The 72,089-nt window shown below is 37.9% G+C and overlaps 1 long non-coding RNA gene across 1 annotated transcript; it reads right to left on the minus strand.

The window, feature by feature from the left end:
- Positions 1-5,254: 5,254 nt before the first annotated feature.
- On the minus strand, positions 5,255-27,952 carry LOC109144348. Its single transcript, XR_005601893.1, has 3 exons — positions 27,801-27,952; positions 7,723-7,916; positions 5,255-5,418 (listed from the first exon to the last, which is right to left on the minus strand). It is a non-coding gene; the product is annotated as an uncharacterized LOC109144348 (long non-coding RNA).
- Positions 27,953-72,089: the final 44,137 nt, after the last annotated feature.

Genomic DNA, 72,089 nt, shown 5'->3' on the forward strand with positions numbered 1-72,089 from the left:
TAAATTCAAATCCTTGAACAAAGTCCAGGAAATGGAATCTTAGGATCCTTTCATCTTCACCTGACATTGGTGAACTAGGTGGAGAAGTTAAATGGATATCCCTAGAAAGTTTGGAAAAACATTCAAGAGCTGAAATTCTTCTGTGGAGCAAATGATCTCAGTGGCTCCTTGTATATTCATTCAGTGAGAATGTTATCCAGTTCTCTTGACTAGACACACAGCCGCTATGAGGAAGGGTAAAGTGCTGGGGCAGAAAAGGGATAGAGCAGACAACTGCTGATGTAACCTTGGCCTCATGAACTTGACACATTCTCCCCTGTACTGGTTTGTTTATATTCCTGGAGTTTAAAAGTGGTCAAATGTTTTCATCTGCATGGAGGAAAAGGAAATCCACTCTTTGAACAAAACCTAGATAGCAGCAGTAAGTCCTGAGTATATTTCTGTGGCCACACTAAAAATGACTCCCTGAAAACGGGGGGTTGTAATGGGAGTGCTGACACAATCTGATTCCTAGCTATCACTTTGCAAGCTGTGCTGTTATAATAAGACGAAAAGGTTGTGTCTTCAGTGGAAAACTGATGGAAGTTAGTAATGCTGGGTGAAAATATGCAGCTCATTTAAAGGAGAAGAAACTGTAACAAAGTAAATGAATCACATTAAAAAAAAAAAAAAAAAGGGAAAGAAAAAAAAAAGACAGTTTGGCCAGAAATGAAAGACATATAAAATGTAGGGAAGGAGAATTCTTTCCTCCATTCAGCATACCCTGAAAACCTGATTGTCATCCAGTTAGTGGCTGAGGGAAGGTCTGATTAATCTATCACAAGCAAAAGGGCCTGGCTCCAGTCACTAATCGGGGAGGTGTGAAAAGTGTGTGTAGATACCTTGAGGTTTCTTCAGCTTCTGTGTTTGCATGATCAGGTGTTCCCACAGAGTCAGTTCCAGGACAACTGTCTTTTCTCAGTTATTAGAGCTAATTGTAAATACAACTCTACAAGTCAAGGACTTTGGATCCTGCTTGCTGAATATGAGCTTGCCCTGCAGTAAAAGCATAGGCTCTTCTGAATCCCTGCCTCTTTCCTTTCTAAAATTAGGCATTGGTATAAGGGCAGCCAGCCCCATATGTTATGCAGTTGAGTGCTTTTAAACAGGACCCCTGAGCCAGTTTGAATAGCCTGGGTGATAAGTGTCTCCACAGCAGGCTATAAGAGAAAAAGGAAAATTTTTCCCTTGAGCAGTGCATTGACTGCAAAGACAGTCAAAAAAGGCTACTGCAACACAAGGCCTACAGCAGCAGTCTGGGGGCTCAACACAGAGATGGCAGATCCAGACAGCCTGTCTTCATCTGCTTCTCACCCTCCACCCCCATCCATGGGGATGGGAGCCCTGGCAGCACAGACTCAGCAGGATCCAGCAATGTCTGCCTCACCTCTCTAGGGGCAAATTTTTGGACTTGGCTGCCTGAGGTACCTGCCTAGGGTGGCAAGACTTGTTATTGCAGCATTCTCCAGGAGGGTTTGATTTAGTTCTCTATGCATTGTCATCAAGCATTGCTTGACACACCCTAAGGCATCCACATACGGCTGTCAGATGCGATGCCGCACCTACCGCAGACCTGTGTCTTTCTGAAGTGGCAGCTGAGGCTGGGCGGGAATGTTTTAGGGCATCTCAGATGACACTAAGTGCCTTTGCAACGCTCAGTGCCTCTAGAAGTGAGCCCTAAGCATCTATCTGGCTTTGTTTCTATGAGAAAAGCACTAAGAGAAGATAGCAAAGCACAGTCTGAATATATAGGAGATATAATTTGGTGGCTTGAAAGCCATCACCCAACGTTGATGGCTGTTGGGACATAGAATTCAGAGCATCTGGAGAACTGCTGCTCTGTTAGATGGTGTGATATTGGCATGCTGAATATATTTTAAAATAACTGTCTAATCATTATGCATCTGCAACTTCCAATTTTACTCTCCTGTGGCTACAGAGATGGTTAATAAATGCATATGGAATGCAGTGGACACTTGTGGAAATCTTCCAGTTTAGATAGCATTGGTCTTATGGACCTACACCTCAGCATGTTTTCAAACCTCTTCTGGGAGGACAAAATCCTCTGAACCCTGCAGGCCTTCTATTCATACCAGGTATTGTTATACCAAAGTCTCGCTACTGCCATTGGGATAGGCAGGAAAGGACACCATTATCACCAGTCACCATTATCACTATGAGTAAATAGCTTACTTTCTGATATTTGAGATGGGTTGCCTTTATTCTTCTGTTATTGTTTCTTTGTTTTGTAAAATCATACCATTTTCTTTCCAGACTAGGACGATCATATAACTCTTAAATAAGGCCCAGTTGGATCTTCTCCCACTCTCTCTGAAATATATGTATTGAAATACATGAAGTACCGAGACTGTTCTGTATAGACTTATATTCAGATATGCATACATATATATGTGCATTTTTATACTCTCATATAAATACATATACATACATCTACCTATCCATATTTTTATATTTGTATATAAATACAAACATACAAATATACAAGAAATCTACCTTGCAGTACATACAGCTTTGGCAGATAGTTGTATCATCTCATCATCCTTATTATTTCATAATCATAGATTTACTATTCTCAATAGATGTACCATTCAGAATTTAAAAAAAAAAAGTTAAAATTGAAAAATTATTTTACAAAGTATGAAGCAAAAAAGATGGTATATGTTTAGTCAGTGCCACATTGCAGACTGCAGAATGAATTAATATGTGAGGCAAGTGGTTTCCATTTTAAGCATATCTGACCACAGGATTCTGTGATTCTATTCTGTGATTCTGTGATTCTGTGATTCTATTCTGTGATTCTGTGATTGCCTGCATATAAATTAAAATTGAATGGATATTTCCTCAGATTTTTCTGGCAACAATGTTTGGCCATAGGTTTTAAAAAAATAAAACAAACTAGATGTAACAAATAGGTGTGTGGTTTTCACTTGTAATGAAAATGCTGTAAATAGCTGAATCAGAAGCATTCAATACTGAGGGAGAAATCTCAGGACCTACTGCTTCAAAACCACAGACTTCTAGCATGTAAACTAAAGAAAAATCTCCATGAACATGTAGTAGCATTTATAAAAGCAGAAACATACTTCAAGGTGTGTAATTATATGAGACATTTTATCTTCTTGGGTGGCTGGCTTTTGAGCTGAATTTTTTTAGCATTTTATGAGGTATAGGCATAATTGGCCTAACTACAATGTTTTTCAATCTACAGCCCTGTAAAAAAGGATGCTAGTCTAATTCCTTAATTAGGCCCACACTGTGGACCAAAACTACATGGCCATGCTAGGGCATGAGGAGCAGTGATGTCTCTGCCAGTTCCCTTATCTCTCCATCTCTAACCTGTAGGTATGGGAGGAGTGCTCTATACACTTCTCTTCATCCTAGAGTGTGACAATAAAGGTGGTCTAGCAATAAGGAAACACTGCTCCATTCCCCCCACAGTCAGGAAAACAATCTGCTGTTGGCAAAGGTGTGTATCTGGATGGTGTTTTCCATTGGGGAAGAATAGTGCAATGCTTGGAATCAGCCTGGGGGTGTAGTTTGATTCATCGCCTTCACAGGATCTGAGAAGTCAGTTAGACCCGGATACTTAGAGGAATTTGGAAACCTTGTTTATATTCAAATTGATAAGAATTAGTTTCTTAATGTTCAGAATTATCTTCCTAAAGAACAATATGAACATTCAGATCTTGAGGGTATAGATTCAGTCTAATTATGCCTTAATTGACCACTCTGTCCATAATGAAGAAAAAAATTTCCTACTCCTTCAGTTTGCTGTGAAAATAGATACACTAAACAATACTTTGAGATGTTCCAGGTACACTGGCAGTATGAAACAATACAGAGTATGTTACCTCTAAAGATAGATGAGGCTGGGTTTTGAGGCACAAACTGTCCTTTTGGTTCATTAGCAGTCCATGGAAATCCATAGGAATACTTTTGTTCTACTAATAAGACAAAAGACATTATGGTATAGTTTAATCAGTAGACTACTAAATGTTTTCTTTACTGAACTCTGAACAATGAAGTCATCATTGCTCCTGGCTGTTAAATACGGTGTCTCTTTTTCAAAATATCAGTGATCACAATGCACTAGGGCTCCTGGGCCTGTTGACAATTTTACACTAACTTTGCATTATTTCCTAGCCTTTATCTCAAATTGGCATCATTTTATTGCATTGATAACTAGAAGTAGCAAATCAGAAATTAGAAAGAAGGAAAACTGACACTGATTGATGTCCAAGTCTTTCTCCTGATTCGCTGATTAAACTCATCAATCTATATGCAGAAGAGATGTCCAATGCAAATGGAACCAACCAGCCTTAACGAAGTTGTGTTGTCAGCATACTAACGGGAAAATAGGATCCTCATGGCAGATAGGGAAAACAAAGCTAAACCAGAGACTGTCTGCTACAAACAACATTTATTTAAGAGATGGCAAATCACTATTTAAAACACGTCCTAAACATGACAGTAAATCTTGTTGGCTATACAAGATTAGATTGTGGTATATAGATTGTGCAGGAAAAAAAATCAGGCTAGTTTGTGGGGCCCCTGGGCTGTGGGAAAACAGTGCTCTTTCTCAACTCAGTAGTCCCCCAGCTTGTTTGGAGAATGAACATTAGTGTCACTATCTAAAGCATCCCAGTCCCCAGACACACTGTAGTTTTCTGAGACTGTCCCTTTCTCTTCCTCTTCTACTTACACAGAGGTGCTACAGTCTGTTTCTTTTAAATGAGAGATCATCAAATTGGAGCTGCCTCCTAATTTTTTATTAAATGAAACATTTTTATAGGGATTCACTGTATTTCATTATTTCTGTATAAATCAAAATAATTTAGAGTAAAAAGTAACTGAAGAAAGTGGCTGCAAAGCAGAGGTGTTAATCTGGAAAAAAAAATATAAGAGTTTTGCAAACTCTTTGATAAATGGTGCAAACACATGAGTGCATGGAATATACAGAGTTTTGCATCTAGGGGTGTCTGAGTTGAAAGAAGATCAAAACAAGTAAATATGCAAGAATTTTATAAAACCCTACTGAAAACCTTTGGTCAAGGTCAGGTCAGCCAGTTCCAAAGAGAATAGGTAAATAACTTCCTCACAATTATTTGATTAGAGATGGTTGGAAAAAGATTTTTTTCTTGAGGAATGGTTTTTCTTGCTTTAATAGAAGAGAGAAATATTTGCCAGAAATACATTAACTTTTAACATTTTTATTTTATGTAGTTTCTGTTGCTAGTACAGTCATATTTTGTGTAATTTCTTGCTAACGATGTGACTTCTGAAGCTTCTTGAGCCAATTTTTCTTGTGGTCAATGAATTGTCAAGAATGAGATGAAGAACTTAGACTGGTGATGGAGTCTAGAAAAAAAGGGAAAGGAAAATAAAATGTGTTTAGGCTACTTCAGCACTTTCTTATTTAGAGTAGCTATTTACAAAGTCATTGTGTTAGATAAATCAGTATTTCCAAAGCCTTTGCTCAGAAGCTATGTGCTACGGGAAAGGTTCTGTAATATAATTACAGCCACAGGAACCTAAAAATCAAGTATGAGGTCACGACTGGTACACTTTAGGTTGAGTGTGGCAGTGAAGGATAACCCTTCCTCTGGGTGCTCTTCACTCTCTACTCTCTGTGGTTGCCAGTGGGCAGTGATTTCAGCTGGAGACATGGATACAAAACTCAGTACTCAACAATGTCCTCTTCCTTGATGTTTTCAAATGTTTCATTTCACATAAAGATATATTGTCTGCATTATTTCCCCTCTTAACGTACATTAACTATGTTCCTACAACTCATCAGATGTTTATTTCAATGAATGTAAAGGAAAAAAAAGTGCTATAAATCAGTCCTTCTTTTCACCTCTAGGCTCCTGACTCCAAATAATTTCTTAAAATAACTGTGAAGACACAAAATATTTTAAGGGATCTTCTCTGTCCTGCTTGGCATAAAATTAGCACCCCATATCACATTTATCCTTAAATAAATTCCCAAAGACGAAAAATTAAAAAAATATATGGAAATTAATAGATCCCCCTCTGACCAGACTAAGATGCAATAGGCTTAACTGAGGCAAAGAATAGTCCATAAAAATGTTATGAAATGCCTTCTAACAGAAAGCTCAGGGAAGTATTCAAAAAAGACAGTGTGGGATCTCCATCATTAGAGGCCTTTAAGAGCAGGATTAGACAAGCAACTGTCAGGGATAACATAGGTAGAGCTGGTTTTGCCTTAGGGCAGAGGGATGGACTAACTGACCTCTTGAGGTCATTTTCAGCCTTGTGATTCTGTGAATGAAAACATACATCCCCTCCTAACTGCAATAGAATCTGTCATCACTCAACACCATTTCCTTTCAGTGCAATGCATTCAACCTTAACTTTGTCCTTTGTTTTGCTCTATTAAGGAGGTATGCTTTCAGATGTACTGTCATGATCTAATGCAATATTAAGTGCTTTGTTAAGAATGAGGAAAAGATGCAAAATTTTGAAGTTCATTAAGAAATTACAAATTTCTATACATTTTTATGGCATGGTGGGCATGGGGGAGAAAAAACCTACAATGTTTTTTCTCCATATAAAAAATATTTTATTTTATAAAAAATAAAAATAAGATAATAGGTCACCTTGGTTATATTTACTTCCTTTGTAAATATGATAACTACTCTTAGATTTTGCAAGGTATCTTTATAGTATCGTATGTGTGTACATACATGCATATGTATTTACATATATGTATTTGTATCTGTATCACTTTATATTGCAAATAGGAAATGCGAGTAGGAAGTGGAATTTGTAACCTAGCATTGTGTCATTTTGATATTGGCTTTTTTTTTTTTCATGTTAGAGGATAGTAGGAAGATCAGTAGAATTAACTTACATCCTTAATATGTAAAGTCTCACAAGAAAAAATAATCACTTTTCCAGGTTCTTGCTGATTCTCCAGTCAAGACATAGGGCTGTTCCAAGATGAGCTTTCTCTTACACCGTTATATCTTCTTCATAAACTTGTTCTAATAAATACTTGGTAAATTATGATCTGAATTATACCACTAAAAATTTCTAGCAAGCTTTTCCCAGGCACACAGGTATTTATGAAGCTAGTATAATTTTCTATATACAATGTAGAAAACTGAAAAGCAATTAAAAATACCATCTAAGATTACTTATCAGGCAATAATCTTTCCATTATGCTCCAATTTAATATTGGAGTAACTATATGATTTTCCCATACTGATCTTTTACTTCCTTCTCTTATGAGTTTTAATGATAATTTTTCTTAGAGAATCTCCTCATCTACTTTGTCATATTCTCCATGACTTTCTGTCACTACTCCCTATGTTTTCTCTCTTAGTGTACAAATATGTCTTTGTTTTCCTTACCTTAGAAATTTAAGATCTTCTTGTTTTCCACTAATGCCCTAGGTGTTAATTTAGGTTTTTTATTCTTTTCTTCTCATCTCAAATTTTTAAAGAAATAGAGCATGTGTCTGGAATTCTCCTGTACTCATCACTACGTCTGACTTCACTGGAAAATCTTCTTCTCAGCAAAGATGTTAAGAGTTCTTAGTCAAAGATCAGATTTAAAAATCATGTTTGTCTCATCAGCATAATCAATTGCACACTTAAAATCTTGTCTTCCTCCTCCTTTCTTAACTCTTTTTCTTACCTGTTTTCCTGTTTCCTCTAATCCTCCCTTTCATCTCTTCTCTGCTCTATTATTTCAGGTATTTTCATCTTATTATGGTGGTATCCTTATCTTTCTCTTCGATATTCTTCTTTTCCTCTAAACCACAGGTCTTGGTCACTTCATTCATTTCGACTGATGTAACTATCATCTTGGGTTTCTTTTTCTTCATAGACCTAAAAGAAAGAAATTCTTTATTACTTCTTCTTTTTGATCAAATTCATGACCATCTTGCATGTCACTAGGGCTTGTAACCTGGCTCAACTCTGACAGTTTCTTAGTCCTTGCATCCAAATACTGTCTGCATAATTTATGAGACACAACCTGTTTTAGCCATCCACAGTTAAAGGTACTGTCAGCTTTCACAATATCATATCCCAATTTCTACAAGTGGGATTCTACAATTTGTTAAAATGTGCATTTTTTTAGCCCAGAACTTAAACCATGATACCCTTACCTGCAAACTTGTTCCTACTTATTTAGTATCCCTCATTTGCTTTTAGTGACATTTACCAATGTTTAGGAAGGATATTTCATATTAATCATGTGAAACTGAAACAACTTGAGAAAACAGCATGAAGCTGAGTCATGGGAGGCTTAGGGTAGATATCAGGAAAAGGTTTTTCACACAAAGGGTGGCTGAGCACTGGAACAGACCCCCCAAGGAAGTGGTCACAGCACCAAGCCTGACAGAGTTTGGACAAGGCTTTCAGCCATATTGTGGGACTCTTGGGGTGTCCTGCACAGGGTCAGGAGTTGGAGTAAATGATCTTGATGGGTCCCTTCCAATCCAGTTTGTTCTATGATTCTATGACTGAAGCATAGCACATTGACTTCTCATGTTTCTTTGTTTTCTTGTATTCCCGTTTCTTACAGAACCAATATCCTTATCTTCATCTTGTAAGTCTGTACAACATTTTACTCTTGTTTGTACAGTGCCTATATTATACAGTGCCTGTAAAATAGCGGCTTGTGTTCATGATAAAAATCTCAAAGCTCCATAGAGTTAATTCCCTGAAATTTTACAAGAGCTATCCAGCTTTAAGAATAATCAGAATTAGTCCTGCTGCATCTGTTTATATTTGCATGGTTCTGGTCTGTCACTGTTCATGGAGGAGAGAATGGACAAGCTTTCAATTGCTCAATTGTACCTTTACTCTTAAGGCATGGGTAGGAAGAATATCACTAACCCATAATTTCCTAGAGTGAATCAGAAGAGGATAGTAAGCTACAGAATATTAAAACATTTGTGAAAGAGAAATTTTTCTTTCTTGGAGTGTGAAGCTCATCATTATAGAAGGATTTTGAAGTATTCATCTTCAATATAAAAACACTCAATAACCTTGAAAAGAAAAATATGCCCCCAACCTTTTACTCTTTTGGAGGGACTGAGAAGACTAATAAGTGATGACAAACTACTGAAAGCTGTTTGCCATACTTATAAATTCCTACTTTGGCTTATCCCTCAAACATTTCATCAAAAAGTAGAATATTATAAGACTGTGACATCCATTATCTGTGGCTAAGCCTAGTTACAGCATTTTTACTGTCTGTTTAAGCCCACTAAAATAGGAATGGACAGTGCCTGGTAAGTATCTGCCTTCTCTGCCCAAGGGCAAGCAGCATAATTCATCAGGCTTGGTGGTCAGATGGTTTGTCTGCCTGAGATGCCCTGGGACTGACCTAACCCCTCTCCTTGTGAAGTGGCCATGGAAGCCAAGGACTCAGTTTCAGCCATGGCTGAGCCATTGAATAGCTGCTTTTCACAACCAGAAGGCCTGCTTCTGGGACCACACTGTCACAATGCAACAGGGCTGTGGTGCAAATACTCTTCTGTTTATTTGGTAGGAGGAGCTACATCAATGAAATGATATGTTTAAAGCCCATGTCATTTTCCACTCTATACCTGTGCCCATAACCCCTATGCAGTTGTGAATGATATTTGTACAGGTTCCTCAACTACTAAATTTGTGCCTTTGCTAAAGACCCAATACTTGTCTAGTTCATGATCTCTGAAGGCTGAGTATGCTTAGGAAGGAATCCAAGTATTTACATCACTGCTATCTTTTTTCTTTTAAATGGATAAAAACTGCTGACATGTCTTTTCATCTCATCTGGAGAGAAATGAATTCCATTTCTAAAAACTATACCTTAATTAGAAGATTGGTCACCAGTTGGTCACCAAAATGAGTAGTAAACCATGGAACAGATGAGATATTACCCCTCTGCTCACTGATGCATGAAAAAAGATAATACCTTTTCTCCTTCTTTTTCCTAAACTGTTCTGTTCCTGACTTACGCATGACTTTTCAGCTTCTCTCAATTAACTGCACAAATTGTGGATAGTCTGAAATACCACCCTGTTTCACACTTGCATCTATCCTTTGAGCAAAATTTTACTCCACGTTTTCTCTCCACTTTAGTTCTTTAGATTTTTCTCTTATTAACATTGATAAGCGTTTTTCAGAAAATAACTTGTTTCTGACATTGTTTCAATAGTCAGAACTAGATAAATACAAATGAAATCTATCAAAAAACATATATTAGAATTTATTTTTCTTCTAATAGTCAATTTTTCCTTTCAGTTAGAACCCCACAAAAATTATAAAGGGACCTGTAATAAAAAACTTCAAACTTATAAATCAGCTTTTAGAGTTACTTTATTGTATAAAAATTTTAGCTGGTCAAAACTTGAAGCCTAACATTGACGTGTGTTACAGATGTGTGAACAGTGATTCTGAGTTCTGAACTTTTGACGATGACTTATTTTTTTCCTCTGAATTTTCCCTCTCTGTGTAATAAAGATGTCAATTCCTATTATTAATTCTGCTTTAAGTATGAGAAGAACCATATAACATTTCTACAGGATTTTTGAAGATGAAATCTCTGTATCAGGGTAACACATATAATGTATAATATTTACAAGGAGAAGACATTTAAATATTTGAAACTTATATCTAAACTGCTGTAAATCAGGTGTTGCAATTACTAAGTTTTGTGAAAACAATCTAAAGGAGAAAAATGCTTTGTATGAATTCATTCAGAGGTGTGAAAGATAGACGGTTTTGCTAGTGGTACGTATGTAAATGCTTCTTCTTTCTTGTAAATGATTTATTTTTCCAGAAGCTTCTGAACAAAGACAAATTCTCAAAACAAGTGCATTAAAAAAGTGAGACTCTGCTAATAATGTCTAAAGAAATAAAAAATCTACTTCAGAGAAATTCAGTACGCAGTCTGCATATTCTAATGATAGCAGTGTGAAATACAGATAGCACACAAGCGATGTAGCAAGGCCACACAGCACCTTGCAATTTAGAATTTGTCAACATTTTGCAGTTTCCCTTGTGAGTCACCACTTGGTTGATGTTTCCCATTTATTGTTTACATAGGCTTAAGCTTTGGAACATCCATGCAAAACAGCACATTCGAGTTTTAAATCAGTCACACATAATGAGAAATTTCAAATCATTCCAAGCAGTTAATTTAATATTTTATAAGGAAAATGCAACTTGAGTTGTGCAGTTAAATTTGCAAGAAGATCAGGAAGGACAGCAAAAGCAGGCACCCATACATTGCAGGTGATAAAATAGAGATAAACTGAAAAAACGTGAGATTGCATATCTGAAGCCTGCAACAGATGTGCTCATACTTAAAGTGTAGGTTTCATTCATTAAATATATGTATGACATAAATATGCTAATCCTGTGCCTCTGTCAGTCTGCAAAGAGGATAAGAAGGGTAGAAAACATAATTAAAAAGTGTGTAGGTGTTTCTGTTAAAAGAAATTTGCCAGTAGTGTGAAATCTGAATTTCTAGCTTGCCTTATTTTAATTTTGTGCTGCCTGGACCCTAAGTATCAAAAGAAGGGATTTCCCTCACTTCCTCAAGCCAGTCAGAGTCCCATATTATGGTGAAAACTGAGACTTTCAAAGTAGAAGCCAAGACGCCACTGGAGAAGAAATAGAAAGAATGTCAAGAAATTCCATTCCTAGCTCTTTACCCCACATAATCTGATTTCTTTTCCTTTTCTGTGTGCGAAGCTGTGGAATTTCCAGTGACACATGAAACATGGCTCCACAATCAGTTGCTAAAGAGCAGTAACTTCCCTACTTACACTGTCAAGCATTAATCAAGAAATTGGAGCAGCCTGGGTTTTGGGTTCTTTTTTTTTTTTGACCGTTGCTAAATATATCCAGAATGCTCTAAAAAAATCTGGAAAAGAAAATTAAAATCTTAAGTAAGTCTGTCCACAGTGATTTCAGGATTTGATTGTGGATTTCATCCTGATGGTGTTGATTTTAGGGACTACTACATCAAAGCATGAATGGTTTAGCTGCAAGCTCATGTTTACTACTTCACACAACACACTTGTTTCCCCGAAAGCCAATTCTGATTCAAATCAATTTAATTAAGTAACAAAGCTGGTTGTCATGGTAACAACACTACTAATTTGTCATGGCAAATACTCTGTGAGATTGACCAGTTGCTAAGCAACAGCCAATGGGTTTGAAGACAGAAGATGACAAATTCTATCTGGTGCAGATGTTGTGATCTAGTCTTGAATTAGGCCTCTGTTCAGAGTGGATTCCCAAGAGAGCATCACCTGGATAGCTTAATAGCAACAGAGGGAGCAGCATGCCACAACAAATTATATTGTTTTGTACTTTTAAAAATGTGTTTGAGGAAAAAGCTAGTAAAATAAGGTAATTTGATGCTCCCTGTCATCTTTTTTATTTTCCTGTTACAGAATATATGGAGATGATTCAATCTTACTGTACTTGGCTTTGCATATGCATATTTATATCTCTGAAACAGGCTTTTATTCATCTTTGTACAAATGATACATAAAATTTAGGCATGCAAGCACAAAACAAGTGGATTATGGCTAAATCACCTCAACAAAATCTGTTTGGAGTAATGTGCATAATTCACTCACAACAATGGAGAGCAATTTATTTTTAGTTTATTATTCTTTCTCTCCAGATAGTCTCCAACTTCACAGTTTAAACTTGATTTACTTTTATTCATGAGAAAAAAATAATTATTCCTCTCATAGAAAGTACTACAAATATTTCAGGCTGTTGGTATCTTCCTATATGTGCCTGCTTTTGATCTGAACAGAAATCAGAATAAGTGTAAAGTAACATCATTTTGTCAATCCATGACTTACATTTATCCTACTAGCTAATTTCTCCCAAATCCTTGTTTAACTGCCTTTGAATTTAAAAGCCCACTTGAATTTGTAAATAATTTAAATATTGTGTTCAGTTCTATATTTATGCCTAAATCTAAAACCTACTTCTTAAACTTAGTGCTTTGTCTGCAAAATGAACCAAACTGGCAACTGATAAGGCAAAATAGAGAAATTTGTGAGAGTAAGACTAGAAGCATTAAGAGAAAAGTTGATTGATTTACAGTTCATTGGAAAATATTGCTACCAGAAGTGCTTTGTGAAATGGGATTGATTTTTCTAGGATTTCACTTGCAAATATAAAAAAAATTTCTGACAGTTTTAAAATGCCTGGGTTTTAGGTTATTTTAGAAATTTCATTTCTTCATGGAAGCTGACTTTTCAATTAGAAATAATTTGCCAAATTATAATCATAACAGAATGACAAGTGCTCTAATAGAACAAAGACTCAAGCATTGAAATCAAAACAAATCCTTCTAATTTTCTGAAGCAAGATATCTGAATGACCCAAACTTCCCCTCCTTTGCTCTACCATCATTTTCTTTTCTGTGAAATAACTCTTGCTGGCAGACAAATTTTAAAATTCCTGAAAAACCCTTATATGGCAGATATTCCAGCCTCCACGCATTTCTAATATGGAGAGTACAATAGTTTCTTAGTAGATTCATTACAACTAATAGATTGTTGACAGTAAGATCCAGATAAGAACCTTATATTATGCTCTATGATATTTACTTGAATATATACCGCAATAACTTTTCAGTTCAAATAAAATGTTATCTATAACCAAAACAAAGGTTTGTTTTATCAGTTTCACTGCAAATGCAGTAATTGCAATAAAATTTAAATAAACCATGATCTTTCATTGCGTTAGAAGAGGGTTAAAATTAATCAAATGAACAATCCAAACAAATTTTGATTTTACAAAACTAAAATCAGCCTTTTAAAACTAAGTTTGTAAAGTTACTATATAAATAGAGGGAGAATCATGCTCATCAAGTTTGATTAAAAGGGCATTCTTCTGCAGAAAATTAGCTTAAGTACCTCCTACAGTATTAACAGAAAATATAAAAGCAGTATCCACATGCAACTTAGATGTCGTCCTTTCATTATTTCAAACCGCTTGTTAGGCTTACTTTTTTTTATATTATGTTGTTTGGGGTCTCTGGGGCAAGGCTTTGGCAGTAGGGGTTCTGCAGGGCATGGCCTCTGTGGTCAGAGCTGGGGGAGGAAAGGTGGTGTTCTAATGTTTGTCTTTTGTTTCTCACTAACAAAATCTATCTTAGTTAGGAAAAAAAGGAAAAGTAAATTAATTGTCCTCAGGTTGAATATGTTTTGCCAGTGACAGTAACTGGTAAGAAATCTCACTGTCTCAATCAACACATGAAGTTTCTTATCCTATTTTCTCCCCCGGTCCTTCTAAACAGAGGGAAGGAAGGAGAGAGTCGCTGGTGGAAGCCTGGCTGTTTGCCAGGTCTAACCCACCAGGTAAAGGCAATCCAGACAGTGGAAAAAAAATCACATGTAGTGAGTGCACTGGCAAATTGAGCCAAGATTTCATGCTCAACAGCAGTACCTTCCAGTTTTCAGAGTCTGAAAATTATTTTAAGCTTGAAAAAGTAGTAGAAAACATGCTTTTTTCTCCCCTTTGAAAGCTGCAGATAAAATCCTAATATTGTACCAGGAGAAAAAAATAAACAACTAAAGTTCTTTGAAATACAACTGGGAAGTGACAACATTACATACCAGAATACTCAGAAGACCTTGCAAACATTTGCCTTTGGCCCTGAAACTGGCATTTAGGTACTCTAATAGTACCTTTTGTGTGCTTTCAGTGCCTAATTTGGGCATCTCAGTTTACACAATCTTTTTGTTTATTAAACTCACAGTTACATATTTTTAATTTTACCTTGATGAAGCTGACAATTCCGAGATAATTTAAACTCAGCAGTGGAGGGAGCAGCATGACCCTATCTTTTGCACCAGGCCTGCTGGTAAGACAGAACATACCTTTTCAAAGCTTTTCAGTTTTTAAAACACCAAAAACTGGAGGAGCCATGAGATCCTTAAATAAATTATTCCATTGGTTAATCATCAACTTACTCTTTCTGGCCATAGAACTGAGGACTGATTATTTGCTCTCTTAACTTCCTGATCATATCCTTTTCTATATCATATGACTCCTGGTAATTTCTAACTCCTTATGATGCTCCTTTTCAAAATTAGTTTCTCCTTCAGAAGGGAATTGTGACTTGCAGTCACTGCTAGGTATGTAATATTGCAGTTTGAAAAGTCAAAATAAATCTTATTGCAGCAAGTCCAGATCATTGTAATATCTAGGCTGTTTGTCAGAGTTGTCTTTCTCATTATTTACCATACATGTTTTTTTTATGTGTATAAATCTTAACAAGATTGATTGTGTGTCATTTTGCACAGTGCTGCTCAGGTCATGACTTGAATCACAACAGAAAGATGGAATCCAATAGGAAAAACCAAATGGATTATTTTTTCATTAGAATTCTTTTTCAAAAACTATCAGTTAGAAAACTTTTAGTGAATTCTCTACCTGTAGTATTTTTAAATCCTAAAGAAATCAAATACTCTTCAGAAATCTTTGCCAGTGAAATCATAAACTCAATCAAAAAAGAGCAAGTTTACTTGATAATTTTTTCATTACACTGTGTTGATTGACAGTGTGCCATTATTTTAATTCTTCATTGATTTAATCTCCTGTCACCTTGACTTAGTTGCCCTATATCCATTTAATGAGACGACAGTTTGCTGATTTGTCCTTCTTAAGCAGTGGCACAAGAACAATTTTTTTTCTGGAATCCCAGAGTTTTTTCAGTCTTCCAAGATTAATTCATCAGTCTGCTATTCCCTTGAACTTAACATGTGTGAAGTAGTTCATCATAGTTAAATTAAACTTTTTTTTTCTATTACGCTGTTCCTTTCCTCTCATTGCTACTGTAAGAAAACCTGTTTTGTTGTTGTTGTTGTTGTAAACATCATCCTTCTTTCTAAGAACAGATGCAAAGTATACACTGGAGAATTCTTCCTTTCCTACAGTGTTACTGACATTTATATTGCCCCAATTTGGTAAACTTGGCCCAGAACCTGCCCCCAGGACAGACTATGGAGTAGAGAGAAGTGGAAAGTCTGGGGGAAGGAATTAAGAAGACTGCAGCCACTCCATCACTTCTCTCAGGACAAGGCACATACTGAGGGTTATACATTGGACCAAGGCTTCTTGTAATCTCTTCCTTTCTTTCACACATGTGGCAACTGTCCCTACACCAGTCCATCAAAAAGAAACAATTTTGCATCTATGCAATAGTAACAGTAAGGCTAAATAATCTTTTTTTCTGTTTACTGATGACTTCCCTGAACTCAAGAACCACCAAATGTCTGAAACTGTTCAGAAAACTCTACTTTTTTTTCTTAAGTGATATGACACTTAACAGCATTTGCTTCAAAAGGTTAAAATCTGTTCCTATAACTAATCTTATCTTCTCTAAAGCCCCTTTTCTCTAGCAAATGGCTGGTCTGGCCTCTGGCTGACTTTCTGTCTTCATAAATTTCTCTAAAATTCACTATCCTCCCACCTTTTGTTTCAGCGAGGGTCCCTGGGAAGACTCCTACGAATCCATCATTGAGAATGGCAAGCAGGGAGAGCAGACATTTCCACCAGAAGAAAACAGTTCTTCCACATTCTCTTAAAGTATATTCTCCTCCCAAGACAAGCACAGAACTCCCATCAACACTAATGCACACACAGAGGTGAATATTCCCATTTGTGAGAGACCGTAATTGAATCACCATTAGCTGCAGCTTCTGGCGTTGTTCAGAATGAGTCAAGTCCTATTGCTTCTTGTTGCTAGAACACAATAAACAAGAGTTAAACTCTTTAAAGGCAGCTTTGTTCTTCTGTCAGACACCTGCTGAACATTTGTATAAAATATAACAACTGCAAAGAGGTATTAGAATCTGGCAAAGACAGCGGCCCAAATTAACCTTAACTATAGAGTGTCTATCAATTTCTCAGTCTCAACTACTTCAAAATCTCTTTTTCAGGTGGCTATAGAACAGTTATGTTACTAATCCAAATTTATCTCTAAGATGAGTGAATGTACATTTTCCTAGTGTTTAAGCAGAAAAAGCTGTAAGGAAGCAGAATTTCCACTTCACTTCTAACTTTTTCATGGATAGCAGTGTTTCAAGAATACTCCACAGAGTAAGTGGTTGTTGCTTGGTTTGTTTTTTTTCCTCTCCAGAAAATAGAACCTTCCTAAGAAAACTTTACAGGTGTACACACACACACAAGAAAAAGAACCTAAAGAAAAAAAAAGTACTTTTATGAAAGCTATCCATCAAGTGTCAAGGATAATAATCAATTTTTTGTCACAATGAACTGATAAAAGCTTTCAGTAATAATGTCATGGGGAAAAAAATTTGTGTTGGAACTCGTAACGCTCAGCCCTGATATCAAACGAATTCATAAAAGCTCAATACCACTGTAACCCTCGGAGGCATGACAAAACACAATTTCTCATCCACAGGATATGGAATAATTCCTTCTTTTTATTTTTTTTTTTCACAGAGGGAGAAGCAAAAGGAAAAAATCTGAATTTCAAAAAAAATATTACACAATCCTGCTTATGCAGGTGAACATTACCGATCATTTTGGTCGCCGATATCACAAACCGTTATGGTGATTTCTCTCACATCATGCAAATGGCTGCATAATGTCTACTCCTCTTGGAATGTAAAATCAAATCAGCATTCTAATGATACAAGCCTGTGATGAGCTTGGAAATAAATATGCAGAAGCGCATAAAAAAAAAATCAAGGCAATCAAGGAGAGCCAGCGTCCTAGCTTGGACTATAAATCTTTGTCTGTTTCAATCGTAAAGCTGGCCGAATCAGTGTAAAATTCGAGCAGGGATGTCATCAATTTCTGTTAACCTCTCTATTCTTCTTTGTGTTGGCGGTGCAGTGATGGATTGGTTTTGTCACTTGTGCTCAGTTCACAGTATGTTAACATGGAAGGGTGCAGTCAGGTTATGAAGAAGGGTTATTACTGTCCCAGCTCTGACCTGGACTTACTATCTTTTCTAGTATCACAAAGCCTTACTATCTTTGGGAGTGAGAAGTAGCATCCTTGGAGCTGCCTAATGCTAAACAGAGCAGCCACATTTTTTTCCTCCACTTGCTTTGCTATAGTTCTTTCCAGATGCTTTGCTCTAGCTTATAGGCCTACTCTTTTCTACCATTTCTTAATTAATAAACTAATGTAGGACATGCTTATTAATCCAGCTAACAGTGCAGGAAGAAAAGTAATGAATTACTGGATTACATTAAGAGGAATCTATGATTTGCAAACAAAAAAATATTCATAATTTTATGATCTCTAAATAACAAAGCACTGGTAATAAAACACAGGCAATAATATAAACTTACTAGCATGTAGCGAATGCAAAAACGTTTCGAGGAGTGGACTAAAAATTTTTCTTTCATGTTATCTTGATCATGTGTTCGGTAAGGGTGTTTAAATTGTGCTACCTAATTTCAGCAGTGAATTTAATGAGTTAGGATGTTCTTCAGATCTTGTTTTCTGCTTCTCTGCTGTGTCAATGCACTCACTGCAATCTCTGCTGCACAGCAGTCAGACACCTGGCCCTACTTCAAAACTCACAAGCTCAACTTTAAGCAATCTCAGGCTCTATTAATGTCAATGGAACTGCTCGGGTGCTTAAGTTAAGCATGTTCCTAAATGCTTTGTTGGAAGATTGTAATAAATTCTAATTCAGAGCCCAATGAAATCTTTAGGAGTCTTTATATTGACTTCAGTGGGCATTGTATCAGGCTAATAGAGCTCAACACCTTGCAGAACCGAGCCTTTAAATAGTTGGTTCATTTCACCACATAAGTGGTTGTTTCAGTGGTGGGTGAAGTGATCCCTATGTGTAGCATTTAATATAGTGTGTTTCAGCTTGTTAAGTTAGTAAAGTGCTTTGGGATCACTTGAGATGAAAGGTACAATACAAATGCAAGTTATTATTACACTGCCAGAAATATCCTTTTTTTTTGTGAGTGAAAAATCACATTAAAATATGTGCTTTAAAACAAAGGAAATAGAACATTATAAAAATTCCATATCTATTTTCTTCTCTAAGGAAAAGCCAAGTGGAACAAAAGAACTCCTGCAATAGGTAGTCTGGGTCCTGCAGAAAAGCTGAACAATTGACAGTCAATGGCATTTTGTAAGTGATGTTTTTGCTCTTGACAAATTGGACCCAGGATATAGGAGCAAATCTGGTCACAAATGTCTGCCACTTCTCAGAGCTGTGTTGGCTGCTCAAAAGCAATTAAGTGAAGTGGGTGCTCAAGTCCCATTGAATGTCCCAATTAACAATTAGCAAGACTTGTGCTCTTAAGGGTTTTTGGACATCTTACACAATAGAGCAATGGCAAAGTCACATGAAGGAGACTTTCTATATCCTTTCTATAGGAGCTATTTTTAAAGTTGCATAAAAAATTCTGAATTAAATATAGTAGAGAACCAAGAAAGAAGCAATTGTTTTGTCATAGCTTATTTTACTATACATCATTGAATTCAGGAATGTAAAAGGAGCCTAGCCAGACATCAGGCTCAGCAATCTATTCAAATCCAAACTGATACAAGTTTCCCAAGCAATTTTTCCATTAAAAATGTATTCCTATGTTCTGGCATTCTTAAGACGTCTTGGGGTACCAAACCACTGCATATTAACAAAAAAACCAGAGGTAAGTTTGGCATGATAAAGTTTCTCTATGTGGTTGGTCTAGCTTTTTTTCTCCCAAGTTTGTTTATTTTTCTCATCATGAATTTAAACAAAACGACATGTTCAGTGACACCTACAGAGGCTCCAAAAAAAGGAGTCAAGAAAGAATCCCAAAGAAGTCATACTGACCTTACTGATAAATTCCACCTTGGAAACCACTTCAAGCACCATTGAACTGAGACGGACTGTACACTTGCTGTCCCTGTCCCATGAAAGAGAATTTTCTCTCCAGAAGGGAATGTTTCTGCACATCTACCAGCTCACATGTACCCTCACCCACTGAATGCCCCCCTTGACACATCTTAAGAGAGCAAATGCAATCTGCCACAAAAAAGACCTTGTAATAGTCTCCAGAGACATGAATTCCATTAAATTAATTATTGTATTGCAAATATTTTTAGCAGGATGCCCATTTACTGCTATATTTGCCTTAAAGGTTCATGTTCTCGATTACATAATGATATACAAATTAAATGCAATTTCAAATTTAAACCTGTACAAGTGTCAGTTACCAATTTCCCCTGTTAGTCCCATGAGGCTGCCCAGAGCACAGTTGCAAACTGTGCTATTGTGCAGACATTGCATTACTCACTCCAAGAAACACTTATTGAAGGCATTATGGCTAATGAGTCTTTTATTGTTGGTATTGTAGAGTCCAGTGAATTCAGACATGAGACTGGACCTGATACAATAGATACTGTGCAGAAATAAAGATCTACCAGGGGTGGATGGCTCTGACAAATTTTAAGGAGAGATAAAACAATTTTTGTCATCTAAATTGATCTGCAAGTCAAAGAATTCTAGGCTGCTGTGACAGGGTTCTTCTGTGTTTAGGAACCCTCCTTCTGCAGAAGGAACTAGCCTAGGTTTTCCTGAATTCCATGAGACTTTGATTATTGTAACTAGCACTTTGTGTAATCAATATAGATCAACCTCAATCAAGTAGAAATATGTTCTATGCATGTTGCTAACAAGAAAATATAATTTCATCTATTTGTGAAAAGAGAATGCAAATTAATTAGGAGCATGTTCAAAATAATTTAAAGACCATGAGAATCTTTCTGAATAATTTTTCTGTATTTTTCTAAGGCTTTATTCATTTCTAATAGAGTTTGCAAGGAAGCATTTGGGTGAAAACCTTGACATGTTGACAAGGGGTTTTGCAAGACCTAAACCAACAGAAGTTTGTTATTTTCTAAGGTCCAATCCTGAGAAATCTGCAGAGGGTCTGGATGTTTGTCTCAATAATTTATGAGCTTATCAGTGGACTATGTAACTTTGAGTTTCAGACCCACATTTAGCTTAAAAAAGTCATTTCAAATGAGGGCTAATTAGCAAATTATCACTTTGCAATCTTTCTCAACAGTTATTTAAATCAACACTCCCCAAAAGGAGAAACAAAATGCAGTCACCAGTAACCACAGACACAAAAATTGACATGTAAATTCAAACACAGATACACAGGATGTTTAATGAGAGGGAAAAAAAGTTTCTTCTAATAATAGAGTAACTTTAAAATATAGCATAATGCATGTTGAATACATGTCCCTCACCCTTCAGTTTCCCTTTTCAGTTTAAAATCATTTTGACCTTGAACTTATTCTGTAATCAAGGTGTTTGATAAGTCAAATCTTTCAGAGGTGTAGGGAAAAGGCACTTTTTAGAATGTTAGACTGGCAAAACACAGGGCGCAGTTATTGCTTTAGAGAAATGTCATAGATGTCCTCTAACCTTTTGTTTTTAGGAGCATATTTCTTGGATGATTTTTTTCAAGGACTCGGGTCAGGAAGAATCTACCCCAAGGGTAGTTGGAGGGAAGAAAAAATAACAAGGCATGGTGGCACCTGGGGACCACAACATTGTTCACATCCTCTGTAATCATCAGTGCACTGCTCAGCTGCTTTGGTAATTTACATAATACCATCCTGACACGTTCACTTCAGTTATCCATCACCACTGGGATGGGGTTGCTGTTTTCTTGCTTTATTTTCTTTCTCCCTATCTGTCTCTCTTTGTGCCTTTCTTTCTCTCATTGTGTCTTATGTTTATCTGGCCAAGCAAAAAAGATTGATTTCACATTGTTTCTGCCCTCCTTGTCCAAGAAATATGATTTTGGCAAATGATGAGGCAGCGAGCACAGCTAATAAGCAAAAATGCACATATAGAGATTTTATTCTCTACATTTTAATGAATAGCATCTTTAGGGGAACTGACGAGGAGGAGGAGAAAAACAATAATTTAATGGATGCTGAGATGGGAGGAGAGAGTCAGTTTAATAAGGCTAAATTCTAAGGATATGATGGACTTTATTCATATTTAATCATGGCAAAATCTGCAACACAGGACTGGACACTGAGCTTGAAATAAAAGCTTAAAGCTTTGCTTCTTGAGTTACATTTTCTCAACAATTAACAAAGGAAAGGTAATATTTCATTTTTTTAAATGCAATTTTTATTGTCACGTGACAGATGAATTAGCTGTCTGAAAACATGAGTAATTTTTGCTGTCCTACCTACTGAGATCTAACTACAGGCTTGTTCTCCCCAGCATTACACCTCTATACCCCTTTGACTTTAACGGTGTTGTTCCTGATGTACATCACTGTAACTGGTATTGACAGTTATGCCCTTGTGTGCATCCTTGTCTATCACCTTTGTGGATGACAAGGGTGCTGAAGTCACCTCCCCACAGTAAAAGAAAATTCTACAACCCAGGGAAGGACCACTGAAATGGGGATGTGGACAACCTATTTATTGTTACTTTTTCTAGCCTGTTGGGGTGAATTCATACTCTCAATCACCCATTCCTGGCAGTGATAACCCAAAGTAACTTGGCTACTTGGACTTCCCACTACATGAAGATAAAAGACAACTTTTCAGGCAACATGGTACTATCAGCACCTGAAAGAGTTTAATTCACTTAGAATTTCTAAATCTCTTCCATTAAAAACAAAAAAAAGTGTCTATCTGTACAAAGGCATGAATATCCCTGTTTTTAAACAGTGTTTCCATTATTAATATAGATAATTCTCAGTTAGTACCTCAAGTTAGGTGGGAAGACCCTGAACATCAGACTTTTCTATATGGAAACTTTGGATTCAATCCCTGTTATATACATTCCCCTGCTGAAATACTGGGACAAGTAAGACAGCTGCATATATATTGAAGGAGAGATGGGGACATAGAGAGAAGGCTAACAACCTCAGGCAGATCTCCATAGTTTGCGTTCATACGCCCTACATTATTTAAGCAAGTGTATTAATTTGGTAATAGCACTCTGGAGGAGTTGATCCTCTGTAAGGTCAGGGTCTTCTGCAGCTAAAGACTTTGCATAAACTTATGGCTTGTCTTCATCAAATCCGTGGTATGAATGGATTTCTAAAATCCAATATGCAAAGTAAAAGAAAAATATTTTTAATGAGCCAGTCCTTCTACCTCTAAAAACTTCACATACAAAAATAAAAAAACCATTTATTATAGACTGAAACCATATTCATTACAGACTACAGTTGCATTTCATTCCAGAATCTCTCCTAAAGGTTCCTTTTACTCTTTGATTCTCCTTTTATAAATGCTTTTTTTTTTTTCTGATAAAATATACAGGATTTATTGAAGATTCCTCAGAGTTGTTTCAATTAAATCCTGTCTCCTTATATATCAATTTTGTATGATAGAAACAAATTCAAGGTACTGTCCTGCAAACACTGATACAATGAGATAACTCAAGAGAGCACTCGAATGTTCTCAAGTATAGGCTTCACTGGAAAAATTTAGCCTTGGCAAAATCAATTTATTTTATGTGTATTAACACTGTTTTATGCTAGGGATGATTTTTTTGTTTTGTTCTGAGGGGGTTTACTTGAGTGGAAGAAGGACTTCATTTTGACACCAAAAAAATGTCATCCAAACCACCTTGTTTAGAAAAGCTGGTCTTTGTCTGTTCAGAGCAAATACATAGAACATTCAAGTACCTCAGTAGGTTGAGAAAATGGAAGAATATAGGAAGATTCTTCTGGGGTCTCACAGAAAGACTGGAGAGTACTGATCTTATTAACCTCTAAGGACCTTGAAACAAGATTTTACAGCAACTAGCCCAAACACTTTGAGATAACTGCAGAGACCATGATTCTTTAACCTCTGCAATATTAATATTCTGTTGTTATCTGATGAGCTCTGGCATTTCTTTAACACAGTAGACAAAGAAGGCATAATGAGATATGAGTACTGATCTTAGATTTGGTATTCTGATCTGTTCATGATAATGATAAAGTTAGAGTTGTAGGTGAACCTTTAGCGAACTCAGATACTTCTTTTTATTCTTGTTACAACTTACTCTTTCTTGCATGTCAGTCAGGCACCTCATTCACAAAACTAAAAATATTTCAGTCTGTTAAAGTGATAATTTTTAAACTAGACCTGTTTTACAGGTTTTATAATGGAAAAAAGTAGGTATGAAACAGGAGAATACCATGCTCTTATTTTGGCTTTCCTGACACCGGGCTGGAGATGTTTGTTTCCAGTACAGTTCACGTTAACGTGGCTGTCATTGTTGCTCCTGGAATAGCTTATGAGGGGCTCAGTTCAGGCAGCAATTTATGTTGTTGCTGAGAGTACAGCCAGAACAGTTAAAGGAGACCTCCTGAGCTCTGGGGCCCTAAATCTTCAGCCACTTGACAATGGTGAGCAGCATCAACTCTGTTTCCATTTGCCACAAGAAATAAAAAACACAGTCTTTTTTTAATTTCCTTCTTTTTAAAGATGGGAGAAAGACATGTTGGCAACTGATACCAATGTGACCTCTCCGTGACTGACAGAAGGTTCATCATTGTGTGCTATACCTGTCACCTCAGTAATGTATGTAGGCTCAGCTGCCTGGTGATTTCAAAGTGAATTCCCATCCCTGACCTATAAGTTGTAACCTTTGGGTGGATTGCATGAAAAGCAGCTTCACTGGTGAGCTATGCAGATGTTGACAAGATGTGGAAAATGAATACGAAAGAAGATTAGAATTTTCCAACCTCTATATTTGACAATATGACCATATGACAATGACTGACCATTCAGCAAAAAGCTACACAAATATGATAAAGGAGGTAAAGAAGTCCTTTGTTCAGATGATGGTATGCAAGGAACACATTTCTAGGGGGAGCCTTTTCTGGGTCTGGCTACCAAGGTTTCAGATGCCTTCAGTGTCTTACATATTATACAATAGTTAAAATTATATGAAAATGCTTGTATTTCCTAGATGATTTCACATACGCAATAAAGTACTTTACTAGCTCTTTTAACTTTCATGGTCTAATTGTGTATAGAATATATTATTTTTTAATAAATTTACAAAACCCAGGAAAATCCACGTGGAATTTTTATCCATAGAGTTCTCACCAAATAACTAATACTGTCCTTTTGTCAGCTGAAAATTGGAATGGTTTCTATGTATTTCCACTTGATTAAAGTACACAGACAGTGAATTCCCAAAGAAAACCAGAAATCACATGAGCATTCGGTATTGTTCATTCTGTGTTCACAAGGCTAAAGGTAGAAGCCAATGAGCTGCAGATTTACTGAGACTTCATGCCCATATATTAAAAATAAGCAACAAACAAAACAATCCCAGCTCAATTCTAGCAGTTTGAAGTTATGAAGTTACTTTATTTGGTCTGGATTTTATGATACAAATTGAATTAAGGAGAAGACACATACGGTCCATTTTTGTCTTTTAGGGAGGAATCTTTCTAACTTTCTACTGTGATAAAGAAAACTGGTAGATTCTGACAAAGTGAGGAGGAGGAAAAGACTTTTATTGAAATAAGAACAAAATGATAGTGTCAGACACTGAATCCAAGAGATAAAATATTACATCTAATAAACGTTACATATGGGATTAGACATGAGCCCCTAGAATTACAGAAAAATAGAAGTTATAGAAAAACAATAATATTAGTTTTGAAAAATAATAACTAAAGTTCCTATCATGTTTAAGAAAAAAAAATGTTTACATTCTTGTTAAAGCACTTAAACAGGATGAAATAACTTGCTCTCCTGGAGTGCCAAGGGTTTTATTTTAGGTCTAGGTCTACAAGCCTTACTCCTGCCTGCTGCCTCATTCATCTAAGCACAATTACTTCTGCGAGTGACTGGATCACTTGGTGAGATTGTGATCTTAACTGATCATATATAGTCTTCAAAGGCAAAACCAGGTAACCATCCCGCTCTTCTGGATAGTCAACATTTCTGTGTTTGAAAATATCTTCCTCACAGTCCATTCAGAGGCAGGTACCCAATGTACTGCCTGGGACCAGAAACATACTGGAGATAGACACATATTTCATTACAATTTGATGTGGCCAGCGTTGCTTAATTAAGTACATAGTCAAGCATTCATGTCTACTCCTCCCACCTGCATCTCTCCATATCACTTTGCAATTTTCTTATCCCTGCCAACATGGGGTGAAACAGCAGCACATAAACATCCACCCCCTCTTTCATCAGCCCAGCATTGTGATGGGTGTTTGTGTAATCGCTGTAAAAATTTTGTAAGTGTGTATGGAGGACTCCTTGAAATGTTACTTGAAAAGAAACTTCCTGGAGGTCAACAGAGTCCTTCCACTACTGATTGAAAGATCACTTGTCCTATTTTTTTACCAGATTACTTCTATATTTCCAGTAGATCTTTAGAGTTGAATGATGAACTTCTGGATGCTGGAGTCAGGTGTCTGGTTTTTAGCTGCACTCTGACTTTCTGATGACCTTAGGGAAGACATAGTCTTCCCAGAGAGGAGAGAAAAACTAAACCCACATAAAACCCCACAAACAAACAAAAAAACCCCAAACAAACAAATCAACCGAACAAAAAACACCCCCATGTTGTCTGAGCAGTCATTCAGATGTTTGAGCTTGCTATTCCTGTGCTCACCTGCCCATCCATCCTACACTGCAGGGCTATAATCCTGTATGGGAAGGACTTGGGGAAACTTGCCGGATCAGCACTAGGAAGGTGTCACAGGACAGCATGACAGCATATGTGGAGGTTGCCTCAGGCCGAGAAAGCCAAGCCAACCTTGTTCCCAGCTGCCCATGCTGCAGGTAGGGATGTAGCTGGGGAAAGGCAAGCTCAAGCTATCTTTCCTACTGTTATCAGCGCTCCCACAAAGCCAATGGGAACCTAAACATGGGCTTGTGTGCAAAATCTTTGGATGCAAGGTGAACTTGGAATCCAACAATGCTCTGTGCCTGTGCTTAGACTATAACAAAAATTTAATCTCCACCCCTCAGAGCTCTATGTAGCGGTGATAACAATCCTTTATTTCTCCCACTCTTTGCCTGTAATTATCTATTTAGCATTCAAAACTTTTGTCTCTTCCCACGTTTTCTGGAGCCTAGCACAATTTGAAACTGATCATAGGCAGGATCTCTGGACACTACTCTAATGCAAATAATGCTAATGATAGGAGCAATGCCCCAAGGGTGTTGCAAAGCTATCCTAATATCCAAACCTGATTGTAATTTTATTTAGATTTTATATTACTGACTAAGAGCATTTATCTTCTTGCCATGTGCGGACATGTAGTTAGCGCACATTGCTTATGGGTTTCCAAGATAATGTAATGCAAACAAATCATATATCGTCTGAGAATGAGTCAGGCCCACATTTCAACTTGATTTGATTTACCGTCACCTGTGTTGCAACAACTATTAGTCTGTTGAAATAATGAAAGAAAGAGAATAAGGGCTTTTAAGGCCAGTGTGGGAAAGTACCTGTTATATAAGCATCTTTGAAATGCAGAGGGGATAAAAAAATAGTTAGAAGTCTTAGAGAACTGGAAATTAAAAAAGCAATGCCTCTTCTGGAAAAGGACGATACTTGCATTCATGGATGCCAGGGTGGATTCATTTGATAAAACTTGTCTGACTTTGGTCTTGTACATACGCAAGACAGACTCAGATGTATGGAAACAAGTGAAATCCCTCATACCTCATACCAAGTTCAGAGTGGTCTTTCCTGATGCACAATAAAAAACTATAGTAAAACTTCCAAATCCTTACCTGTACCGGCGTTTCTGAGCAGTTATCAACGAGGACTAAATTGAAAAGAATTATCCAAGTCCTTGTGACCAGCCCAGTGACCAGCCCTCCTATCTTTCTGGAGTGGTCAGGCTTTGATCCAGGCTGTAATACAAAGGAAGTTGAATAACTTTCTGTACAATGGTACTTTGTGAGCTCAGATTAGGAAAGAGAGATGGCTTTTCAGGATGGATAATAAATATCTATCTTCTTAACTAACTGGCTTGGCAAAATTCTGCCTTTCCACCCCTTCACACACACATCTCCCCACTCAGTTGTGCCACCACTCCCTCCATGTATCTGTTTTGTTTTTTTTATTTGTGTTTTGCTGACTGGACCTGGAACTGAAAGCTGTGTCTACTGGCACTCTATTTTGCTGGGTGTTTTTGCTGTGGATACACTCTGAACTGCTGGAATACCTGCTGCTCTTGAGCACAGATAACAAGGTAATGTAAGAAAAGATTTCAAAGGAGACACACAGATATGTTGTCTCATACCTTTTCTGCTCCTCATTATTCAAAGTCTGAGAGAGAGATGTGGGGGAAAAAAGAGCTCTTCACGGGTCCCATGGGGCTGCAAAGACATCAGCTTGTGAATATTTCACAAGTGTATCTTTGTCCTGTAACACTGCTCTATAGTTACCTGCAGTTCAAAGGTAAGGACAACAAGGAATGCTGTATATTTCATTATTGTGCCAAGCATGGGAGCTTAAAATTTGCATTTGTAAAATCCAGTGGATTTTTCTATTGAGGGGTTAACATTTCAGTGACAATGAGATCCATTTTAAACCTAAATATAAAATCAATTTATGCTCTCGGTATGCTGCATCTTGTCCACATCTGGTGAATCTCTAACCTCTCAGCTATGATGAAAAGTTGAAGACTTTGTTTTAATTGCATCTAAGTAGCAAATGGCAAGGCTCCTTTGTCTAGCTCTGTTTTATAGTGCCACTTTCAGCATATATGAATTGATTGTGATCATCATAATGGTGACTATCAAAAAACATCTTAAATATGCAGATCTGCTGCAAACTGTACTACAGTTGTATATTTAAAATTTTTTTAATGGGATGTTCCAAGTCACTGTTCAGAATATGTTTGCTGTGGTGACCATGACTGAGTAATCTCCAAATTTTTGGGAAGTCTAGCTTATTTCTGTTGACAGGGGTGTATTTTCCATCTCATTTCCCTTCTGTTTTTCTTTGGACCCCTTGTATATCCTAGAAAGAGTAGCCTTCCTCTGTTCATCTGACTCTGATTTCATCAACTAGTTCTGATAGTGAAAAATTCACAAGAACTGGGGCTTTGTATGCTTGCCTTCATGAAAGAGAAATGAAAACAGGAGGAAACATACACAGGGAAAACTGCAATAATGAGCAAGATGCAAATTACAAATTGCTTTTACCCATCCTGACTAGCAAACAAAGCCAAACAGCATCGGCACGCCTTGGAGTGCTTTGTAAGATACAAGTCATTTAAGACTTTGTGTTTTCAGTTAGCTGATTCTGTAATAACAACTGTTGGTACTGGCAGCATTGCATCATTGTTCTTAGCAAGGAAAAGCAATTTGGCCTATTGTTTCCAGAAACAGTTTTCTCTTATAAAAGCAATATAGTTGTTTAACCTAAATATAAACACATATGATGTCAATAATTTTATATGCATTACAGACTGTAACATGGTCTCTAACAACTTTCAGTGCTAACAGATAACTTCTACATGGTTTGTTCTGCTCATTTATTACCAGAGTAAAAGACGCCACGGCTGCTGTTGGCTCTCTGTGCTCTTTGCAGCAAAATATGGCTTTTGAGAGGCACTAACTTGTCTCCCTAGGCTTGAATACATGGTCGCTTTCCTGCAATCTGGCTGCCCGCAGCTCAGTGACTTCACGGCGTGCATAAGAGTGCACAAAGGCTTGGAATAAACTATGCACCAAAAAAACGGAATCCTTCTCATCTAGGCTCTGACAGTGATGCCATCTTTGGTCTCTGTCAAGCTGCTTTATTTTCCTGTCCTGGTCCACTATCTGTGGAACAATGATGACAAATTTTGATTCTCTCACAAGTAAGACTTTGATAAAAAATTAGGCCCAGTTCTGGGCCCCTCAGTTGAGGAAGGACATTGAAGTGCTGGAGGGAGTTCAGAGAAGGGCAAAAAAGCTGGTGAAATGTCTAGGGGGTAAGTCGTAAGAGGAGCAGCTGAGGGAACTGGGGTTGTTTATCCAGGAGAAGACTCAGAAGTGACCTTATCATTCTCTACAACTGCCTAAAAGGAGATTGTAGCCAGCTGGAGGTTGGTCTCTTCCAGGCAACAAGCGACAAGATGAGAGGAAATGGCCTCAAGCTGCCCCAGGGGAGGTTCAGGCTGGACAGTAGGAAGAATTTCTTCACAGAAGGGTGGTTAAACATTGGAATGGACTGCCCAGGAAGGTGGTGGAGTCATCATTCCTGGAGGTGTTTAAGAAAACTGCAGACATGATACATAGTGCCATGGTCTATTTTACATGATGGTGTTCGGTCAAGGGCTGGACTCAATGATCTCAGAGCTCTTTTCCAGCCTAATTGATTCTGTGTTTCTGTAATGTGAGAGCTGTGTATTTCTCCAAGTTCGTTGTCAGATAGAGGTTGATATCCTCCAGATCAGCAGATTATTTGGACAGTTACATCCTGCCTTCTTGTTTTATAAAGACAGCTTGTGCACAAGGACCTCAGATTTTCTTCTCATAAAGCAGTGGGGTGGAATGTGGTGGCCGATTGACCTGTGGTACAAGAGACAGAGCGAGTTCTTAGTGAGACAGTCTGTGGTGCCAAAGACTTTGGTTATGGTGAGGGAAAGGAGCCTCTCCCAGGATGCCTTGTTTGGTTATGGTAATGTACCCCAGTTCTGCTTCCTCGTCTGGCTCCTGGTGTTAGCCACAGCCCTGTACTTAAGGTTGAGCTGTCATGTGCTCAGAGTCATTTGCCTCTGGAAACTTTCACAAGTTGTAGCAATAAACTGCTTGCTGTGTAACTCTAAGCAAGGACCCTTCTCAACTCCTTGCTGTCGGCTTAATATTACTGATGCCATCCCTGTGTCTGTGCGATCATGCATGTGAGCCACAGAGCCGGCAGGGAACCCAGTAATAGTGGTAAATGCCCTGCTGACCTTTTATCTACACACAACAGCAGTTAGAAGTGATTGAGTTGAAAGGAATCTTCCCTCTTCCACTTTTCACTCCTGCCTACCCTATACCATGCTTGGTCACCATGGGCCACAGAGGTGTTGGCTGTGTCTTGGGAAGAGAAGTGGAAAATGCTTAATCTTTTCCAGAGGAAGCTCTGGAAAAGGAGTGTAGCACACGAAGAGGAAATCATGGTCTTCTGCACACAGTAGATTTGTTAATTTGATTGCCTGAGAGGGAGCAGAAATTCATACATTTTTGTAGAAGGGAGTTGTATAAAGCCTAGTGCCCTGGGATGGAAAAGAGAAGCCGTATTAGTGTTACAGCATAGATACTGCACAAGCACTGTGACACACAGCTTCTGGCATCCCATGGTCCTTTAAAATCTGATCAGACCAGAATGGAATTAAACATTGTCCCATCTTTGTCCTGTTGAGGTGCTGAAGCATCTTGTTTCTGAGTATGGCTGAAGTTGCAGCGCGCATCTGTGTGGTCACAGCTTGAGGGACACTTCAGGAGGGATGACACATCTGACCCCCTTAGCAGGTTGACTCTGTCTGATAAAGCAATGTCAAAAGGCTCATTTCTGATGTCACCTCTGTGTTTTGGGGAGAAAATGAAGTCCCTGAGATGAACGGGGACCTGATGACATCTGCACTGATCCAGCACTGCAATTTTGCATGGTAGCTGGAGTCATGTCGTTAATGTGACCACAGGAGATGAGCCGTGTGCTGATGATGATCAAAGTGTTCCCAATGCATTGGACTGCTTTTGTACAAATGCATTGCAGGCTGTTAATCATCATAATGGAATATAATGGGACCCTGAACACGGTTACTTAGAGAGGTGAGTGAGTGCTCATGTGCTTAGGCCTCCAAGAATAAGAGCACATTGTTCTAGTAATGTTGACAGGATGGAGTAAGACATTACTCCAAAGTATGCTCAAAAGCCTCAGTCACACTGTTTGATCCTGTCCTCCTCCATTTCACAGCTAACTTTTCCTCAGGTCTTTTTCATGCATGTTTTTAAAAGCAAATCATAAAATGTGGTACATGTATCAAAAATAACAAAAATTCAACTCAGTTGCTGTAATATGAGGAGTGTTGGATTTTCCTTATGGTTTCTACTTAGATTACTGAGGCTAAAATTAGTGATTAAAGATGAGTTCCCATATTGTAACTAAAACAAGCTTACTGCATCCTGGATAAAATCGTAAGACTGTGCTGAGGGTGTGAGAGGAAAACCTTACAAATTCTTTTAGATACCTTAAAGAATTTACATTTACATACCACAAACCAACAAGGCATGGTAGGAGTTAAAATGACATTAATTCTACAGAAGAGATAGGAGTTGACTGTTTAATAGTTTCTTTTTAATTCTAGGCCACACAGACAAATGTTTCTGTGAATTATCTAGAGAGCTGTTAGGGAAGGAAAGATATTAATTGGTCTGATGCGAAATGGGAGGGACATATAAGAAAGGGAAAATGAAAGAGGTGTATAGAAAACCACAGTTGTAACTATCTGGTTGATCTGAGCAACACTTTAAACTTTTCATAATTGCAAAATCTTACTTTATTGGTTGAAAAGTGTTTAGGATTGCTATTGATTTTTTTTTGGAAAAGGAGCATTAGTGTTTTAGTATAAACTCCTGATTTATACTACCCTTGATACATTGGTTCCTGGGGGAGAGTGTTGAATTGATTGGTTGAGTTTTAGCTTTTGGGTGTTTGTAGTTTGGGGTTTTTTTCCTTTTTTTCCTCACTCTTCTTTTAGGCATTTTTTTTTTCTTTTTCTTTTGTCGTCTTCTTTTTTTTTCTTTTCTTTTTTCCCTGTCTTATTTGGCTGATGTGATCAATTAAGGGATTTTGAAAGCTCCTATTCAAAAGTAGCTCAATGTTGTCTAGCTTTTATTTCTTAAAAAGAAAAGTTTTAATCTGCAGTCAATAATTTATTTGAGAATCTGAGTATCTTCTAAATTATATTGGGCTAAGTTCTCATCACTGCAAAGAGGTAACTCCATGTTTAAAAAAGTTAGCTCCATGCTTAGACAAGATAAATGTATCTGCCTTAAAGTGGAAAGGATTTGACAAAACTTCAGTGGTTTAGATCAGCAGAGATCCACAAAGTCATACAACTTATCTCCCATCCTTAGAGAACTATTTCCAAATAAAGGAATAAATCAATAGATAAATAAAATCCTAATATTTTCTTTGAACTAATTTTAAATATTATAGAAACACTAAGGAACTTCCCATTGCTGATAAAATATTTGTCACCACCAACATAAATTTTTCCTCTTTGATTCTTAACAACTGTTCTAGTGGGGAGAAAAAGTCTTAACCCCTATTGGAAACACTCACTTCTGTGCATTTTATAAATAAGAGTAATTTTCCATTACTGCCTAAAACAGGCAGAGGTCTTTGAGCAAATATGTCCAAAAGCATGATGCTATGTGTGTTAGCAGTCTTAGTAACTGCTCTGTGTGCTGTGCTGTGTTCTATTCAGGGATCACTGTGAAGAGGGGCTAGAAATACATGACAGCAGAAAACTGAAAGGAGTTCAAATGTTGAATTGTGTCAGAATAAAGATGAAGACTGAGTTAGTTTAGTGAAATGCCTTGCAGAGAGTACCAGACCACCACTTCTTATGATTGTAGGATTACAGCGTACAGGCTGCTCCTGGAGTTCTGCTGCCCTTTTCATTCCCGTTCTTAATCTGGAGGGACTAGGGAAAGGAGGAGGGAGAAACAATCTCTCCAACAATATCATAAAGAAATCATGCAGAATAATAATATAGGCTCTTCTCATATGCATCACCCTGCTTCCTTTGATTCTGATAGTCCTATTAGTAATGTTGCCATTGCTGTGTGATTTATTTAGGGGCTTTGTGTTCACAATTGAGCTGTGCAGCATACAGCTTGTTATGATCTATACTAAGGGATATGGTTCAGTACCTCTGAATAGTGTAACCCTATGGAATCTGGAGGCAATGTGTTGTAACTTACATATCTTCTTCTGGAGAATTATATTACCACTTGATCTGATTTTTACCTGATGTTTCACCTATTAAAATGAGACATTTGAAAAGGGGAGAATTTGCAGCTGTTGGCTTCTCAGAAAAGATCAACTCTTTCTGTAATTATTACGGAAGATAACAATTTAAAATAATGAAACACCCATAACATGTTTTAAGGAAGCAGCTTGTTGCTATAATTAGAACTAGAACCAAATTGCTCTGATGGCAAACACCATTTATTGAACTCCATCAATAGAGAAGCTTCAGCAAGCAAATAACATAAGTGGGAAAATATCAAAAGCAAGTACATGACATGGAAAAATTAGGCTGATGAGAAAGTGTTACAGTTGAGCTTCTTGAGGTTCACCCTCTCAAAAAACAGAGATACAGAGCAGCAGGCTGGTGAGCTGAGACAGGCTGGTGTTTATAGCAGAGAACGCTGACCAAGGAGTGCTGACGCAGTTAGAGATTTCAGAAGGGGCCTGAGGAAAATCAGCTTCTCGGGATTTTATAACATGTCCTTTACACTGTGGTACCAACACAAAGTGAAAATTCATTTCCCATCTCTCTGTGTCATTCATTATTTTTTCAGTCTGTCCCAGAGACCGATGACAACTGGCCAGCTCTCCCTGCTGATATTCTTTCCAACATTTGCTCTTGTATGCATCTGCAAACATTGGCTATTTATCATGTGGAAACCTCATGTGTGGATCTGTGTCTTGGCCCAGTTTTGGCCTTTTGTTTCTGATGCATTTGAGCTGTTGATTGATTATTTATCAGATCTTTATTTCGAGGATGAAGTCTGCAACTGCTTTTTACAGAACCTTTGGGTCTCAGTCTGCTTTTTTTTCCCCTGGGCTTTGCTTTCTGTGCTGTGTTGTGTTGTAGGAGACATAAGAGAGAGAAGTGTGACTTCTCTGCTGTTCCAGTCTGCAAAATCTGTTCTTATTCTGGCAATGAATCTTCATTTCACTGGATTAGAAATATATGAGCATAGAGGTGAAATAAAGTTTGGACCTGTGACCTTATGGAGCTGTGTCACTGTCTAAGAATTACTGGACTAAAAGAAGTCCTCAGCAATTTCTGGAGGGGAAAAATGACATGAAAAAAAAAAGAAGCTAAACATAAATATGTTCATGGCTTCACCTTGAATATTGTGTGCAGTTTTGGTCATCGCAATATAAGAAGGACATTAAACTACTGGAGAGTATCCAAAGGAGGGCAAGGGCCTTGAGGGGAAGCCATATGAGGAGTGGCAGAGGCCACTTGGTCTCTTCAGCCTGGAGGAGAGAAGGATGGGGGGAAACCACATTGCAGTTACCACTTCCTGTGAGAGGAAGAGGAGGGTCAGGCACTGATCTCTTCACTGTGGTGATCAGTGACAGGACCCGAGGGAATGGCCTGAAGTTGTGTCAGGGGAGGGTTTATTTGCATATTAGAAAAAGGTTCTTTACCTAGAGAAGGCTGGGCTGTAGAACAGGCTTCCCAGAATTCTGTGATTCTGATTCTATATTAGAAGTGTTTCTTTGCTTTGTTTTCCAATAATTAAAAACAAACCCCTTGTCTTAGGATGATGATGGAGCTTTAGCATTTTATTCTGGAGTGTACGAGACCATATTGCAACTGGGAGGCTGAGCAGCTACTTCCTTCTCTCATGCCATGGAAGGCCTAGGCCAGTAGTCAGTGTGAGCATGATGGAGAGACCTAGGTCCCTTAGCCTCCCCCTCCTTCTGATAAACCTACTCTGATAGGGTAGATTTAACCCCCAGCAGCAACAGAATACCAGGAGAGACAGGGAAAATATGCTGCATTCACCAGTAATGAAAATGTGCTTCAGTGTATTGTACTGAAGTCTTGGCTGAAAGGAATTGCTTCATTGCAGATTTGAAGTACCAGAAGGGTTTTATTTATTAATTCCTTCATGTGATTCAAAAATAGTTTTAAGCCTCATGTCTACTTTGGGCTAGAACATTGCAGCCAATACAGAGTTCATTATTGCTAAGCATTTGCTTGTATTTACAAGAGCATACGTGCACTACTGCTACAGAAGAGAAATGCTAGATTTGGTTATAACAGATTACTCCTGTAATGCTTTTGCTTTTTTAACCACATTTTCCAGATATAGGTAAAGCTCTTCAAAAATTAAAAGGTTCTAACATAAAATTTTTAATGAAAGTGTTGCATGATTTTGCACTTTTGCTGTAAGTTTCAGTTTTCCCTTGGGAACTTTGACAGCTGATATAATGGGACCCTGTTCAAAAGAAAGCAGCATCATTCCTAGAACTCCATCCTGCTGGGTGACATTGTTGCTGAATCTGAAGGAGACAAGTGAAGACTGAGAACCCATGATCACTGAGAACAAGCAAGGTGCTTAAACAACGGGGCAGAGCAAATATATTGCAACACTTTACAGGAAAACCAACTAAACAGGTGTAAAGGTCATCTTTGAAATGGCTTTCCAGCTTCCTAGAGTGCAGGATAATAATTTATCATATGGCAAACTTTTCAGACTTCCATTGTTTTTCATACTAAATTATTTTTGATGTAAAATGGTAACAGTACCTTAATTCCTTCTACTCCATCCAGATATTTACTCACTAAATGACCCTTGTCACCATGATATCTGAATGCCTCTTACACACTAATGAATTGCATCCATAAGATCTCCAGTGAGGGCAGGGGAGTATTAGCCCCATTTCTACGAATGGGAAAAAAGGTAAGTGATACTCTTGTCTATTCTCTGAGTGTATCTCAAAGGAATAACAAAAACTTCTGAATTAGGCTTCACACCTTGACAGGAGCTCAGAAGGGAGTGCTGTCACAACCATTTCTTTAAAGGACAAATAGCCCCCATTGTGCATAGGGTAGAAATGACTTTCCTGAGGTTATATTGAAAACCTGTGACTGAAGACAGAATTGAACCAAGGTCCCTTGAGTACTGTGTTCAGTGAGGTTATCTTTCCTTTTATAATTTCTATGTAACGGTTATTTAGTTAATAACATGATTTTCTTTTCTCTTTCCCCCTGTTGTTTTTATTTTTGAATGCATTTCATGCTCCAGGTTCACTGTAGCTCAAGAAAGCCTAACGTATATTTATAAAGCCAGGCAATATATAATGATCCTGGAGACAATATTGTTGTCCATGATGTATGAAGCAGAAAAAAGAGAGTTTGATTTTCATAAGCTCTAATGACTCTCCTGGGCAGTTGGAAATGTACATTGTTTGAGATAATCAGACAAACTGATTCCATTATAAAAAGATGTATTGTTTCTATTTTATGTTTTCACAAGCATTTTGTCTAATTATTGCTGATATTTCCAAACATATTGTGAAGTTTTTCAGGAGGAAAAGGATGAGTTTATCTCCATTAGAACTGGAAACAAACTGGTGCTAACTGTTTTTATAAACTGAGAACACTAAAATAAAATAAAATAAAATAAAATGCATTAGAGCAATTAGGAAGAATTACAGCAAAGTCTGTGTTGCCTATGTTTTCCTTGTGAAAAACAAAAAAAAAGAAAAGAAAAAATATACTAAAGATTGCCATCCAACAGCACGAGTCTGTTGTTCTTAAAAAGTACCCTGAATGTTTTTCATTGAGTTATCTAGCACAGCAAATCTGCTGCTGTTTAACCCTTTCATACTCCTGATGGTGAAACGTTTAAATCCTGAAATAACAATGCAGACAGATGATGCGCAATCATGTAAGGTTCAATTACTATTCCTATTCCTAGTTACTTTCATAGATCTATATATATATAGATACAGCTGACACAGATACAGATATGAACTACTTCTGGGGCTAAAATTCCATACAGATTTTATTGGCACTGGAGTACCATGCTTTGTTTATGGCAGATGTGGTTGAAAGCCAGCAGTATTTTCCAAGTCGGATACAATGATCTTTTTCTGAAGCAAAAGATGATTCAATACTTATTGGCTAATCAGCATATTCTTGGTTAATCCCATAGAATTGGTAAATATGTTGAGAGCTTGCTTGCAATGATATTGTGTCAGGGAAGAGCACTGTTACTCGTTTGTATTACTTGGAGATGATTTTCCATGCCCCAGAGGACACCCACCTTCCCTCCGGTGCTGGCAGGTGAGCTGGAGTCCTTCTATCACACCAATCTCCATGGTGTGTAAGAAAATGTGTTGCTATCACTAGATCAGAAAGGCACCTTCTGCTATTGTGGCTTCAAAAATAGACAAATAAGTAAATAATCACAGGCTGACATGCTCTGAAGTTGTCAAAGACATATGAAATTATGTCCTCAGATATTTCTGGTTGTTTGTGCAATCTGATCCCTAATCATCTCTGGAGATCAGATCTTCTTATGAAAGTATGATTTCCAAATAATGATTTTTCCTAGGTTTTCTACGTCTTCTTCTAGCAGAAAATTTACTAGCACTATTTGATATAAGTGCAATGGGCTGCCTGCTCAAAAGCAAATACCACCATTCTGACTGGAGTTAATCTGATGAAATATGTATTGGAACTGATCACTGTTCTTGATGTTAGTTGTAACACTGCCCATCTTCTTCAAAAAAGCCTCTGAGCTTATTTATCCAAAATATCCTGTGGCTCCTGCATTCAAATGCAGCAACAGGAGAAGGACATAATATGTGTGCCTTGAGTGCTGTCCTGTATACTCATAAATCGTGAAATTTCTGTACATGTGGGTTATACAGGATATACCACATTGAGAGCTAATACAACTGAAAAGATGCTAGTCTGATTAAAACCCAAAATCCAGTTGTTTCTGTTTGTTTGGGGTTTTGTTTGTTTGCTTGTCTGGTTTTTTTTTTTGTTTGTTTTTTTGGATTTTTTTCCACAGCAAAAAGATGACATTTAATTTTCTAACAGGAAAAATGGAAACAAAGTAGTGTAATTTTAATTGCATTTATTAATATTGGCATCAATCCAAATTATTTCAGAGGCTTTTAACAACTGTAGTTCCTGTTCTCGGACAGTCTGTCAGGTTCCTGTATGGAGTGGCTGTAAAGGATAATTCTGTTAGAAGTCTTGATAGACAATTTTTCCAAGATATAAATGTGGATTGGAGTACTTCAGGTTGAATTCTTTTCAAATTTTCAGAGAAAATCTAAAAGATTTCATGTTATCATTTTAAAATAGAAATTGTGGAAAAGAAATTCCACAAAATGTTCAATACTTTGAATTATATTCTTGATTTATGACCAAATTATATTCAAATCTAGTGCCTTAACATTTGAGATGTATATTTATGGGGTTTTTTTATCACCCCATAAAGTAATAGAATAGTAAAACATTGAAAATGGGGCTTGATTACTGAGAATGTTATTTTTTTTTTCCTGTATGCTTCCAGAATTATATGAAAAAAACCCCAAACCTGGAAAAGAAAAGTAGTAGAATGTAAAATTACAAAAGTAGAAGACTAATATTTTGTTCCATGTTTTTGTTTTCTGCCTCAGGAAATGCACTGTGTATGAAGCATAGCTTACCAAAAAAAAAAAAAAATAGAAAAAAGATTGTTTCTTTGAAGACAGCAGACAACACAATTTTTGTAAATATAATATTTATAGGATCTTGCAATTAATTTACAAAAATTTTACATCAAAAATGTATGCTGATGATTTTACTCTTTAGGGACAACAATTGTCTCCTCAGTCATGTTTTCATACACTAAAGGCAATTATTGTTGCTTCTAGCTGTAATAAAAAAATAACCGAAACAGATAGAAGTGTCTTGGTAGAAATTGAGCTGAAACTCCCACTGTGGAAATAATCAGAAAATTAAAAGCTCTGCAATCTTGCAAATAACATTGCAACTTAATATTATTGGAACATAACATTATTATCTCTGTTTATAGGGAAAACAAACATAAATATATTTTCAAACAACACTGATGCTATGGTTTCACTATTTTGGCTAACAGAGAAGGAAAAAAATAGAGAAAAACAATAATTCTTTCCAGTTCAATGTCAAATAACCAACTGGGAATTTGTGAAAATGATCAACAGTGGCAGGATTATATTTCTACTACTGTTAGGTCAGCATCTTCATCCAGCTCAGTATTCAAACACCTAAGAGACATGGCTCATCTTGCCGTCTCATGGGCTCTAAACTAAATTTTAGTCATGTGTGGGTGACTTACTCTCCTATTAGCTTCTGTTAGTTTCCCAATCTGAGCAGTACAGTTGAAAACTCAAAACGAGAAAGGCACCAAATAATTTAAGTATCCAACTTTGCTTTTAGTATTCATCATCTCATTCCAATTCCCATGCCAGAGACAGGAACACCTTCCACTAGCCCAGGTTGCTCAAAGGCCCATCCTGGCTGGCCTTCAACATTTCCGGAGATGGGACATCCACAGCTTCTCTGGGAAACTTGTGCTGTTGCCTCACCACTCTCATGGTGAAGGATTTCTTTCTTATATCTAACCCAAATCTACTCTCTTTCAGTTCAAAGCCATTTCTCCTTGTCCTATCACTGCATGACCTTGTGAAAAGTCCCTAATGATAATCTTGTATGACTGATGAGCTTCTGTCTATGCTTTACTCTAAAGTACAGAGAAATTTACATCACCATAACTTTTCTTTCTTAAGAATAGATCTACTTTTGGGTCTATTTCTGCATTCATGCACACTAAAATGCCTCATCAGCCACAATGGGCAGACTCCCAATCTCCTGAGTATGTGAAAAAGTCAAGTCATAGAGCATCCCCAGATCTGCAGCGCTGCCATACTTATTAATTGCTCAAAAAACTGGTTGGAAGTTACACCCCTTTATGATGGTGCCACACAACAAATTTGAGATTTGAGCCTGATAGAAAAATGATGCAGGCTGTCGCCTTTGTTGCTGCTTTTTACAACGTAATGCAGACTGAAGTCTCATCCTACAAATTAGTGACATGTAATTTGTTACACCTATATCCCTATGTAGTGAGTGGTTTTAAAGGAAGTCATAAATCTTCTTTTCAGAAACGTGCAAACTTTAGGAGCAGAATTACATGAACAAGTCTGGAAGGCAGTAGGAACTAAACTGAAGCTCCAGCTGATCCTCAAATGAAAGTCCTTTTGCTGCAGTATTTCATGTATAGTGCAGTAAAAGCGCCTCAAGATCTGCATCAGGTTTTTCCAAAGGTGTGGATGTTCTCACTTGTGTACAGTAACATTTGAGATCTCTCAGATTAAAAGGGACATCTTTGAACATATTTTGTCTTTACCATCTGTAACCCAAACACACAGATGCCTACACATAAATATGTACATATATTTTATTTTAGTTTTAGGGGTTTTGTTAAAGAATTCTATTAAAAACAAATCAGGACAGAACCTATGCAGGTAAGATTAGGAAAGGAAGAATAAACCAGGTGGGTATGATTTTGAGCTACATCACTTAAAGACTACACCAAAGTGTTTAGACTGTGTGCTGGGGTAATGGCAGTCAGATTATCTTAAGGAGTTACCTCCATCAGATGGAAGCTACCAACCTTCAGCTGAAACACAGCACCTGGGTGCACACATACTTCCATTTTGCAGTTCCTGGTGGCTGGGTGTGCTTTACCTCTGGGAGGGAAAAGTGTGTCCACGTTGTTATTTTATGTCAGCTTACAGAGGTGTCACTTCTAGCCCAAGGGCGATAATTGCTAACCCGATTGTTACTTATCATAGGGATAGATTCTAAGAATTAGAATTGTATAGAAATCTCTCCTATGTTCACTGCCTCTTGTTCCTAGAGGAACATCTTCATTTTCTGAAATATATTTTGGGGGAAATGAAGGAAAAATTGGTCTAATAATGAAAACATACAATTTCTAAGAATTTCTAATGCTCAAGGAGGTATCTTACTTGAGGAGAATTTAAACAAAAATCAGCAGTGTAAATCTACACCTACTGCTTCTGGAGTGGGAGAATCTGGATTTGAGAGGAATGTAATGTTGCTGAAAGAAAATATGCAGATGGAGTGCTGCTAAGACACCAAGGACAGAGTGAGGAAACAGAAAATCAGGTGCAAGTAATGAATGACAGAAATATAATCCTGTCACCTTTGTCTGGACATCAACATTTTTGAAGGATGTCCAAACCTGCTCCTAAAGCAAAGTCAGTTCGGGAAAGGAAAGGACTACCTTCTATTCCAGATTTAATTTCCCAGTAACTGGCAATACCTACAGGCATCACTATCTAAAATCTGACAGCATCTAGCATCTAAATATGATAGATAAGAGCCTGGCAGACAGGCAGGGGACTCCCTCCCTCTGTTTATTCATGTGAAATTGGGAGGAGAGAAAAACCTCTACAGGATTTCTTTCAGCTCCACCCCTGTCAAAAGCTGAAACTAATGAGCTGGAAATAGGAAATGTGCAAAATAACTGACACTTCCCTATCTGAACTGCATTCCTTAAGAGTTGTTTTTTTATTACTAGATAAATGCTTTGACATGTGTATTTATGTGAAGTCTAAATGTGATTTAGATACCAACTACCTGCTGAGCTAAGAATATTTGCCTTGCACTTAAACCAATATGTTTATTTAAGGGATCTTTAAGTTTTAAAATGCCCTTGGCTTCCAGCTCCACAAATGGGTAACCTTTGTATGTGGAATGCATTGTGCACTCCATTTGTTATTAATATAAAGTAATATTTTCCTTTTGATCTGCTTGATTCTTTTCTTTAAGAGTCCTTTTGCTGTAGCAGACTCGAGTGAAAATATGCATTTATGTCATAGGTTAGCAAAGCATAGTCTTGGAAGTGATGTTCTTGCAAAGGGGTTCTTACAGCTCCTCTATGACCTGACAGAACCTATCAGCTGGCCAGTTTGAATATGGACAATTTTTTAAGCCACTTAAAATGGCGACTGCCTCTGTGGTCCACACTTAAGAATAGACACACTCCGGGCAGAGCTCTCTCTCGTTTCCGGTGCTGGGACAGGCGGCTGCGGGCCCCGTGCTGGGGCCAGCGGGTCCAGCCCAGGCCCTGCTTGGGCCAGGCCGGGCTGGGCCACGGCCATCCTGGAGTCGATGGGCCCTGTTCCACCTGTGGAACCCCACCCCCCCCAGCCCTGCTCTGTGCAGACAGAGCTGCTCGGCTCCCCCCCACCTCCAGGGCGGCCAAGATTCAGCTGAAGTTGCACCGATGTCCGGCAGAGATCATGTGACCAACAACAATAAGCAACATTCCAGCTGCCAGGCCTAGGTGAGATTAACCCTTTTAGTGCTGTGAAGAGCTGAAAACCTGAGGGAAGAGAAACAGGAAATGCTTAAAGCTGAAAGTCTGTCGTAAAGCTATGCTATATCAGAGTACCCATAGTAATTTCATGAAGGCGTGGGGGGGTGGAGCATTCAACTTGTACTTGTGAGCAAAAGCACCTGCGCTGAGATAGGCAGATGCTGACACAGCTGTAATTTCATGAGAAGTTTGGACAGGGAGAGATGGAAGCGATGAGGACTCTTACTCCACATGGAAAGGAGAAGACCTCAGTTCCTAGAGATGCTCCCAGAGATAGTCCTAGAGATGAAGATGAGGAGGACCCTTTGCTCCCAGGGAAGGAGAAGGGCCTCTGTTCTTAGAGATGAAATGCTCCCAGAGATGGGTGAAGAGAACTTTTGTTTCTGAATGGCTCAACCTTAAAACTGTACCCCAGTAATTCAAGAGTGGACCTTCAAAAGCAGTTGTGGGAAAAGCTGCAAGTCGGGGGAAGGGACTCTCACATGATGTGAGCAGAGAACCAACCCAGGCGGCTGTCTCATTGTGATAATGTTTTCATGGCATGGGCAAGAGAGACTCCTCTTCCTAAATGGACTGAACAAGGTTATTATGGAAGTGGTAAACAGACTGAACATCTCAAGGGCTGTCTTTTTACATTGTCAGTGGGAGAAGGGAGAAAGGGGGGGGGGGGGAGGAGAAGAGTTCTGAAGGTGTGGTATGATTTTATTTTTTTTTCCTTTTTCCCTCTTTTAGGTCTGTTAATAAACTTCTTTATATTCTTTCAAGTTTAGTGCCTGCTTTGTTTTTCTCCTAATTCTTATCTCACAGAAGGTAAACAGTAATGAATATTTTGGACCAAACCACTGCAATTTACATATTTGGAAAAGGATAGAAAAGGCTGATTCTCAGAGCTTCTGCTCAGAGATGATGTCCACCAATCTTGCTTAAATAGCAAACAAAGGGTCTTTGTTGCTATTGCAGCAAAATATTTTGAGAGGTAGGACAATTCTTTTGTTCTGTGTTTTTGTGCATAGAACAATGAGGTTAGAAGTTGTGGATGTTTCTTTGATGTAAAGAATAAATGGCAATGTCAGTGTGTAGACAAAACAAGTTAATTCAAGATTTTTATTAAAAAAGGCCTCATAACTGAGCTCTGTATTTTCATGGGTGAATTCCTTGACTCTCAACTCCTTAGTTATTCATTTTTAATGCAGGTATGGCTTTGCTCGACTAAAGCTCTTCCCAAAATAAGTGGAAAATTTGTGTAAAAATATACAGCCTTGCCTTCAAATACAAAACCTAGTTATTTTTACATCAAAAAATAAAGTACTATTTTCAGGTCTTCTGATCAGGAAATGTTTGGAAAGCTGCCTGCAGTTAGAAGGCATGGTCATGATTTGAAATTTCCAGCCAGAATCAGGACACCTTTTTCAAGAAAATTCATCTTGTAAATAAAACCATCAGTATAATGCAAACTAATCTCTTCTAGAATTAAGTCCTCTGAATGTAAATGTATACAACAGGGTATTTGAGTTCCTGAAAGCAACACCACTGACACATGTGCTTGAAGAATTTCACTTAATGTTTAGAAGAGGCCAGCAATCTGCAATGCAAAGTTTTGAAGGCAATTACTTTTTAATTTGAGCCCACATTCAGTTAAGTGGATCAGAATTGCTCACATCCTTTCAGCCAATTAGTCACAGGCTGAAGTTTTTGTTTTGTTTGTGCTTCTTCCCCTATCCTACCTCACCCCCGGCCAAGAAAAAAGTCCTTGGGCTTCCAAACGAACACAACTCAAGCTGTCAAAACAAGTTGCTGGGTGTTAAGCTTTCAGACAGGAAGCTCTAAGGACCAGGTCCACAGCAAAACAGGTGCACCCTTTGGAAAACACGCAGCACTTGGATTTGGGATGCATTCTTGTGGGCAAACCATGCCCCAGCCTTGGGGTGGTGTAAAGTAGTGTGGCAGCGAGCAGGATTTTTGTGCTGAGGACACAACGGCATTCACAGCTGAGCTGAATCAGATTGAAAAGGAACTGTCAAGTGGTGTGTGTGCCATAATTAACCTTTTCCAGGTTTCCTTCCTATGTTTTAACCAAGCATCCTCACAGGCTATTATGCCCTACAGCCCGTAATGATTTAAAGCTGTGATGATGGAGCACTGACCTCTCCACTCTGCTTGGATCTGACCCATAATATTTTGAGTAGCGGAGATCTGAACATTTGCTAATATTTTCATACCTTCATGAGAAATAAAAAAGAAAAACACTCTTGTCTTTTCTGTTACATATTTTTACAACAATGAATGTTAAATGATATTTATTGGGGTGGGGGTGGGCTTCAAGGGCTCATTTTTAATATTATGGTTAGTGTAATAATTCCTTGAAACTGTTCCCCGGTGGTAAAATAATGAAAATTAACTGAAAAGAGCTGCAAGTGAAACCTCTGAGTGAAGGATTAATTTATAGTATTCCTCTCCTTGTGATAGCTTCAAATATTTGTATAATAGAATTTGTTACCCTGTCTAGAGATATAAATTTTAAACTTAGCTATAGCAGTATCCCTGAATAAGAGCCCTCAGGTTTTATGCACTGAGTCCACAGAAACAGCATAATATTGAGCAGCACATTAGTAAGAGATACTCATTGTAAACCAAATATCTCATCAGTATTTGAATCCATAATCTGATTAAAGAGATTATTTTCAAAGACATCATACAGAGGGATAAAAAAAATAGGATGGGATGGGAGGCCATTTTAGGGCTTTTGCCTTCTCAGATTTTATAAAGAAAAAAAATAGCCAACCTGCATGACATACTTCATTGTAAGCCACTAATTCCAGTGAGACAAATCACAGAATAAGCTGAACAGCCTCGTTGAATTGGACCTAGAAAGCTCAAGCAATTTAAAAATTTAGGGTGTGCACAAAAAGTACACTATGAAAAAGTAATTCAAAGTGAACAGAAATGTTAAACTGTCCACTTGGGCTTCACTGTTGTTTATAATGTAAAAGTTAATAATACTTGACTAAAAAAATCAGCATTTGTCATTATAGTCTTGAAATTCACACAAACTTTGTGTAATAAACCCTTTTATTTTTGTAACAATTCCTTTCCCTTAAGCCTTTTCTTTAAGGCTAGTTTGGAAAAACACTGCTATAATCACCTCACTTAACTTTAAAATCCCTTCCTTGACTCCTTTTACCACTACATCAAATAAAACTACTAGTTCTCTTCCTGAGCCTGAGCACACACTCCACATATGCGAGTAATCACACACATAGGGCCAGTCACATCCACGTGGTTTTGCACGTCTGGGGTGTGAGCTATTCATTAGCTCCTGACCTCACTTCATGGCTCACCCTGAACTATTCCCCAGCCTTCCTTTTGGTTCCTCGTGTGCCGGCTGTCCACCCAGAATTAGCTGGGAAAAGAAGCACTGTTATAAAATTCTTTCTTTGAACTCACTCCTAACACAATCCCTGTATGAAACTGCCAGTTAATAATGTCTAAATAAATGGCCAGGAGGAATTCGGGGATGAAGTCTTAGTTCCACTTAATTTACCAGGGCATCCACATCACTGTCACAAAGATTTTCTTCTTGGTCTTACTGTCTTGTGCATGTGTACTTTAATTCCTCCACTCTCCCCCAGCCCCTCAGTATTACTGCTTTTCTTATTAATTGTTTTTACACTCATTATATCTAGATGCATTCAGCATGGCTGAAACTGACTGTATTAGGTCCTTTCATGTCTTCCCCTTTCCCTGATGGAATTAATCATAAATAGCTATTTCAGAGAATATTTTCGCTAAGAAATGCACATGTCTAAGGATAACTTTGTGGCTTTTGATAAAGGACATTGCTGTGAGCTGTAAAGGCTTCATGAAATCAGGAGGGCTGACAGCAAAGTCCTTTGTTTTATTGCAAATGTCTAAGACCACATAACTGATATATGGCTGGCTTCACATATGGCTTGTCTTTCTTGCCAAGTCTACTGGAAGACAAGAAGACTGATCCAAGAGTTATTTTTTGCATGTGCTTGGAAGTCCTGATTGCAAATTCCTCCTACAGGAAAGGGGCACTATTTCAGTATCAGTTTTCTTGCATTATGTAGAGATTTTATGTCATTAACCCTGTATGCTGTGGCACACTTTAAAACAGTAATAATAGTAATAGAGAAAAAAAAGAGCCCAGTCAAACAGTCAAAAGTACTTCTGTTTTTAATGTTACAGGCAAAGCTTCCATTCACTAAAAAGGGAGTGAGATTCCACTACAGTCCCTGAAGGGCAGTTAAAAATGACAACTTCTTTTGATAATGCTCTCTTTAAACTGGATGTGTTACAATCTTCTGTGCTTTGCCTTCCCCCTTGACCTCATGTGTGCACCTTCTGGGTCAGGCCAGTAGTGAAACACCAGGCGATGAGGAAGATCTGATGGACATTAATTCCCACCGACAGCTCATGTTCTGAGTATGGGAGTACTGTTTACATTGTTCTAAGCAGAGCTTTTCTGTATTATCTGCACTGCAATAGCTGTTCATTGCTTTTCCATATCTGTGCTGCGTGATGGTAATTAGGGAAACAAAGCAGTTCTGTCATGTTTTCGGTTTTTTCTTCTGAATTTTGTTAGTTTCATTTTCTTTTTTTTTGCTGCACCTGCATTGCTGAACGACTAGAGTTAATACAATCTTTGTAGCAACTGCTTTTAGACTGTCCTGCTAAAGTTTGAGGTGTGAGAAAGAAAAAGAAAGATCTGTGAGCCAAAAAATGACACAGAAATATAAAAAACTAAAATAAACAAATAAAACCACCCAAAGAATCAAAATAATAATAACTTACTTCTTACAGTCAGAGTCCAATTTGATGCATTTGCATCCTTTTGTCTTCTGTATGAATATGAGACAGACTTAGAAAGACTGAAAGACTTGATTAGATTTCTCAAAAGTTTTTCTTAGACTGCTGGACATTTCACTGATGTGAGCTCCCTAGCCAATCTTTTAAGTAATCTGAAGGTTTTAGTGATGTCCAGAGTTCCTAATATGCTGAGACCCTTCTTTGAACCCTGTATTTGAATGGCTGTCCAGGTGAATGCAGGCAATATCCATATTTTGTCTCCTTTCACTGATAAAAGAGAGGTTTGTCTTACAACACAGAGGATTATTTCTAGTTCCCAGAAGTTTTCTACTCCAGTTATGTGGTCCTGAAGAAAAGACACAGACACATTGCAACTCTGAGAACTGCACAGGGGTCATTTGCTATTGGTTTTGTACTAACACAGGATAAGAAAACTCTCAGAAATGCATGACTATTAGGAACAGTGCTTGTTTGCCCATCTGGGGATGGACAGCATCAAAACTTTTTATGACCATATGTTTGAAGTCACACAAAATTTGGGGTTTTGCTTTCATAAACAGCACTGTGCCACAGACAAGGCTCCTGCAACGCAACCCAGAGACTTCATTCTTGTGACTGGTGCAAAAGGCCACAATATCAGTGGTAGAGCTGGTAGCACATTCCCAGAGACCAAGATGCCTTTCATCAAATTTAAGCGCAGAATTATAGAAGAAAATAGGGATTTATTTTATTCTTTTTAGTAGAGAAAATTATAAGAGGCAAGAGACTCACAGTGAAGAAGAAATGGAGAGATAGTGAAGCTGACACTAACCACTATCGCTTGTGAACAGGAGCAGCAGGAAACACAGAAGACACTTAATGTCAACTGCTGTGGGAAAAGAAAACTACAGCCACTCTTAAAGAGGAGGATGTACAGTTATACTTGGCAAATGCTGTGGGAATTGCTAATATGTGTAGCTGGCTGAGTCAAGAATGAACCATCTTGCTGGCACCTTTTCTGCCAGGGAAGGCAACAGAAGCCAATATAAAATGGATTAAGGGTACTTAAAATACAAAAAAAACCTAAACCAACAAGGACCACAAAGAAGCCCACAACAGGCTTTAAAAAAAAAAAAATACACAGAAACAATAACTCAGAGACACATTAATTGAAATTTCTCATTTAAAAGTGGGTGTCTCAGTGGAAGAAGAATGAAGAACAGAGATTCTTGACTGAGCAGCCCAGCAGACACAAAAACCAGTGAAGTGCTCTGTCAGACAGGATACCTGGATCTCTGCTGTCACCTCCTCATTTTGGGAAAGGAGTTAATAGCTTCCTTGCCAGCATTTAAATGAAAACAGCTCTATCCAGAAGACATTCTGCCTATTGGCTGCTTAGGAAAGACAGAACACCTTCCTGGGATTAACTCGTCCATGATCTATTAATTACTATTATTTCTACAGAATCTGATTCAGGATATTGAATTTTTTTTTTTTTTTTTTTTTTTTCCAAAAGTGGTAATGGAACTCACAGTAAAATAAGACTTTTGGGACAGAGGGGAAAAGGTTGTATACTGGAAAAAATCCCTACAACTTTTTACTAGTTCACCGGAAGAGTTTGCTGCGAAGAGCTTACATTAAATAGGGACAGTTGGTTAGTACTAATTATGTTCTTAAAGGAATTTTGGCTTGATCCTATCTTCCACTCATTCCCCTCCCCAAATGTCAGTTATGACTGTATTTTTGGAGAATGATGCTTATTTCGTTTGATTAGACTTGGAATAAGCAAATTGATATTGCATCATTGTTGATTTCTTTCCCCTTTTTAATTTGAATGCCTTATAAAGTATTACATGTTATAGTTCATTAGGTTCTCATTGATTGGACACTTATTAGCTTCCCAAGCCTGTTTCATTGTTCTGCTGCCATGCTTTCACCATTTGGTATTCGGCACTCTGCATAATGAATAAATTACAGTTGAGAGAACGGACATCACCATATGGGGGTAATTTGTACTTTGACAGAAGGACAGGGCTCCTGGACTGGTCCTAAAGGGAAGCTCTGCAATCTTCGAAAATCCCTCTAATTTTTCCAATTATTTACTTTCAAAAGGCCTTTTCCATCCCCAGTGTATGCAGATAGGAGCTTTGAATAGCAGCAAGCTGGGGATCAGACATAAAAGTTCTAATTTTAATTGCAGAGCTCCTTAGATGCAGATGAGACAGTATATACACTGATTAGCACCTTCATGGCTAAGGATACTTGTAGGCATTATGGCCTCTTGGAATTCTGTGATTATGTGGGCTATTTGCAACCTTGGGTAGTTTGTATTTCTTGCATACTGTCAGAGATTTTGGGAAACAAATTTTGGAAAGCTAAATTTAACAATGGTACTCACATGTAGCTGCTATCTGGTCACACATTTTTCCACTTGAGAAAAGAATAATTTAGTCTTTAAAATCATTGATTTATGTTGTTCTTAATACAGAGAAAATATGTACTCTATTCCACTTAGTTATATCATAAAGTTCCTTCTACAGATAAAAAAAAGCATTCAAAAAAGAACAGAAAACTATGGTCAAACCTGGAATTCATAGCCTGGTCCTAGGAAAGGTCATGCACAGTGAATCTAAGCAGGCATTTTGCTTTCATTTGTCCTCCACCCGCTTTGTCAAGTCCCTTGAAGCTGCTGTATTCAGTCCCAATTAGACCTGTTTGGGTTCTAAACCAGTGTATTTAGAAAGGGGATTGAACAATATTTTAAATAAAGTCTTTCTCACAATAATTTCTATACTTTTTCAAGATATTTTTTCTTACTCAAAGTGTCTTCATTTTGTGTAGTTCTGACACTGTCTTCCTAGTTAACATACTGAGGATAAAAATAAATAGTGAGCAAAAATATCTGAGCTACTACATATCGAGCAAGTTTTCACACCAGCTACTTCATGACATCAGAGACATATATTTTAGAGGAAAGTCTCCTTTACCTTTCGGATGATCTCATCTTTGCATCTAATGTACTTGGCATGCTAAAGATAGCCTTCTGCTTTTCTTTGCATTTTTCTTCCAGCTTGGAAGTGGGTCCCAAGTTCCTTCTCACTTGGTGGTATCCCAGACGGTTTCACATGCAGTCACCCTTACCTCCTGTGATGACAAACTAGGCTTTTTTCTAAACACAAAACTGGTAAAATTTGAACTCCAGACTTTGCTTTAGGTTTGCATCTTATCTAATTTTGACTGTGGAATCTCAACACAGAAGGAGAAAATGTCTCTGAAAAGTGAAATCACCCATTCAACCTTTAAAAAGGTTCCTTGGAACTTGTTCAGATCCAAGGGAGAATACTTGTGCAACAATCTTTCTTTTTCCCCTTACCACAACCCAGGCCACCAGCAAGAAGAAATTGGCAAAGTAAGTCTGCATGAGCAATTCCTTTAGCTCCTCATACAAGCAAGAAGAAATTCTCAGAAATTAAGAATTGAAGTGTTTAATTGCCATCTTTTAAACATGGGATAATCCAGATTGACCCCAAGTGTTAATACCACTGGAGCATGATCAGAGAGAGCAAATCAAGCAACCCATATTCATATCCATAATCTCTGGGTGTAATCCACTGCATAGTAAAACAGAATCTATTCAAGATTGACATAAATGACAGCAGGGGAGAAAAGGAATGCATACTTACAGCCAGACCGGCCTCTCTCCAGGCATTTAGTAACTGATGTTCTGCAGCTAATACTTTGTTTACTACCCTTTGGTTATTGGCAAACATTGATGATTACTTGTATTTCATGTTTCTGACTGAATTTTCTTCCCAGGTAAACAATAAGCTTTAAAAAGCACAGTAAATAGGAGAAAAGACACAGAGGACAATATGGGAGGCATGGAGTCCTTATATAAGAGTGTTCTGGACCCAAATTCTTTGTAAGCCGCTCTTCCAAAGACCTCCCTTTTGCTAGCTAATGCAATTAAGGGCCAGTTCTGTAGTTTAACAGTCTCCCTAAATGCTATGGATGTTGAAGTTATAGCCTGTAATGGAGCAGTAAATCTATACTGGAGGCTGTAGACAGGCACTGAGAAGTGCTCATCAACCTTCTGGTCAGAAACAAAAAGTGACCAGCAGCCAGAGGAACACAACCACTGTTTACTTGGAAGTGGTCAAGAATTTTACTCACATTCAGAGATGCAGATTTAATTTTTTCGTCTAGGTTAAAGAAACTATAGATGTGCATTTTCTATTTTTAACACTGTAGCCTTTTTAGTTAAAAATGGAGGGAAAGTGAAGAGTTCTATATTCTCTATAAATATTGTTTAAGGAAAAAGAGACTTGGTGTAACTGTATTGATACCTTTTTTGTAACTTTTTAGAGATCTGCTTTACATAATGTGTTCCTTTACATTCTTTATCTGTCTCTGTGGAGTTCAAAGCTTTCCTAAGCCCTATTTACTAGGGCAAGAGAAATATAAGCCCTGCAGCTGTTGGCTTTTACACTCATTGGACTAAGTTTTAATCCAAAGTGCAAATCTTGTGCAGTGCGTTGAGGTGATAAAATGTGAAGATGCACTATTGTCTCATTTCTGGGCACCTAATGGTAGGTACCAGTATGATGTTACCAAAGGAATAAGGAGGGCCAGTGTGATTTATACAAGAGAAGATCAGAGGGTGTGAATTGCAAAGGCGTTCTGAATAAATTAAAAGATGAAGTATAAGAACTGAATTTGGGAGACAGGTCGCCCACATTGAACAGATCTCCCCCATACAGCCTTATCTCATGCTTTAAGACTCCTATTCACTGTCTTCATTAGTATAGTGTTTATTGAAAGAATAGAAATGTAAAATTAAACTAATATCCTCATCTCTAATATTTAGAAATAAAAATAAGAGAAACCAAACCTTGTGTCAGATTCTTTCAGTTGCTTGCTGCTGGAGCAGTTCTTAATAACTGTAAGTATTGGTTAGAATGATGATGATAGATTTTTAAAAAAGGTCTGTCAACAAAGGAAATATCTAATTCCTTGGGAATTGTATCAAAATCTCTTTTGATTCTTGAGTTCTTTCATCTTAATATTCTGCTTTATTTATAGGGTCTTGCAGATATTGATTATTTATCAGTCACAGCTCTCTCCTCTGAGTTACTAAGAACGTTACAAACAAGAACAACATAAGACAGTACTTGCTTAAAATGACCACACTCCCACACCAAAACTATCTTTAGACTGTATTTTAAATCAAATCAAATATTAAAGTAATACTAACCTTTCTTTTACTTTTTCTCTCAAGAAATGGTTGATATTACCCCTTCCTGCCATGAGGAATACCTGTGAGTTATTGAAAAACATCTGAAGGACAACACAGTCATTGCTCACAGCCAGCACGGCTTCATGAGGAAAGTCTTGCTTGTCAAACCTAATTTCCTTTTATGACAAGGTAACTCACCTGTCTGATCAATAGAAGCCAGTAGATACAATTTTTTTAGATTTCAGTAAAGCTTTCGATACTGTCTCTTACTGTATCCTTCTGGACAAAATGCACATCCCACAGCTGCATAAATACATCATGTTATGGTGAGCAGCTGGCTCACAGGTCGGGCATAAATGGCTACATCAGATTGGTGACCTGTCACTGGTGGTTTTCACAGGGCTTCATCATCAGCCCGGTGCTTTTCAACATCTTCATAAATGACTTGGAAGCAGAACTCAAAGGTGCACTAAGTTTGCAGATGCTACGAAATTGAGAGGAGTTGTTGACTCCCTCAAAGACATGGAGACCCTGCAGAGAGACTTCGACAGATCAGAGGACTGGGCAATCATCAATTGTATTAAGTTTCAGCTGCATGAACTGTATGAAGTTTGACAGACAAGTAAGTGCCAGATTCTGCACCTAGGATATGTACATACGGAAGTGTGTACTGACTGGGGAACAAGAGGCTGGAGACCAGTGCTGTGGAAAGGGACCTGGGTTCCTTGTTGATGGAAAGTTGGATATGAGTCAGCAGCACCCTGGCAGCCAGGAGGGCCAGCTGTGTCCTGGGGGGCATCAGGCACAGCATCACCAGCCAGGCAAGGGAGGGGATTGTCCCGCTCTGCTCTGCTCTGGGGCAGCCTCACCTTGAGTGCTGGGGGCAGTTTTGGGTACCACAATACAAGAAAGACATAAAGCTGTTAGAGAGCATCCAAAGGAGGGCAACGAAGAGGGTAAGGGGCCTCGAGGGGAAGCCGTATGAGGAGCGGTTGAGGTCACTTGGTCTCTTCAGCCTGGAGGAAACTGATTACAGTTACAACTTCCTCGTACGGGGAAGAGTAGGGGCAGGCACTGATCTCTTCTCTGTGGTGATCAGTGACAGGACCTGAGGGAATGGCCTGAAGTTGTGTCAGGGGAGGTTTAGGTTGGATATTAGAGAACGGCTCTTCACCCAGGGGATGGTTGGGCACTGGAACAGGCTCCCCAGGGAAGTGGTCACAGCACCAAGCCTTACAGAGTTCGAGAAATGTTTGAACAATGCAGATACATGGTGTGACTCTTGAGGATCATTCTGTGCAGGGCCAGAAGTTGGACTTTGATAATCTTGATGGGTCCATTCCAACTCAGAATATTCTATATTCTATGAAATGCTTCTATAGAACAGGTTAGGCCATCACAGAAATTAATCTTTTTTTACAGATTAGAAACTCTAAATTTATTGTGACAGGACTTTGTCTTCTGGACATGTTTTACTTTACAAAAGAGCACTGTCTGCTGGTACAACATTCTTTGTCACATCAATGCTTTAAAATCATCTTAGTTTGTGTCTGGGCAAATGGAATAGAATACCTTTGCAAGTAGTGACTTGGTTGTAAGGTTGTTGCAATCAAATATTTATGGGTTTGGACAAGTATCATTTCACCCAACTGAAACCTCATGCTATGTCTTTAATAAAAATATCAAACCTCAATTATCATGTCATGTTATGATAATGCACTGTGCATTAGGCTATATAGGCAGTCATATATAGTTGTTCTTAAAATACAAACAATATTGATGAATCTAGAAGATGCTTGACCCAAGCAACATTGCTTGTCATGAAGAAAAATCTGTGTCACGTGTCAAGCCAGGTACCAACTGTAGCATTTGAAGAGGTCATGCTACAGTAAAAAGAAAAGTATCAGTTTTTACTGCAACACAGAATATCTTGGACAAGCTAGTAATTAAACTGTTAATGGAGTTTCCCCTTTTACCAAAAGGAAACATAGAATCTAATCTGCAAATTTTGAGTAAACTATTAATTATGACTTGAATATGAACACACAAATATAGTTGATAAGATATGCAGTGGTTTTCACTTAAAACCCATGCTTTTAGCTTCACTTGGTACAATAAACTTAGATCAGACTAGACAATGAAATACATGACCTACTCTACTGAAGCAGCCCACTTCTTCTCTTACAGATTATGTAGTATTTTATCAAAGATTGTTATAAATTCAAGCATTCCTCCAAGACAGAGATTTGGCTTTTTCAAAGGCTGGATTGCATTAACTGAAGCCCTCGCAAGTGCCTCCTCTGTAGCAAACTCTACATTTTAGGGTCAGGGGTGAACTCTTATTTGAGTAGGAGGAAAATTGTTAATGAAATTTTGCTCAGTGAGCTGTGTCATCCTTTATTCTTGCTGTGCTCCCGGCAGGTCCATACTGTCAAATATCAGAAGAGGCTGGAAATGAGTGACACATGTCTTCAAGACCAGAAATGACAGTGACCTTCCAGCTCCTTTTTGTGAAGGAGCAGGGGTGTTGTACATAGCTATTAAGAACAGAAACGAACACTGACATTTTAATAATGTTCTGTTTGGTTCTTTACTTCTTCTTATGGCAGTGGTTCAAACTCTATTCTTAGTTTTTCCAGCACAAACTCACAGCAGTCCCTTCCAGGACATAAAACCAGATTTATGTTGGAGTGAGTGAGGGGAGGAATCACCTGGTCACCTCCATAATTTGGATTGCTACATATGCTGCATACTTAATTGGAAGCAATGTATCTCATATCTTGAGGAAGGGAAAGATAATTTGCCTTTTTATCACTATGTTTGGGACCAGACAGTATCACAGTTTATAACTCTGAGTTTATTTTTCTACTTTGCTTTCACAATTTCATCTTTTCTTTGTGACAGTTTAATTTTTCAGTACTAAACTCATTTGTGCATAATATTATCCATATGGAAATTGTGAGACACTTAATGGAGAATCCAGACATTGCAAATTGGTAGGGATAGGAGAAGGAAGGTAAAGTGTATGTCCTGGCTTATTTACATAGACAGAAGGACATAAGTAGTTAGATTTTCCCTCTCTTTAGCCCTACAGATCAGCATGGCTTGCAAAACACCTGCAGAAGCTCAAGAGGATGGCTAGAACAGTTCAGGAAGAAATCTCAGCCAGAGCCTGATGCATAAAGACAAAGAATAAATGATATCTTAAGATACAGAAAGGATGAAATGAGAAGAAATACTCCTGATTTGAAAGCCTTGCTTGAGCACAGGCAGGAATTGTTGATTTGCATAGCAACCCCAGTCAGGTTAATAGAATCATAGAATCGTAGAATGGTTCCGGTGGGAAGGGACCTTAAAGATCATCTCATTCCAATGCCTTACAAAGCCCCATCCGAACGGTCTTGAACACTCCCAGGGATGGGGCATTCACAACTTCTCTGAAAAACCTGTCCCATTGCCTCACCATCCTCATGGTACAGAATTTCTTCCTTGCCTCTAGTCTGAACCTACTCTCTTTCAGTAAAAGCCATCCCCTCTTGTCCTATCACTACACACTCATGCAAAGTCCATGTCCAGCTCTCTTGTAACCTGGAAAGTGCTATAAGGTTCCCCCAGAGCCTTCTCTTCTCCAGAATGAGCAACCCCAACTCACTCAGCTTTTCTTCTCTGGAGAGGTGCTCCATCCCTCTAATCTCTGGATTTGTCTAATCTCTGGACTTGCTTCACAGGTCCATGTCCTTCCTATGTTGAGGACTCAGAACTGCATGTGGGGTCTCACCAGAGCAAAGTAGAAGGACAGAGTCACCTCCCTTGTCCTGCTGGCCACATTGCTTGGGATGCAGCCCAGGACACAGTTTTCTTTCTGGGCTGCAAACACACGTTGCTGGGTCATGTGTAGCTTCCTGTCAACCAAGCTATTTTTTTTCACTTGCATTTAGAACAGGTGCAGGCATTTCTGTTATGTGTGAACTGCACTGCAGTTACCCTTGCTCTGATTACATTACAAATGAGGATATTGCAAAGAGGTGTGCATGATGCTGTATCTAGAGAGCTCCTAGAAGCTGAAAACCAGAGCAGAAATTAGCAACCCATCTGAAAATCCACAAATTAAAAAATTAGCCAGAGAGGATAAAATAGCTGTGCCCATTTGTCTCATTACAGTACTTCTGGCAGCAGATCTGAAATCAGCTTACCAAACAGTTAAAACTTTTTTCCCTTGGCAATCCTTCTGGAGTATCTCCTTAGTGTACAGCAGGGTGGAAGGGAATGCTGGAAGTTTTGCACTGGTGTCTGTGTTACTTTCAGGTGTATTCTGGATAAAATGTGCTCTCATGTATCCTGTCTGGCATGGTTGGAGACAACCACAGTGTTCACAACAACTCATCCCTTTAGAGGAGGACAGCAAGTCTTGTTCTAGGGCTTGCTCTTGGTCTCATTCTATTAAATGTTCAAGAAGGTACTTGTCAGAGAAGCCTCCATGCAGTCTGTGACTGTCCATGTTTGTCCTTTGAACAGAAAGGGAGAAAGAGGAGGAGACAGCAGCGTCACAAGGAGGAGTGGTAAAAGAACATGGCCAGGACTAAAAATCTGGTATTATGCTAGGAAACCCCCCCTCAGGGTGCCACTTTGCACTGTGCTTACTTCTGGACTTGGCTGTGCAGTGGTTGTACACACAGTGCCCAGGCTGGGGTACCCTCATGGGCAACATCTATGAATGACCTAACAGGGACATGAGCCCTGTGGTGAGCACTGTGGCACATAACTTTCTGAACAGTGCAGGATTCTGCTACATGACAACAGTTCTGTGCCAGAGAAAAAAAAAGTGAAAGCTGCACTGCTTCTGCTGACAGAGACTGATCTTTGGCATAGAATTTTCCAAGGAAATGCTTGAGGTTGGAGCTCGCTTTTCCCTGTGGTTTGCCAGAAACCAGACATGTCAGTTTTTCACTGCTTTAAGTCAGGGATGTGTGAGATGAAAACGGGATCCTGGTCAGCTAGGGGCCCACAACAAAGAGCAAAGAAGTTTGGCATATCAAAGAGCTCTGTTCTGAGAGCAATAAAGAAGCATATGGGCTGTCCACTTGGTCTTCTTGTTGAATTTTGGTTACCGTGTATTTTAGTTGTTGCAAAACCACAAGACATCAAATGTCATTTTCTTTGTTTGCTGTGAGTAAAATAAAACACTGTTTTGTCATTTATATTTGACCAATAAAGTGCCAAAACTATAATGTAATACATTGTTTTATAACAATGCCTACCTTATTACTTGCACAAGTGATGGATACATAGACAACATGGAAAAAAGGGGCCAATGTGTGTTAGTTTCTTAGGAACACAGAAAACATTTTTTTACCCTCTTTTACTCAGATTTCAATGGCCCTGGAATACTTTCTGTCTTTTGCTGGAAAGCAAATCCTTTCCTGAAAGTGTTACATCCAGTAGCCACAGGATGAAGTCCTGTGGCAGCGTGACAGGACTGGAACACCTGAGATTCACACTTGAGAATCAGCGCCAAGTACTACAACTGTGTACTAGAGTAGATTTACGTGAATTTTGGGGGTGATTTTTTGCTCCAATTAACAGTCATGTATGTGATGCAGAAAGACCTCTGATTGGTGACTAACCTTTTTTATGAGATTTGGCTGTTTTCAGCTTTTAGTAAGAATATATTTCTTTTGTTGGGATTGCTTGTTTACAAACAATGTCCCATTTCTACTTCAAGAAGAAAAAAAAATTACAGTTCTATGATAACTAAAATTAGGATGCAATGCAGCAAAATTATATAAAACATACACCAGCAAAAGTATTTAAATCATTCTAAAAATAAAAGAAAAGTTTTGCTTCCAAAAGATCTCTTGGAAACTTTTATTTTTAATAAGCTGATATTTGGGGGGATAGAGAGAAATGCAAATTTAGACTTTCAAATGTAAATTTTATCCAGATAACATCTTCTTAAAAAGTATATTTAGATTCTGTTGATTTGTTCTTTAGTATTTGGCAAGATTGTAAGCAGAACCTCTGTTAGACATGACTAGGGGGAAATTGTAATATAAATAAAATATTAACCTAATTAAATTGCATCTTTTTAAAACTTGATCAACCTTGTGAGGTCCTACACGAGTGTAAAACAGATCCAAAATTCCATGGAAGGAATGGGTGCTAAGATTCCCCGAAAGGTTGTCTTCTAATGCACCAAGCATATCTGGTTTTTCCTTAGCAGGTATCAAGACCCAGTCAAGAGTACACTAAATCTTATTTCAGTGAAAGGAGCTAAAACTGATTGTTTTAAACAGACTTTGCCATTCTTACTTTACTTGCTGCACCATTTAAAACTTGGTGTGTTCCTTAACCATAACATGGTATTTCAGATAGTTTGCTTGGCCTGGTAGCACTTCAGAACACCAGAGAAGCAGGTCTATTCCCCAGACAGCTGGGTTCTCAAATATTTCCATTGGTACGTCCTTTTGCCTGTGCAGCACATGCTTTCATTTCCCAAAGCCACTGTGCACTGTTATCGTTGGTACCCTTGGAAGAAATCCGTGTTTGTTGCTTTAATTTTTGGTGGGAAGCTGGCATTCTGTCATTTCAGCTCATCATATTATTATGCATGTAATAATGTGACATGCTTAACTGCTAGCTTCAAGCTGAACATTTAATGTGGGATACACCTACAGTGTTTTCATTTCAGATAGCTCCAGTCAGACCTCAGAGCAGCTTTCTCATCTGGAAAGATAAAGTCCATGGCATTCACTTTTTTGACATGGACAGATTTGTTTTAACATGTTCAGAATATATAAAAATGTGAATGATAGAAGTCCAGCCCACCTCGAGGTAGGGTGAAATAAAAGATCACTATAGATTTTCACATGTGTATGAACTGGTGTGTTTTTGTGTGCTTGAAATGATGCATTTATGTGAAAGAGATAAAAATACATTTAACCTTAATTATTGTAAAGTATGTTATTGAGTTAATTTGTGACTGTAAATCTATAAATACTGTATATATATATTAAGGTGTACAGAAATTCCAGCCTGTAGATATGTCGAAGAATCTGACAGTCTTTGAATGGAAAAAAATTAAAACATGCCCTACACAAAATCTAGTTTATCCATTTTCTTTTTTTCTTTGCAATTAGCTTACTAAATTCCAAGTATGTTCAATAATCTGCTGATCAGAAATTATTTTAAGCACACTGAAAAAAGCATGAGTGTTTATTACATTAATATTTGCTATGTGGTGATAATGGGAATATTAATCTTAAAACACCTCTCAAGTTGGTTCTGGTGAACACAAACTTACATGCTGATCTTTCCATAACTCTGGAGCTGCTGCTGCACGGAGCCATTGAGAAATCACTGCAAAAGTTCCAGGGCCAGAACACAGCAAAAGGCATCCATGGGCACAGGTGTGTGTAGTCTTAGAGTGATTCAAATTAATTTAGGGCTATTTAAATCAAAAGCTGATTCCTGTCTAGGTTTGTGCTTGCAGCTCGGATAAGTATCTGCAGCTGGCTATATTGCTTCATGGAGGAGTGCTATGAGAGAACAATAAAGGCATCAAAATATTAGAAAAGCCCTGTAGTAGGAAACCAGAGATACTGTACAAGTCTATCTATATGATTTTGCAGTCACTATTGTTGTCTGTCTAATATGGCAGTGCCAATCACAGTCCATGAAAGACACACAGTCTCGTATGCTTAGTTTTTGTTAAAACAGATACTTCCAGTCTTGGGTAATTTTCCGAGCTGGGTGTGAAGTTTTCTCCAGATTTCTGCTCCTGTCCAGATGGTGCTCTGAACTGCACATCTGCAGTACACCCTCCCAGTCTCTCTTTTCTGGAAGTGCTTTAGAGATGAAGATAACCATATCCACTCCTTCACCATAGGACCTTTCTTTATCAACACTGTCTTTTACATTCAGAACAATGCTAATTGAGATACCTCATTGCAAGATTTTAGCTGAATCTCATAACCCAATAAAGGGTGAAAGGGTGAGAAGGAAAAAGCTCAGACTCCCACATTGACTGCAGTCCAGGACCCAGCTGAAACTGTCTTTCTTTTGATAGCAAGGGGAAACAAGTATGGCTAAAAAGTCTATGGCCCTTTGCCTGTCCTGCTAATCATCCAAAGAGAAGGATAATCAAGCTATTGTAAAATCTGTGTGCTCTAACACTGTATTTGCCTTTTTTGTCAGTCACTTGTGGTTGGTCACATCTAGCTGAGGTTCCAGGCACTGGTTTAAAAGTTTACCTTGACAAATGTGTGCCAGCTACTTTAAAAATATCTGTGGATTATAACCCCTCCATGTCAATTTCTTAAGTCGATTTCTTCCTTCTCCCCACAATCCTGTTTGATTTGATTAATCTATGTTGAACAGTACAATAATTCTGGTAGTTCTTTTAAGTAAAATAGTTCCTCAATTAATGAGATCCTGTCCAGTTCAACTTAAAAAAATTCTTTCCTTTTTGTTTTTTTTTTTTTTTGAGAGAAAGAGAAAGAAATTTCCTTTCTCCTGTTATTGAGTGCAAGCAGTGAGACGATTTTTAAGGGGTTTTTTTAGACTTGAATTTTGCTCATCTATGGTAGGCTATGTTTTCTCATTGTAGAAGCTCTTTCCTGGTAAAATCATTCCCTTCACTAATGAGATCCATCCTGATATGACAGGAAGACAGCTCTTAAAACACCCACCGTTTTCTCCCATTCATTTGAATAGCAGCAAAGGGACATCTTTTAAAGTAATTTTTATCAGCAAGATTGGGCTGAATCTCATTAATAAAGAAATGATTTTACTCAAAAGAGCCTTCACAGTTGAGCTATAACCCAGATTAGTGAGATCTAACCTGATTATAACTTTATAAGACATTCTACTTCTGCCATTCAAAGCATGCAACTCAACTGTACGGTAGAGACCATCGATTCAGTAGAGGCTGTTTAAGAGGGAGAGGTATGAAAGCTGAGGAAGGTGCCTGGAGGTGTTTTTCTCATAATTTCAATGTAGCTTGAGCACAGAAATTCAATTCTTGCTTTTGAATATTAAGATTGGTTTTCACTATATGTATTTTTATTTTGCAGAGCATAAGAGGCTCAGATAACTGCAGGTGTTCCAGAACACTGCTGTTTGACTTCACCAGATATTTACATTGGCTCTATTCAAGTTACCACTTCTCTCTAACTTTGTCTCACAAAAAAACCAGAACAAGCACATTGCTTGTCAAAGGTCAGTGTCTGAGCAAGAACATCTGACATTTTGTTTTACAATGCATTTGGCTTTTCTATTTTGGCAGGAAAATAGGAAATAATTGATAAATGAGAAAGAAAAAAACCCTTAGCAAGAACTCATTGTGAATTGCTGAATCTGTTAGTGGGCTAAACAGTTTGGGCACAGTACAGTGCTGAAACTGGAGATGAAAGAGATGTCTTTTATTTCAGAGGATAAAAATAAGTGGTCACCATAGTTGCCTTTGCAGATTATCAAAAATGGTCTTTTGCAAATGGATAAAGATTTTTTCCTAAAGTGACTTTTCAATTAAGTCTCCTTTTTTAGATACTATTTATGTCTCTTTTTTTTCTCCATAAGACAGGCAGGGAGAAGAGAGAAGGCACAGGGAAGAAGGATATATTTTTATATTTTGTTTCAAATAATAGTAAAAAAATACTTGGATTTGATAAAATATGAAATGAAAATCTATGCAAGATTTAATTTCAAAAAATTTCCTTCTTCACTGAATAAAGAATTGAATCTAACATTTCAAGTAGCTCTCATGGAAGGTAAATTTCTGGGAACTGCTGTTTCTCAGGAGACCAAAAAGTTGGTAGTTTCTGAGTGCAAGACCTTAATCACCAAAACCAGCCACTTCATTATCTTTAGCAACATAAAACCAGAACCGCAGAAACCTGGGAATAATTACCTTTTTATGTTAAGCACGCAGCTTGTGGGTGTAGCTGCCTATTTGGACAGTAAGGATAACTCCAAAAGGAGTTTCACCCAAGCTGGACGCATACTGCAGTCAGTTCAAATATCTCACATTGAAAGGCAGTAACTTACAGGGAAACTCAAAGGTATATTTCAGATGAATTGTAGAAGACTGGGCTGTGTAAGGTACGAAATAAAATGCAAGTGTAAAAAGAAAACATTTCAATTGGACCTATATGAGTAGTTATTTTGTTGGCACTTTTGCACCAAGAGCAGAGGTTTGCAATAAAGACACACATTTTGTTTCTACAACACCATAACTCTGATTTTCCGACATTTTATATAAACTACCTCATTTTCAGATATTGCTTTCCAAAGATGTCTGAAGACAGAGCTGAAAACCTCAATACCAGCCTTTCCCAGGGCCAATAGCTCTCCCTGTATGGCTCCCCTGGTTTTAGTTTCCCAGGGTCTTTCCCAAGAAAGAGGCAAGGCTCTATTTACTTTTGCTTCCTTGCTTGCAACATTTGTTTACCTCAGCAGAAAGCTCATATGAATTCATACCATCCCAAACTGCATTTTGCCCCCACCTGTTCTTTGCACAAGTACAAAGAGCTGCAGCTGAGAGCGAGGTAAGAGTGCACTGAAGCACTGTGAAGAAAGGAGCACAGAAAACTGCTACCAAATTTCACTGAACAGTGTCCTATTCCAAACTGGAAATGTTTCTGTGAGATAGGATGGCATCTCTTGAATATTAATAAATAGCAAACCACTGAACACTCAGTTGTCCTCGGCAGAAGACTAAATAGGTCACCCCACTGTCGGAAAGTAGCATAAGTCTTCTAATTAGACTAACGAAAGACAAATACAAAAGGAAGAGAGATCCTAGCCTCTTGCTGGTAAAGGACTGCCTAGGTGCCAGACAACCTTTGTTTCATGCAGAACTCATTAAATTAGCATTTAAATCTCTATAACTCAGATAGGACAGAGAATGTTGAATATGCTTGGTAACGCCGAGCCTGCAGAAGCCAAGCAATCACAACAAAACATCACCAGGGTGGGGTAAATCACACCAAGACATATCAAAAAGGAGTGGTGATACGTGTTTTCTTCCAGCCTTCGGGCTACTGAAGGGTGAAACAGCTGCATCAAGATGGAACAGGTTAAGAAGGCCCTACTAATACTATAGCACAATTTACCTTAAGGAAGGACAACTATTACCTTAGCAAAGCCTTGAACAATATTTTGAGAACACCATATTCATAGATACACTTTCCACCTTGAGATACAACTGCTGTTCAAAATCCAGAGTAAACAAGTATGGCTGGAAGACCAACTGCCTGCACCTGGGAAAACATAACCGAAGGGCCTAACAGGAAAGGACCAGAAAGGACGGAGGGACTTGTTCAGAATGGGCTTCAGGTGTTACATGGTAATTGAGTTTCCAGTAGTAACAAATTGGAAGAAGCTTAAGGAAATCTCTGTAGCTCAAATCAACTGCATTTGAATAAATGTAGGCAGTGGGTAGCTCTAGTGTTGTGTGGCAAATCAGGCCTAGGTTTGGAGTTAGTTACTGAGTGGCTTAGCACTTGTATAGCAGTACTTCTACCAGAATGTCTGTGTTCCAAAACGTACTGTGTTGCATACCCTATGGAGAACGTGGAGCCTTTGCAGGGATTTTCATAATTTCATACTCCCTCCAGGAGAGTGAATATCTCTTTGTTTTGCTATATTTAGCACATCCTCCACCCTTGCCCTCAAGTCTTAACTATGGCTGAAAGATTAATCCTGAAAGTCTTTCATGAGCTCATAAAATCTAAAAAATACAATAAGGTCTAGATGGCTCAGGTTATTGCTGTTAGGAGCTTTCATTTCTTAGGTGGAGGTCTCTGTTCTGGCTAGAGTAAGCACCCCAGAGAAATAAGCTGGTCCTTCCTGCACACAGCTGCACATATCCATGTTCTTTTCCAGAGAGACCCGGAGCACCTGAGAAGGCCTCTGGCAGTTATGAAACAGAGTGTGTTTGACTGAAGGTTGCATAGCACCTCCTTGCTTTATCAGCTCCTACCTTCGGCCCACACTAAACTCACACACACATTAAAAAGTGAAGTGTAATATTCTGCTCCCTGATCTTCTTAGACTGCAATGTCTTTGTTCAATTCTCAGTCATTGCTGGAATGTGCCAAGCAATGAAATGTCAGTCTTTGAAACACAGTTCTTAGGAGAATTTTTTTTTCTACTAAGTAAATTTATCTCATAATAATATTTAATGATGTCCCATTTAGTATTGTTCCTATTTTGCTTCTATCAGTCTTCGTTATGAATGCCATGTTGCATCTCAACCCTTCTGCCTCTGAAACTCATGTCAATGCCAATATGTGGGTATTACTAAATACAGAGAATGCATAAGAATCTATTCAGCCAGCACTCCTCCACTTTCTCTGAATTCATTGTGTCACCTCCGCCTCCAGTGGCCTGTCTTGAAGAGCCCCAAGGTAATTCTTGAACGCACGGCACTGCTGCCCCCAGGCTCCCTCCAATGCTGTTGTGCAATGTACCCGTTCTTTTGTATGTAAGAGGGAGAATATTTGTAAGCCAAGTAAGAAGAAAATGCCTGATGTTTTCATGAGTGTTTGAACATTTCACACAGAGGGAAGGTTCACCCCTGCTTTTTAAACTGGATATTTTCACGTCTGGGCTAAATAGTTATTTTGTTGGGAACTGCTGATGGTGTTAATTAAGGGTGGGGTAGCCTTAAAGGGCAGGCTTAGGTGAGTATTGTAAAAGACTGGACATTAAACTGACATTTGAATGGTTTTCGCATAGAATTTTAACAGAGAGAAGTACTATGTCCCTTTGTACTGCCCAAGCCTAAAAATCCCACAGGGTATTTTCATTCCCACCTACCTACTTCTCAGTCTGCCAGTGTCACAGTGGATGATACAGATCTTCTATCAGAGACACAGAAAATGAATGCAGAAAATGTTAAAGAAGATTTAATTCCTTGCCTACTATACCCATCACAGTTTTCTATTTTTTTTTTTTTAAGCAATAATGCCTACCATCAATAATAACACTTAAAAAAGAAAATAGAATTAGAACAGGTGACACCATTCCCAGAAAAGGAAGGTTTGGGGATGGTTTCTCAACCTGCCTAAAAATCCAGCAACCTTCTCCCCATTTGTGAGGTCTGTGGGCAGTGACCACTCTATGACAGCTAGTGCAAGTTGTATCTGACAAGTTCACTGAACCATTAAGATTTTGATGATCTTTAGGGTGCCTTCCAACATCCTATGATCCTCTGATTCTACGATTATTTCTAGAAACAAAGAGTAGGGCATAATCAGGAAAGAACCCTATACTTCCCAATGCTTTAGCTATGCCTTATGAAAAAGAAAAATATTTCAACAAAACTGTAGGGTAATTTTCTACATTCCCTAGGCCCCAGTCTTGAGTCAGGGCCTTTTAAATAGCTTTGTGATTTGAGTCTTCATCATAGATGAAGATGTTATGCTAGTTACCAATTAGCTTACTCTTTTCTCCACCAGTGTTTACCTCAGACCATGAACAAGAAGTGACTGAACACATGAATTACATTCCCTTCCTCCTTTGTTAGGTAAGTTTTGCTTGTAGTTTTTAAACAAAGCTGATTTTTAATTTATTTGAAAGGAATTAAATCCCTGTTTTTTACAATCTTGATACAAACAATGATTAACAACTGCATGATTAATGGAGATTAAAAAGCTCATTTAGGGTCTAATGGAAGTTAACAGGCCCTTTTTTATTAATGTTTCTAATTGATTCTTGATTTAAGTGGTAGCCATTTTTTTAAAGTGGCCTGTTATTGAAATGTACTTCTGGTAAAAAAAAATGGACATTAAATCTTTGGGAAACTTTCATGTATAAATCTATGCTTGATCTATACAATTATTCTATTATTGATTTATAACGTCAGAGGTGTAAAATCTGTGAAAGATAAAGAACAAAGAAAATGTCCCAAGTAACATTTTCTTTGCACATTTTCCTAGGTTCCACCCACCATCAGAATCAAAGGCCTCTCCCAAATATTTTGTTTACTAATACAGATGCTATGACAAGTCACACGTTCTAACATTTGAACTTATGTTGAAATTTTGAAGATACCTCACAAGATGTTTAGCCAGGTTAATTTCTCTACCTTTTTGAGTTATGAAGTTCTCAAACTTGTATGTAAAGGATCTTTTATGGGTAAGCTGCTACACAGAACAATCCTGATAAAGAAGCTTCAAGGCAGATGAGGCCAAGAGTATGAATTCAGTTCTGTATGCTGTAAATAATACAAAGAGATTAATTCTCTTTACAGTTTCTATATGGAGCTAAACTTCTATGCAGGTTGCCTGAGATGCGTGAATATCTAATATTTTCTACCTGCCTAATCAGTTATAATTCAGCATTAAAAATTACAGTGTGTTCCTATTCATACTACTATGAATGTTATTCATTTTTATTGTGTTTGTTTCCATAGTAATTAGCTCAATGGAGCAAGATCATTACACTGGCCCAAATCCCCAAATCTTCAGATGCTGCAAATAATGTCACTGGGTTTCAGTGAGCTCTCCTGACTTATGCTGGTGAGGTTCAAGACAACTACATTGAGGCATTCATTAACATTACTGGTTTATGAAAGAATAGTATTTTTCTGTAATTATCACTGCAATGATTTTAGAGAAAAAAAAAAAAAGACAGGACTATTGAAATAATTTAAAACAGACTTTTTACAGGTAGTAATGATCACGCATACAATTAATTCTCATGTGCTTACAGCTATCAGCACGAGGAATAGACATCCTACAGTTTCCCAAAATTATGGCTTGAATGACACAGCATGGAAAGGGGGTGACTGTGCTACAGTGTATTTTTACTTGAAAGTCATGTTTTTTCCCTTCTTCTGTTCAGCTTTCTCTGAGGAAAATCTGGTTTATCTCGATTTAGTCCAAAGGATATGGTAGTCAAGTTCCTAACAGTAATGTCAGTGATACCAACCCCAACAATTCAGTAATCTTAAAATGTAATCACACTAGATGATTTATTTTACAGATTATTTAGTTTTTTCATTAAGAAACATGTCAAGGAAGAGCTGAGATTGTAAATTTGACTGTGGAGGAGACAGCCTAAAAGGTAATGGGGAATAAAAATAACACCCCCTCAAATGTTGTGGCTACTTCTGTTATGTAACCGACATCAGCATATGAAAATTAATTGGGAGGAGCTGCAAACAGCACAGAGAACACAGACATACCAAGAGATAAAGTGGAAAGCCTTGTGGCAGAGCAGTAATGACCTGACCTCATGTTTCCTTGGGATTCAGTGAACTCACAGAGAGTTAGGGCAGAGGAAGGGAAGAAAACATCTTGAAGGATTCACTCTGTAAATATGAAAACTGATGCAAGAGTGAGAAAAAAAAGAAAAAAGAAAGAATATGTGTAATAAGTAGAAAGGAAACAGATGTGGCAGGAGTCAGAAAGGCTTGAAAATTTCTAAGGTCAGACCTGAATTTAAAGAGGAAATATACCATCTGAGTAAGAAAGCTTTAAAGTAAGGTAGTGAAAGAGAGGAGCATAAAACTCTGAGAACAGCAAAATTCCACCTTCTTCCTTTCCTATGGCTTCCTTCTTCTTTGCTAGTGTAATGAGAGCTCTCCCTCCATGCATTTCAGTATCCTCTACCACTGTTGGTATGACCATGTTACAACTAGGAGCATCCATGCTACTCATCATGCCACAAAGTTAAAACGCAATGAGTTTCCTTTCTAAGTTGAAAGACACTCCATCTGTATGGTGCTTTTTTCCATAAAAGAAAACATTTGGGGGAATAAAATGGGTTTTGAAATGCTTATAATAAAATAAACATACTTGCACATGCTGTACATTGTGCCCATGGATAAAAACATTGTAAACCAGCTGTACGTCTCAAAGTGTCTAGCACACATATTCTTATTCTTCATAAGTTTATTTTGTAGTGGATAAAGCTGGGACAAAAAGAGGAATGAAATATCTTACCTAGAGCCTACAGGATCATTGGCTGTTGGACATAAATTCCACTTTCCTTTTCTGACCATGAGTTCACATGACTGACGTGTTCCTTGTATGTGATAGAATAAGGTGAAATCTTGTTTCCTCTTGGAGCTTAATGTGTGATATCATGGCAATGACAAGCATGAATGAGATGCCAACATTTGGCACTCCTTGGTGAACAGTGAAAACATTACAGTGAGAGGTGTCCAGCAGCGTTAAAGAGTAACCCAATCAGGACAAGTCCATGTCTGAGTCAACATCAACTTGATAGAATTTCTGCTTTTGGCAGTTAATGTTGACAATTAGTACAGTGCCCTTATTGTATATGTGAGGGACTCGAGTTCCTTTAGTGGACACTGAGTACAAAAGCTAAGGAAACAGCTGCTGGGCACATAAATGTCTTGTTGGAAAGATATGAATACATTTAGAAAGATAGATTTGTGTTGCTGGCCGTAATCCCTTGCCTTAAGTGTCTTCTGATGGTCAGAGATAGCAGTGCACTGAATAAAAGGAAGCACTTTTGACTGGCTAGTGTACATCAGGTCCCATACACATACTGACTGAATTCACGTTACTTGTCACTTGATACAGTTATGAGATCTGAATGATTTTCAGTCACTTCACTGAAGGCTGTATTTGAAACCTGGTCTCAAAGCTGCAAGGCAAGTGTATTACATACCTGTCAACTAACAAGACTTGCCAAAATGAATCTACTCATATGAACACATGACCATTATTGCTGTTCACACTGTGAAACACTATACACTGTGACAAAAGTAAAAAGCAAGAGGATTATTACGCTAGACAGTCACTTACTAAATATATTTATTGTGGAGAAATGAATATTCCTTTTAAAACAAAAAATTTGAGCTTTTGATAAAATTTATAATATTGAGAAATGTGATATGGGCAACTTAGTAAAACTTGACCTTTTCCTCTTGTAAGGAATAAGAAAATATTTACATTTCCTGCCTGACCAAAGATTTTTATGCTGAAGACTACTAAATATTCCACATACCAAGCTCAAGTAAAAGCAATTGAATTCAGCTAGGAGCTGGCCCACACAAGCCAAATTTCTTACATTGTTACAGAGCGGTTAATCATTCATCAGATGTAAATAATAACCTATTTACCAGTTAACAAAGCCCAACCATGGTCACATAGGGGAATGTACAGTGTGCTGCATGCATTTTCTAGGTTTGCATGAGAAACATGGGTCAGTGAATTGGTAAAGTTGACAAGATGTTCACTGAAAAAGAATTGAAAAAGCTCCTTGAAATGGAATTCGGAAATGTACTTTCTAATATGAAACTCCCACAGGAAAGAGGAGACTCTAAGGGTACAGAAGAAGATGTAGAAGTTAGTTCTATTGTCAGGTCTAGAAAATTGACTCTGTCTTACAGGTGTCTTCAGTAACCAAGGGCTAAAGAACTGTCAAAGATTCCATCTATCTGAGTAAGAGCTAATGAAATAGAGATGGAGACCAGGCTCTTGCACAATGTCAGTTGATCACATTTCCAAAAGTTTTACTAAGAGGAGAAAAATACAAAATTATTTAGAATGTCTCAGACAGAATACTAACCCTAGTGTTTTAAGATCCATACTGCAAATTAACCCCATAGTAGGCACAGTGCTACTTTATCTGTGAAATGCTGATTTATTTAATACCATTATTTCGTATATATTTTATTAATAGGAAGATGTATGCACCTTCAACCACAAAAACTACAGTAAAAAAGAATGTTACAACTCATTGAGTTCACTAGCATTCCGTCTTCTCTTTCAAAGCCTCATTGTTGTGTGCAACAACTATTAGAAGCATTTACCCTTCTGCAAGAACAAATTAAAACAAAAATCTAGTCATTACTATTGGAAAAAGAGATTTTAAATAGTTGCGAATGGGTCTGTTTGAATGACATCTGGTTTGAATGACAGCTTCAAAAAATAACTGCTACTGCCAGGAGAAGGCAATGCTTTCTCTGCTAAGAGTGTCTGGTGATTAACTCAGAAATTATACAGCTTATAAACTCATTAAGGCTTTGTGCATGTGCAAAAGGTGGAGTGATCTTTGAGTAACCAGTTAAGGATGTAATATGAGACACATAGTAAATGAATACTTTTGATGATATCAGTATTTCAAATTTCTTTCCATTCTGTCAGAGAAAACATCACCAGTTTTCCTGCCTTGTCTCCTATTTTGCAGGAAAGTTGTTAATGCTGGCTCAACTGTGACTATACCCTCTTTCATGCTTCAGTGTCCATCACATTAAGATGAGATCCTGGTTTCAGAATTATACTGAACTGGCAACAGTGATTTATTAAACCCTCTTCATCCTGCTTTGTAGACATCATGTGACCTGATTGGTTTGTGAAGATTTTCATAGAGTTTACTCCTTGTGATAAGAGCTGGATAAATTTCCAAGAAGATAGTTCTTCTCTTTGAGATCTTTCCAATCCAGTCAACTGTGTTGTCCAACACTCCTGCAACCCTTTTTCTTAGTGAAAATGGTGAAAAATGTATCTGCATAGTACAGATGAGTAAGCTCCCCAGATTTTTAAGATAGTTATTCATGGTATATAAATAAGGGCCTAATCACTGTTGTAATAAGAGTTCTATACATGGATCTAATCTATCAAGTAAATACAGAAGATTCCCATTTTATATTCCAGAGGTCAATTATCATATTGGTTTTGAGCTGGAGGTAGGAGAGGATGGGAATGGGGTTACAATTAGCTGCTGTTTATCATAGATTTTTTTTTCTCCTCATCTTTATAAATATTTCAATGACTTCTTTTTGTCCCTTTTCATTTGCACCTTTTGAGGACTATATTTAGGCTTAGAGAATTTGTGTGGCAAATCAGATTTAAAACTTT

The sequence above is a fragment of the Corvus cornix genome, chromosome 5, assembly GCF_000738735.6.
Source record: "Corvus cornix cornix isolate S_Up_H32 chromosome 5, ASM73873v5, whole genome shotgun sequence".
Taxonomy (NCBI): domain Eukaryota; kingdom Metazoa; phylum Chordata; class Aves; order Passeriformes; family Corvidae; genus Corvus; species Corvus cornix.